The 71,699-nt window shown below is 46.5% G+C and overlaps 2 protein-coding genes across 4 annotated transcripts; one reads left to right on the plus strand and one right to left on the minus strand.

The window, feature by feature from the left end:
* Window positions 1–5,680: 5,680 nt before the first annotated feature.
* LOC147894861 (poly(A)-specific ribonuclease PARN-like) lies at window positions 5,681–50,798 on the plus strand. Of its 3 annotated transcripts, none has more exons than XM_087385187.1 (7): window positions 5,681–6,015; window positions 22,446–22,576; window positions 22,690–23,123; window positions 23,241–23,360; window positions 48,945–49,071; window positions 49,211–49,484; window positions 50,095–50,798. In XM_087385187.1, the coding sequence occupies exons 1-7, from the start codon at window positions 5,717–5,719 to the stop codon at window positions 50,675–50,677; spliced, it is 1,968 nt and encodes a 655-aa protein (XP_087241313.1). In that variant the 5' UTR covers window positions 5,681–5,716; the 3' UTR covers window positions 50,678–50,798. The 3 variants fall into 3 exon arrangements, with proteins under 3 accessions (XP_087241313.1, XP_087241314.1, XP_087241315.1); XM_087385188.1 differs by having other exon boundaries at window positions 49,214–49,484; XM_087385189.1 differs by having other exon boundaries at window positions 49,044–49,071; window positions 49,214–49,484.
* A 13,177-nt stretch (window positions 50,799–63,975) lies between these two features.
* Window positions 63,976–64,799, minus strand: LOC147894862 (ribosomal protein-like protein). Its single transcript, XM_087385205.1, has one exon. The coding sequence runs from the start codon at window positions 64,713–64,715 to the stop codon at window positions 64,248–64,250; it is 468 nt and encodes a 155-aa protein (XP_087241331.1). The 5' UTR covers window positions 64,716–64,799; the 3' UTR covers window positions 63,976–64,247.
* Between the last annotated feature and the right edge of the window lie 6,900 nt (window positions 64,800–71,699).

Below are 71,699 nucleotides of genomic sequence, written 5' to 3' on the forward strand. Positions count from 1 at the left end.
TCGTATGCCTGTGCGCAGAGACATTAGGAGTTGCAGATTCATGCTTGTTGCCTGTTGATGCAAAATCGTCACTAGGAAGTGACTGTGTGGTGAAATACCACTTTCGTCAATTTTGCAGATCTGCCCGTGTGAGGCAAAAGCTGTGTTTTTTGCAGTGACAGAATATTTTGCAGTGTTCTGTAATGGCATCTGATTCTCTTTCACAGATTGTCACTGAAAAGCTTGACAAGAACAACTTCCAGGCATGGAAGTTTAGAATGACGAATTTCTTAATGGGAAAAGGCTGCTGGTAGTTCATTACAGGAAATGAAGAAGAACCAGTTCTTCCTAATGTTCCCAATCAACAGGAAATGCAGGCATTTAAAGGATGGCATGAGAGAGCTAGAAAAGTTATGTACTGGCTGTCTATCAGTATTTCAGATTCAATGATTGTGCATATTCAGGATGCAAGTACGCCAAAGGTGGCATGGGATACTTTGGCTAAAATGTACAGCACAAATACGCAGGCCAGGAAAATGCAGCTCAAGCAAGAGCTGCACAATGTGCAGAGAGAAAATATGAGCATCAATGACTACCACATGAAGGTGAAGAAAATTGAGGATTATGCACAGTTCCGGACATCCATTGCCGTCCGTGAAAAATTTCTTGATTTTGAGGAGTTGATTGCTCTTCTAATTTCTGAAGAGTAGAGAAATGGGGGTGCATCTTCTTCGGCAGGAACTTCAAAAGAAACTGTCTTCTATTCAAATGCTGGCAGAGGTAGAGGCAGAGGTAGAGGAGGCCGATCTGCACGCCGTGGTAGAAATCAGAATATGCAGCAAACGCAAGAAAACCAATCCTATGCAGGAGGATGTGGTAACTCTAGAGGCAGGGGGAGCCAAAGAGGCCGTGGTGGATGGCAGAGAGGCCAAAATGCAAACAGCAATGTTGAATGCTACTATTGTGGCAAAATGGGTCATATGGCTAAGGACTGCTATAAAAAGCAGAATGACATTATGAATGGAAAATTGAAGCAAGGCAATTATGCATCTTCTAGTAGGCAGGGTGATGACAGAAATGAGCATCTATTTATGGTGCAGCATATGACCAATTCTGTGACAAGTGCAGAAGAACGAAATGATGTGTGGTATGTTGACTCAGGAGCATCAAACCACATGACAGGTCATGCTGAATGGATGCAGGATGCAAGGAAAATGAAAAAACCAGGATTTGTGGAGACTGGTGATGATACTGCACATCCTATTGTGCAGATTGGCAAAATTCCTTTATCTATGCAGGATGGGAAAAATAAATACTTGTCTGATGTATTTCATGTCCCGAACATCACCAAGAACCTGGTTTCTGTTGATCAGATGGTTGAGCAGAGCTTGCAGGTCAGATTTAATCCTCATGGATTCTTTGTTGAGGATATGAAAAATAATGGTCGCTTGATAGCAAAAGGAAAGAAGAAGGGCAGGATGTTTACATTGGATGCGGACATGCCTGAATTGAGTGCAGCAATGTTTGCACATGGGACCGGTGTAGTTGCAGATATTGATATCTGGCACAAACGCATTGGTCATGTTAATATACAGCGACTTAAATCAATGCAAGCCCAAAATATTGTTGCAGGATTGCCTAAATTCAAGGTTGCAGAAATGCACAAGGTTTGTGAAGCCTGTCAATTTGGGAAACAGGCAAGGAAACCTTTTCCTAGGCATGTTCAAGAGAGTAAAAAGCCATTGGAATTAATCCACTCTGATGTGTGGACTACTAAAGCTGCATCTATTGGTGGCTGTCACTATTTTGTCACATTTATTGATGACTTCAGCAGAAAACTTTGGGTGTATTTTATGAAAAAGAAAAGTGAAGTGTTTGGGCACTTCAAAGCTTTCAAAGCTATGGTTGAAAAAGAAACAGGCCTGCAAATAAAATGCCTAAGGTTAGATGGAGGGGGAGAGTACCTCTCAAATGAGTTTGCAAGGTTCTTGCAGGAGCATGGTATAAAGCAGCAATATTCATGCAGTCATACCCCACAACAAAATGGAATTGCAGAAAGGAAAAACAAGCATATTGGAGAGGTATCTCGGGCTATGCTAAATGAAAAAGATCTACCAGATTATTATTGGGCTGAAGCAGTCGCTACAACAGTTTATATAATGAATAGGACTCCCACTGCAACAATACATGGCATGACGCCAGAGGAGATGTATACTGGTAGGAAACCAGATATTTCTCATTTGAAAATTTTTTGTTGCATTGCCTATGTCCATGTGCCAGATGAGTTGAGGTCCAAGTTGGATCCAAAAGCTGAGAAGTGCGTCTTTATTGGTTATTCTCTGCAGCAGAAAGGGTATAGATGCTATAACCCTTCTACTCGTAAGTTTATAGTGAGCAGAGATATTGTTTTTGATGAGATGAGCAGCTGGTATAAACTAGTAAACGTGATGATTGATGTAGATGCACAAAATGGTAATGCTACATAGAATTCATAGCAGCAATCACAAAATATCAGTGGACCTGCAGTGTCGTCTAGCAGTGGTTCACATACTTCGCCATGGACAGGCAGATTGAGATCAGGAGAATCTCCTCAAAGCAATGCAGAGAGTGGTATGCAGGTATCACGAAAAGGAAAAGAGAAGGTAGATCAGCCCATGTTTGATGTGAATGCAGGTCACTCTTGTGTGGATGGTGAATCCAGTGGCTCTGAACAGAGCATTGATGATGAGTTGGGTATTCCCTCTATTGTTACACCTGGAGTAAGGAAGACCAGGGATGTTTTGAGAGCACCTGGAAGTGAGCCTATTTTGCGCAGGTCTACCAGGGTTAGGTATCCTGTGGATAGGCTGAAATATGATGGATTTACAGCCATTCACTATGCCTATATGGTCAAAGTGATACAGGAACCAGAACCCACTTCTTTTGAGCAAGCCATGGGAAATAAAAAATGGGAGAAAGCCATGGATGAAGAAATGGATGCCTTGAATGCAAATGTTACATGGGAATTGGTGCCTTTGCCTAAAGACAAGAATGCAATTGGCTGTAAGTGGGTTTATAAGATCAAGCACAATGCAGATGGTTCTGTGAATAGATACAAGGCAAGATTAGTTGTCAAGGGGTATGCACAGACATATGGCATTGATTATGAAGAAACCTTCAGCCCGGTTGCAAGGATGGCAACCGTAAGAGCAGCCATTGCTATGGCTACATCAAAGGGATGGTCTTTACATCAGATGGATGTAAAGAATGCCTTCTTGCATGGTGATTTGCAAGAAGAGGTCTTTATGGAGCAGCCAGCAGGTTATGTTCATGCTACTCATCCTGAGTTTGTTTGCAGGTTGAAGAAAGCCTTGTATGGCTTGAAGCAAGCACCTAGAGCATGGTCTGACAAGATAGGACAGTATCTTGTCACTATTGGCTTTCAGATTTCCAAGGCAGATTTCTCACTCTATGTGAGAAAAACAGAGAAAGGGATTATGCTGCTGGTCATTTATGTTGATGATTTGATCATCACAGGTGATAGTGATGAAGATATCCTTCATGTGAAAATGCTATTGAGGCAGAAGTTTGAGATGAAGGATTTGGGAGAGCTGCGTTATTTCTTGGGCATTGAGGTGATTAGATCACCAAGTGGGATACAGCTCTTGCAGAGGCAGTATGGATTGGACATGCTGTCCAAATATGGGATGACAGGCTGTAAGCCTATTTCAGTTCCTTTGGAGCAGAATGTGAAGCTGAGCGCAGATGCAGGTGAGCTTCTGGAAGACCCTACTATGTATAGACGCATAGTAGGAAGTTTGATTTACATGACTATTACTAGGCCAGATTTGAGCTATGCTGTTGGGTTGCTAAGTCAGTTTATGCAGGCTCCAAGGAAACCGCATTTGGATGCGACTAGACGCATACTCAAGTATGTGAAGTCCACATTGCAGTATGGACTATTTTATGAGGCTGGGGTTCAGATACAGTTGCATGGATACACTGATGCTGATTGGGCTGGTAGTATTTCTGATAGACGATCTACCAGTGGATATGTGTTCTCTTTTGGGAGTGCTGCAGTCACTTGGAGCAGTAAGAAACAGCCTACAATTGCCTTATCGAGCACAGAGGCTGAGTACAGGGGTGCAGCAATGGCTGCATGTGAGGTAGCTTGGTTGCATATGCTACACTATGATATGCATCAGTCTACAGATGGGCCAGTTGTCATTTATTGTGACAACATGAGCAGTATACACTTGGCAAAGAACCCAGTCTTTCATGCTAGAACAAAGCACATTGAGGTGCATTATCACTATGTGCGGGAGAAGGTTTTACTAGGTCTTATTGATCTAGTTTATGTCAGCACAGAGGATCAGGTAGCTGACATATTCACAAAAGCATTGGGCGCAGAGAAGCTGCGCAAGTTCAGAGACCTGCTTGGTGTGCAGGAATTGGGATTGAGCTCGAGGGGGAGTGTTGAGATATCGAGCTCCACTTGCGATATGCCAGGGTGACCGTTGTGTATTTATGTCACCGACTTGTTAGCTGGAGATGCGGTTGGTACACCGCCCACGAATAATAGCTGGATGACAGCTATCCTTATCTACACTAGTTCGTGGCTCAGTTAGTATGCCACCTTAGTTAGTTGAGTTTGGTTTGAGACCCACATATAGGGTTCTTCTATTTCTTTGTACTTGAGTGTCTCTGTTCCATCTAGGAGCTGAGAGGGGGTGTTAGAGGTCAACATCTCCTGATGTCACCTAGAGAGAGAGAGTGAAAAAGGCTTTGGAAATGTGCAAACCTTATAAGTTTGTGGAGGAGTTGCTATTGTAGCATGATGGAGATGTTATATTTGAAAGGAGGGATCACAAAAAACTGAATGGACCAAAAGGCTAATGGGCATGTATGGAGTTCGTGCGTGACACATGCACAAAGGTCGCATTTCCTAGGATAGTATACATGAGCCGATGTGGAGACCATTTGTGTTCCATCACATTGGCTTGGGCTTACTTTGAGCATACTAGACATGCTCATGAAAAAGAATGGAAATTTTGTCTTCAAAGGTTCTCTCATAATGATGGTAGCCTTGTGTGCAAGCATTGTCTCCAACACACTAAATTTCATAGTGTGTTCTACATGTATCTACTATTGCTATGCTATATATTGAGAGAAAATGAAGGTGGTGCACGAGTAGGCAAGCATTGGCTCATAAGCCTTCAACACAAACATTGAAGTTGGGGTGGTGCAAAATGCAATTAGCACATGTTGTTCTCTACTACTGATTCTAAATTTGGCATGCTCACAGAAGATGGGCTACATACATTTTAGGAAATAATCACAGCATTTGGTGAACAATGAAGGCCTGCCAACTCCTACATTATTAACCTTAATTGCTTTTCTTTTATACATGTTTCAAGGTTTCCTTTGTCCATGGATGGAATCATACTCTTTTCTTGGTAATGCACTTCTCCCTCATGCTTGAAAAAATGTTTGAATGATAGGTTTTAATTTGTTTGGCCTTGAAGCATGACCCACATTTTGTAATTGGCATGGTCTTAGACACGTTTAGGTGCATGTTTTAGATTTTGACCATATTAAAGGGCCTTAGTAGGTGGATTACTCTAGGATTGGAATCATCCTATTCCCATTCTAAAGTAACGTATGTGCTAAAATACACCCCAAGGAATAAGGAAATGTGACTATTCCCTCGTTATTCCAATTTCCCAGCATCAGAAATGCACTTCTGTTCTACATTGCTATGGGGCACCGCTGTCCGGCAAGAAGCTTTCAATCCATCCGTTCTACCTGCGTGACCCGACAGAATTTCAGCGGATTATTAGAGCACATAAGGGTGCAAATTCAAGATGCCACTTTCGTCGCCTTGGGCACCGGGTTGACGGGCGTCCACCGCGCATCCTGGCGTAGCAGCCATATGTTGGATACTTGTGAGACTAGTTACCATAAGTTGAAAGATTCAGCTCAAAATTTTGGACTGTGGGAATTCGGTCTTTGCCCGTTCAAGTGGATGGAAGCTGATCGAAAATTTGTCGCTCAACCGTTAGTGCCCTCTTACGCTCGTTTAATAAGTTTTCTACTTGATCAATCTCTAGCCTTGGAGACGTACGTAAAATGCATGAACAGTTATATGTTCGGAGCTTACTTTTGAGCTTTCCCCATAATGTCATTTAATGAGACAAATTCCTGCAAGGTAGTTTAGGATAGCCATCCTCGAGGCAAATATGTACCGTTTTAAAATAGAGTAGCACGGGGCAAATGAGAACATGTCATGGAACTCTTGAGGGACGGTGGTTTAAGCGAATTAAAACATTTGAGACAACCGAGACTCTTAGGAATTCAAGAATGATTTGGAGAGGGGCGCAATGACACAAGTCTGCATATGCTTGCTCAATGTAAGGCTGTTGAAGCTTCACGTGGGTGGGACCTCAAGGAGAGGGGAAGAGAGAAGAGAAGACAGGGGAGAAGGAAAAGAGAGTTAAAGAGAGAAGGAAAGAGAGGAAAAGAGAGTGGCTTTGTAGAAGGTATCAATTTGGTCAAGAAGAAGTGGCGATTCAAGAGTGAAGGCAGTGCTAGCCGGCACTTTCGCTTTTATGCAGTGCCCAACCTGAGTACGTAAGCAAGCATTCCTATCGATTGTGTCATTTTAAAAGCGCCGGTCGTCGAGTTATATCGGGATGCTTGTGGGAAAAGTTTCATGGGAAGTGGACCGCGTATGTGGTCACATTGGGCCACTATTGAAGGCTGGAGACAACCCACATGGGCAGCCATGGGTCTGGCCACATGGGCCCAGCGTTGGATGGCTTCCCAATGGGGGAAGTCTTTCATTGGCAAACAAACCTACACATTGATCTAGATGGACCTAGAAGTCATCATTTAACCAACTAGGCAGCCTAGAGCAGCCCCAATAGGGGCTATAGCTCCATAATTCCTTTGTCACAGTAAATCCCTCATAAGAGTAGAACGTTCACTTGTACTTAGCTTGCATAACCCATCACTAAAAAATCCCTAAGAAGAGCAAGCATCTTGGAGAAGAACATTCGCTTCTACTTAGCTTGCACGGCCCATCTTTGGGGTAGCAAGGAAAAGTCGATTTCAGCATATCATTTTCTATTGCGCACCTTAGTTTTGGTCTCGTTTGCCTAGCCTTGTGGACTCTTCACACTTCCGCATACCATACATGCAGCTCTTGCAGAGTGATGGCGTGTTGGATTGTTGTTGTGAATGAATGACTGTTGGGATGACAAAAGGCCCTTTAAAGAGGTGGCTGTCCTTTAATGAGGTTGAAGGTTGGACATTTGGAGACTTTGGAAAGTCGCTAAAGGATGGAATACAAAGCAAAAAGATGTATGGTACTGGTAGATCCATGTAGGTGCAAGAGTGCCAGGATAAGTTAGTTTCAAAGGTAGGAAATCGGATGCACTAGTTTCAAAGGTAGGAAATCGGATGCACCTTTAAGGGGTCTATCGCTTTATTGCCACCACACAACACCATTATGTAGTCATCCACCGCACAACACCATTATGTAGTCATTTAATGATGCATATGTCTTATGTCTATGTTTGGACATAATGTGGCTAGCATTATGGAGGTCAGGTTAACCTAGGGTCATGTCATCTAACCATGGGACAATTAGGATATGAGGTATCCTTGGTATCGTTGCAATATTCTTAGAGTTGAGACATGCTTGACACCCTATGCTTGTCTGTGTGAGCTTTAACTCATTTGAGGCATTGTTAGGAGTGGGGCCTCCTCAGAATGCCCAGCTAGGATTGAGCCTGTCCAAGCCTATGCTTCCCTAATGACATTTGTTTACACATGGGACTTACCTGGGAGATTATTGGTCTGGGGTAGCCTGACTTCCAGGTTGGGGGTGATCCTTGCAAGGATCTACGGCTAGGTGGTGACGCACTAGCCAGCACCATGCGTGTCCTTGTGTTTGTACTGATAACCATTGATGGTTTTGCAGGTAGCTTAGGGATAGAGATCAGTGTTGCATCCCCTTGCTGAGGCTGACCCAGTAGGGGTGTTTTATTTGGTATCAAAGCCTACTTTATCTTCTCGTTTGCAATTTGCTGTTTACTTCGATTTTATGCTTGGAGCTGCAATTTGAAACTTCATACAAGATTTGTGAGGACCAATGGCATAGTGGAGCTCAAGCGTGCGCCTCTTGGCCTGTTTTCTGGTATGCCAAATTGTCTTGTTAGGGGTTTGTGGAGTTGACTCAGAGAAGAGTAGAGGATGACAAATTCGAGGGTGAATTTGTGATTGAGAGGCTTTGTTTGATCAATGAATCAACTGCCATTTGCTGCTGGCATGACAAATCAAAACGATGAGCTGTAAGGGAAGTTCTCGCCCCTACCCTGATTTTTGGAGGCTGACCAGTCTGCTCTCTCTGTAAGAAAGAGAGTGGGAGAGATCACTCGCTTAGGCCAACGCTCCTCGCACGCAGCGGAAGCTCAAACACAGAGAGGGAGCAGTGATAAAACTTCACTTCCGGGAAGTGTACTAAGTAGATTTGCAGACAGTAAATGAATAATGCACAAGAGGGATGTAGAACCAGCAATATATATCTGTCCAATGTGAACCAAATCATATACAAAATGTGTGTCCAGTATACCACCCTGTACCAAAAGAGTGCTGACTAGATGTGGACTCCTGTTCACTCACCCAAAGCCTGTTCTCCTAGCTTCTCGTGGCACCTCCAAAAACACTTGGCCTGCAGTGCTCTCCTAGAGCTTGTGTGGGGCCTCATATGTGTGCCCCGCATACATAACTTCCTGCTGCGCCTCCCGGACAGCCTATATGGATGCTTGACCTCCTTGCTGCTCTGAAGACAGCCACTGGTGAGGCAGAAGTCCCTCCCTGATCTCATCTTCCTTTGCTGCTGTGAAGGCTGCCCTTGATGAAGACACTTGCTGCTCTATCTTTACTGCAGACATCACCTCCCTTGCTACACCAGATGGTCCCTGGTTGTTAGAAATCGACCAACAGAGGGTACGCATGGCGGAAGACTGATAGAATAGCCCAGGAACTTACACAGTGTGTGTGTGGGAGTGGAATCACAAACTTCTTTACTTAATTTGCATCACATAGATCTGCAGACTCATCAAAAGACAATGATCCAGCCAGATATAGAAGCTACCAAAACAATATATTTCCATCCAAAACTATGGACACAACAAAAGAGAGAGAGACTCAAAGTCCCACTAGAGCGTGATCCTTTGATCTTACCACAAGGTACTTGTACTATCTGCTAGATATCTCTAGACTTGAGCCCACGTGCTCCACCTCGAGCGTATGTAGACTCTCCGTCCAGACCTCAGCACCTTACTGCCGTAGTAGAATGTAGAGCTAATTTTGGAGCACTCCTGATCCTCCCTGACCTCCCTGAAGTAGGCCCAAGTATAGGTCTGCTGCCGAATCTCCCTTAGGGCTTTGATACCATGTTAGAAAAGAGAGTGGGAGAGGTTGCTTGCTTAGGCCAACCATCCTTGCACTCAACGAAAGCACAGAGAGAGAGCCCAGGAATCACACATCAGTAAATGCAAATCTAACTTCACTTCCGTGATGTGTACTAAGTAGATGTTGTTGGATTTGTATAGGTCACCTCCCCACTTGGGAGGCCCCAAATGAGGAGAGCATTGGGGGGGGGTGGGGGGTTGAACTTAGGGTTTGAGAGAGTGCCACATGGGCAGCATTATGGCTGCCATGTGCGCAGCAATCATACAAAGACACAAGGAGAGCAAGTACCCGGCAGAGGGAAGCCACCATGGAGGACAGCTTTGAGGCAGAAGAGTCCAAAGGCAGTCCTTGCTTGGGTAAGGCAAGACTGCACAGCGATTGCAGCAGAAAAGGGCTGTGATGACAAGGTGATGACGTTAGCAAGTGTACGGATAGCCACGGCAGCATGTACGGGCAGTATTGATGCAGGCCTGTTATTGCAGAACCATGTGGGTTAGCAGCAGTGACTATGAGGGGTGTGCTCCAAAGGGTTTGCTCCTAAGTACAGCAACACATTGGAGCAAAGGTAAGAATCGCAACATATTACGACAGTATTAATGTAACATAAGCTGACACGGAATAAGAGCAAAGGTAAGAATCGCGACATAAGCAAATGTCTGCTCTAATTCCGTGTCACCTTATAGCAGTACATTAATAAGGTGATGCAGAATTAGAGCAAAGGTAAGAATCGCGACATAAGAAAATGTCTGCTCCTCCATTAGAGCAAAGGTAAGAATCACAACTTCTACTTAATGACAAGGTGTTGGGATAGGACCTCGCAGAACACTTCTGTCATCATGCATCTTACCATACTGCCACATGTCCTCCTGTGATTGCTCCACCATTAATAAAGGTAAGAATTGCGTTGGAAAGAATAGCTCTATGCGTACAGTCTGTATGGACTTTTTATCAGTCCGTACAGCCCGAGAAATCCGCCGTACAGCTGCAAATCAGTGCCAGGATGGGCTCTAGCAAGTCGCAGAAGGTGCTCCCGGGCTTGGACTGCGTGCAACAAGGCTGGAGGGCAAGGAAACAGAGAAAAACAACTAATAGATAGCAACCAGCAACCTGGAGAAGGTCTGGCGCAGCAAACGGAGAAGAAGGAGATGGCCAATTCTAGAAACAGGCTCTTGAACTGGACGCCATCTGCCCTAATAGGAGGAAGATGCTAAAAGTGGAGCTGATGGGTTGCATGCCTGACACGTGGCACATTAATGCCCCTAACCCCCTGTACCAAGGAAACGTTGGTTTCCTAGGGGCAACTTTTAAAGGCTCTAACCCCACTAACCAATGACAAACATTGGTACTCTCTAGGGGCAATCTTTCAATCCTTTTTAACCCCTCTTCGCACATGAAACTTGGGAAGGTATCTGGGGGCAAACTTCCTAGCTCCGTCGCACCCCTCCGCGAGGTCAAAGGGATGCCATGCCTTGATTCTAACAATTAGGTCTAGCCAGTTTGTCCAGTTAGATGTTAACACTAGGGGCTTCTCTGTAACTGGGTGATTGCAACAGACCCAAGGAATCCCGTAGAGAATCTCGAAGCTAGAAGTAAATCCCAAAGTGAAAACAAAGAGAAACTGGGCTGGAAATCCGGGATCGTGCGCCCACAGCACGGGCTGCAACCAAAAACACCTGCTCCTTACAAGAATAGGTCCTTGAGGTATCCAGAACCCTGCCAAGCAAAACAGAGTTTCGTAACCAGAACCCTAATTTGCAGCAAGAAAAACCAGCCTTGGGCTGCGTGCGAGCATAGGACGCCTGCAACAGGGTCCGTACAGACTCCGCAACTTGGAGAGGGTTTGTACAGTCTGTACGGACTGTTTATCAGTCTGTACAGCCTGAGAAATCCACCGTACAGCTGCAAATCAGCACCAGGATGGGCTCCATCAAGTCGCAAAAGGTGCTCCCGGGCTTGGACTGCATGCAGCAAGGCTGGAGGGCACGGAAACAGAGAAAAACAGCCAAGAGATAGCAATGAGCAACTTGGAGAAGGTCTGGCGCAGCAAACGGAGAAGAAGGAGATGGTGAATTCTAGAAACAGGCTCTAGAACTGGACGCTGTCTGCCCTAATAGGAGGGAGATGCTAAAAGTGGAGGCTGCATGCTTGACACGTGGCAGATTAATGTCCCTAACCCCTTGTACCAAGGAAACGTTGGTTTCCTAGGGGCAACTTTTGAAGGCTCTAACTCCACTAACCAATGACAAACATTGGTATTGTCTAGGGGCAACCTTTCCATCCTTTTTAACCCCTCTTCCCACATGAAACTTGGGAAAGTATCTGGGGGCAAACTTCCTAGCTCTGTCGCACCCCTCCGCGAGGTCAAAGGGATGCCATGCCTTGACTCTAACAATTAGGTCTAGCCAATTCGTCCAGTTAGATGTTAACACTAGGGGCTTTTAGGAACTCACCGCTCCTCTAGGCTAGTCCCCCATGGCCAAACTGGTTACAAACTTAGTCATAGCTTATTTGCTCACAAAATTCATGTCCCCGTGGCATCTTCTCTTGGAGTGTTATTCTTGAAGGAGGAAGTCACCATGCTTTCCTTGCTCTAATTGCATTCAGCTCTCTTTGCTTCCCCTTGCTTCTCATCGCTATGGTGATGGTGCACGTGAGTTTCATCCTTTCATCCCATTAGTGTATATTGATTCTCAGTCTATCGACGCACATTGGCAAAGGCTGAGGATTCGAAGTTTCAGCAGCTTTGATTGGCTGAGGGTGAAGATTCACCCGGCGGCGTTAGCACTTTGCCAGCAGCTTGCACTCGGAGCAGCTGTGGAATTTTTGGGAGAGAATCGGGTGCTCACCATTCAATTGATTTCTCAGTGGCTGTTCTTGCCGATGGATGGGGAGCTGTTTGTGCAACCATTGTGTTCAGCTGAAGAGATGGTGGCCGAGTCTGGTAACCCTGCTCAAGGTAGGTACAAGCTAAGCGCTTGCAAAGATGTTCAAGTTCGTGATCTTTATCACTGGATTCTGGAGTCCGTTTGTTTGCAAGCAAAGACCTATACGATCACTACCTGGTCTCGTGGGATGATCGTAGTAGCAGAGCAACAACTAGTGCGTTGGGCATGTGTTTTGAAGGAGAGAATCCATGCAAAGGCACAAAGGGTGGCAACGGTGGTAGAGAAGAAAGAAGCGGTGAATTCAAAGATTGGGCAGATTTTGGAAGTTCTATTTCCCTTACAACTTGACTTTGCTGTTCCTCGAAGGAATACAGCACTAGTTTTGACCCTTGAGCGAGACGGACCTTTGCAAGATGTGACTGAAGGCTCGTTTGGTCGGGAGCCTAAGAAGCAAAGGCGTCAAGGTCCTCAAATCACATAGGGAGTGCTTCCCTCTATTGCTCCCCTTACTCCTTCCCATGCAGTCACGACATCAACAGGGGTGTCTGAGAGTTGTTTCGTAGTGGGTTGTTGTCAACACAGCTCAGTGTGATGCCCCCACCTTCCCCACCGGTAAATTCAAAGCGGGTGAGTGTTTCAGTGGCACATGTGTTGACTAGGGTAGGTATTTCATCAGGCAATCCGGCGATTGGCGGTTCTCTTACTCAACGATGGCTAGAGCAGCTCCAGTGCACATCAACAATCACAGTTGTGGTAGTAGTGACGGAGGCAGTGCGGGTGACAGCAGCGGAGGATGTCATTGCGGTCTCTAAGCCTGGGGTGGCCCCTCCGAGACCCTCGGCTAGATTTTCATTGCGACTGCGACTGACGCATGTCCAGTTTCAATTTTGTGCACAACTGCTAGCTCGACTTGCGACGCAGTGTTCTGCAAGGACCGATCCCTCTAGAGTTACGGCCTTAGAGACTGAAGTTCTTCAATTGCGCAACGAGAATGAAGCCCTACGAAGTCAAAATGCAAGGATGCAGCAACTAGAAGAGCGGGTTGCGGTCCTTGAAGCACAAATGCAGGTAGTCGAAGCTCATTCAGAGGCCACCTAGCAGTTACATTCGGAGTATGTTTCGGGAATTCAAGATGAGTTGTTGCGCCGACGTACTACCGATGGACTGGCTGAATATTTGCCAGCGTTCCTTGGCACGGTCAGTGTCAACATGGAGCAGATGGGTTCGCTCTTTGATGCTTTGCAAGGGGACGTGCACGCGGAGTGGGATAGACAGCTTGCACGCTGGCGAGAAGCAATGGCTCCGCAAACGTGTAGGGCTGTTGTTCCGCACCAATGCCGTCCCAATACAGATGGTGATGCGGGTGCCGGTGCAGGGTCAGTGCCGCAAATTGGTCCTCAGACATAGACGGTCTCTGGTCCAATGGGTTTCAGTGCTTCCGCAAATGGGAGCAGTAATGCGGATAGGGGTAAAGGAGTGGTTGCGGAGTCAGTACCTGTTGAGGAAGATTGGCACACAAAATATGAAGAATTGGCTCAAGACATTGTAGAAGCTGTTGCTCGCTCAGGAATAAGGGTGCAAAGAGATTCGCAAGATGCTTATCTTCATGTGTACTTAGTGAGTGGTTGTGATGTTCCTCAGTTGCACCTGGTTCTCTACGGAGGCTATGCCCAAAATGATTGTTGCACAATTGCACAAGCACATATTGATGTGTGTCATAGGGGGGTATCTATTGTGGATTCGCAGAGTCTTGAGTGCCATGTGTTATTGCATAACCATGCGGGTTAGCAGCAGTGACTGCGAGGGGTGTGCGCGGGTAGGTTAGTCACAACGGCTGACGGCTCGGGTCTTCAACAGTTCCTAACCAATATCTTGTTCTTGTATGCATGCTATTACTAGCATTTCGACTCTGTTCTTTCGAGAGAGATATATGAGCTCTTGCTCTGAGATATATACATGTTACGCAGTACTGTGGTGATCTTCTTCTCTTGTTCTCTGTGTTTTCAGTAGATGATGCGCTGTGTGTTCCTTTGTATTTCCCCGTAGCGTCTGCTCTATAGTGACGCTACAAGGCCCGTGGGCTGAAGGTAGTGCAACAACAGGCGGAATCAGCAAGAAGAAGAGGTGTAGCAGATCGCGGCTGTTTGGAAGGCCTTTGGGCCTAGAGAAAGACCAAGAGCAGGCTGGAATAAGGGCAGGCCTGCCTGGGCCAGTGCCAGCCTGCCACGTGGCCAAGCAGGGCCTGCATATGCATGGACATGTGAGCCCTTCAGGGCATTCAAAGACCTCCACCCCAGTCGGCTGGTAGGGGGAGTCCAGTCGGCCCAAATAGGGCAGACTGGTCGGCTATTTTGAGGGGGGCCTTTGGGTCCCCATTACTTATACTTGGAGCAGCAGATTTAGAGCAGAAAGGAGCAGCAGCAAGGCTGCCCTTGGGCCTACATCCAGGAGGTGAAGGAGGCACATAGAAGGCTGCAGACTTAGCTAAAGAGAAGCTGCCCACCTAGGTCGACTAACCGGGTAGTAAGGTGGAAGGATCATTGGAGTGAGAGTCTACATAAGCTGAGAGGAGCACGTGGGCTCAGGGATCAGGCAGGATAGCAGGCGAACTTTGGTAAGATTAAAGGACCGTAGTCTCTTTTGTATTGTATCCGGTTTTGGACGGAAATGTATTATTGTGGATTCTATATTTGTCTTGTATGCATTGTCTATTTATTGGCTTGCACACACATTTATGGTTGTGAAGTACACACAAGTCAAGCAGTTTGATTCCATAGTGAAACACTTTTGCATGTAATTCATGGGAATGCTCTATCAGTCACCCGTTGTGGGACACCCTCTGTAGGGATTTCATTTCTAACATGGTATCAGAGCCCTGACAAAAGTTCACGGGAAGTGGACCTTGAAGATAGGGACCTTGCTCAAGGATGACCTTGATTCATGCTTGGGGGAATTAACTTCGACGTCTGAATGATTGTACCCAAGCAGGAGGCTCAAGTTCTTGCATGTATTTGAAGGATTGTACCCTGTCGTGAGGCTCAAGTTTAGGCAGCTGTACGACACTCTAGACTTACGCCTTTTCAGCTCATTGTCATGGCCAACAGATATCAGATCCCTAATTTTGGTGAGATGGGCAAGCTCGATGGGACCAATTACCCATTGTGAGAATGAAGGTTCATAGCCACTTAGTGTTGAGGGAGTGGTGGGAGATTGCGAATGGGAGAGAGCTGATGCCTCAACCCACCGTGACTACTACTCTAGCCACATCAACTACAGCAGCAATGCTGACACCAGCGGACCATGTTTTTAGTGAGAGCATGGCAAATCCATGATTCGGAAGCCTTGGCTATCATTGTGGGTATCAGCGCAGATGCGGTGCTTCCTCACGTACAGATGGCGGACACCTCTTTCGAGGCTTGGACAACATTGAGGGACATGTATGAGCTCAATAACGAGGCAAGGATCTTGGATCTTGAGATAGAGCTGTATGGCATGAGCATCGATGAAGGGGAATCAGTTTAAGATTGCATCACCAAGATGAAGGTGGTGTGGGATCAGCTGGCGGCAATTGGTCAAAGGACAAGCTCGGCAAGGCTATTGCTGGGAATGCTCCCCCGGAGCTATAGTAGTTTATGATTGGAGGGCAGAGGGCGGCACCATTAAACCTTCAAGGAGTTGGTTCCACTATTGCTGCAACAAGAAGCTTAGGAAAAGAAGTATGGTGAAATAGATGATAAAGCCCTAGTAGCTCAGGACATGAGCAAGGGCAAGGGTAAGCTTGGCAAAGGCAAACTCAAGAAGGACAAATTTGACGATGGAACGGACTCTTCAGATAAAGAGAAGACGAAGAAGAGAAAGAAAGAGAAGAAATGCTTCTATTGTGATGAGCCATGGCATTTTTGTGAAGGACTGCAGGATGAAAAAGGTCGATCAGAAGAAGAAGGGGCCCAGCTCAAAGTCAAAAGAGTCAGCTCAGTTGGTGGTCAGAGAAGAACTTTTGTTGGTAGCATCTCCAAGTGTTGCTGAGATTAGGTATATGGACCCTGGTGTTACTGTCAGGATGTCTGAGAATGAGGATTGGTGAGGAGAGGAGTCAAAGACCTTTGTGAAGTTGATGGACAGTGATGGGTGCCTAGAACCATCTGGGTGCATGGCTGGTGTTACTGACATAGAGGGGGATTCTTCGACAGGACCTAAGGACTTAGGTTAGGACGGAGGCTATGACTCAGAGGGAGACAACACAAAACCACACATGGAGCTTTATGGTCCAGGTAATCTGGATTCATGCTTGGGATATAATGTCTTTAGTATGCTATTTGGTTGCAGACCTAGCCACTCAAAGGATGGGTTGGAACAAACCTTGAGCGCTTGGTGTCTGGAGGACTTCAGGCTGTTCACCCATCATGAGGGGGATAGTTGGAGGATGCTGATGCTTGGAGTGCTCTAGTTCGAAGGCGGGTTCATGACTGAAGGTGGTGGTGCCATCAGGTGCTACCTTGGATGGGCATGTGGATCAGACTAGTGTGCTTATGTGGAACCGGACCTGGCAGAGCAGGAGCCACTGGGTGAAAAGCCAAGAAACGACTACGACCCCAAAGTATTCCAGAGGGCTACGACACTGAAGCTACTGGAGCATCTTCATCTATGGATTGGGATCATGCCAATGTGGGTCGGTGAGAGGGGGTGTTGGATTTGTATAGGTCACCTCCCCAGTTGTGAGCTTCCAAATGGGGAGAGCGTTTTTGGGGTGGGGGGGGGGGGAGTTGAACCTAGGGGGAGAACATTTTGGGGGGGGGGGGGGTTTAAGAGAGTGCCACATGGGCAGCATTGTGGCTAGCAATCAACCAAAGACACAAGGAGACAAGTGCTTGGCAGAGGGAAGCCACTATGGTGGGCTTTGAGGCAGAAGAGTCCAAAGGCAGTCCACCCTTGGGAAAGGCCATACTGTGCAGGGATTGCAGCAGAAAAGAGCTGCGATGACATCAGCAAGTGTACGGACAGCCATGCCAACATGTACAGGCAGTTTTGGTGCAGGCCCGTGGGCTGGAGGCAGTGCAAACGCAGGCAGAATCAGCAGGAAGAAGAGGCGCAGCAGGTAGTGGCTGCTTGGAAGGCCTTTGGGCCTGGAGAAAGACCAAGAGCAGGCTGGAATAAGGGCAGGCCTGCCTAAATCCTGCCACGTGGCCAGGCAGGGCCTGCATATGCATGGATATGTGAGCCCTTCAGGGCATTCAAAGACCTCCACCCCAGTCGGCTGGCAGGGGGATTCCAGTCGGCCCAAATAGGGCAGACTGGTTGGCTATTTTGAGGGGGGCCTTTGGGTCCCCATTACTTATACTTAGAGCAGCAGATCCAGAGCAGAAAGGAGCACCAAAAGGGCTTCCCTTGGGGTCTACATCCAAGAGGTGAAGGAGGCACACAGAAGGCTGCAGACTTAGCTCAAGAGAAGCTACCCACCTAGGCTGACTACCTCTTAATAGCATGGGAAGTGATTGTGACAGTGCCTTTGTGGTAGGAAGATGAAGGAAGCATGAGGACTGGAAGGATGGCTGGAGAGAGAGCTTAGAGGAGCACGCAGGCTCAGGGATCAAGTAGATAGTAGGAGAACTTTGGTAAGATTAGAGGACCACGGTTTGGTTGGTGGGACGCTGCATCTCTTTTGTATTGTGTCCGATGCGTTTGAGATGTTTCAATCCCTTTCAACAAAAACCAAACTTTTGATACATACTTAATTTGTACCTTTTGAGGTACATCCTAGAGGGCCCCAAAGGAGCCCGCGCTGGTGAGCTCATTTCCGGTGTCAAAAGGTACAAATTATGTATGTATCAAAAGTTTTTAATTTTTTTCAAAGAAATTAGAGCTTCCAATGGTTTTATGTGATGATTACTAGATATTTATTCATTTTTGTAATAATTTCTTATTAAAACATTGATGGATTCATTAGAGGCATGAAGGTCACTAAAGGCATCATTTCGTTAAGAGAGCTCATCCATGGCCTTCATTATCGTATATGCTGATGATGATGTGATCATGCTCGTACTGGATTAAGGGTGTGCCAAATCCTTGATCATGCCAAATACTAGATTAATAATTTTTTTGCTAATGTATACCTTAATCCTTGATTGTAAAAGCATAATAGACTACTTAGGAGTGAAAGTAATGGTCATGGTGCATTGAGATTTATGTACAACAAAAACACGTCAACATTTGTCAAATATACCGATAAAGTACCTCTAAGATTTGTATGTGTGGGAGGGGGATATAAAAAAGTCACAAATTTTAGTGCTTTCTTTGACAATATTTTAACAAAAACCTCACCAAAAAATCACACCCTGCTAGATTGGGGTTGAAGATTATAGTTATGGTTCTATTAGGGCCATAGTTTGCCTTGATTGCTCTCAGGATGCACATGAGTAGAATCCAATGGCTCTCCTTCCTCCTGTGGTTGACTTGTAGTCTTGGCTGAGTTTTGCATTGGTTGCTACCATTATAGACTAGAAAATGTGGTTAGTCTCCATGAGGCCTGCTCTAGAAAACTAGACTAGAAAATCTTGGAAACTTAATCTACCTAGACTTATTGCAGTTTGAAGATGTAAATAATCCACCTAAAGATTGATATTGCCAAGTCAAAACAGATCCGTCGTGAAGAGATGATATACAAATGGGAGCAACACTTATGATCAGTTGTGGCATAGCATTGGTAGGTGGATTCATAATATATGCATAGTAGACTTATGTCGAAGAGCTAACTTAATCATGGATGAATGGGATCTAATTTGGGTGAAAACATTTTTCATTGCACGTGCACCGTAGCAATGCATGGGAGTATTTTTTGTCTTTGATAATCATGAAACAAATTTTTGCTACCCAGTTGCTCGGCCTAGTCTTTGGCTCATTCCCAATTGCTCATGAAATGGGCATCCTCATTGATGTGGGACCACATCAACAAGTTACAAGAACTTCAGCAAGAGATCCTCCAGGCGGGGAAGAAGATTTCATCAGAGGACATGGCCATTACTCTACTATCCTTGTTATCCTCTCAGTACGGGGCCTTCTATTCATCCTTGATCACCAGTGGTAGGGTGAATGAGTTGACCTGGGAGGAATTGGTCCCCATGGTGCTTGACCAAGAGGAGCGCTTCATTGATCTTACCTATGATAGTAAGCCTGAGGCTTTGACAACTGATCAGAATGCCAAAAAGCAGTTGACAGCTGAGGAACAAGAAGCTCTCAAGGCATATTGTACGTGCAACCGATGTGGCCAGAAAGGTCATTATTGGCATCAGTGTCCCCAAAGGAACGTTGAGGGATCCAGTAACCAAATGGCCAATAGTGTTACTGCTGCGACCACGTATTCTCCAGCCTTTTAGTAGCACTTGGCAGGCACTGCCATCAAGCTTTCCTGATCCAGATGGAGGATTGCTTGCTTGTTTGTAGCACTGCCATCAAGCTTTCCTGATCCAGATGGAGGATTGCTTGCTTGTTTGTGGCAGCAGGAGCTGTCGATCAGGTGCATCGAGTAAGGAGTCATTTTTCGAGGCAGGCTTTGAGGCAGACCTCGAGCCACAAGGAGTTGTTCCTGTTGACTCAAGTGGCAATATGTTACCAGTTTGTATTTTGTTTGTACGTTATGACCTGGCAGATCCAGAGGGGGTCTCCTAGTGTTCTGTTGCAGCTATTGTCTGATACTACTGGAGATCTAGATGGGTCAGTAGATTGCCAGTGCGGGAACCCAGACACAGTTGATTGATCCTTGTGAGCTGTTATATGCCCATTGCCATTGGAGCACTGAAGTTCATTGATCTGGCGACAGTGCACCAGTTTGGACTTGAGAGGGGGCTTCAAAGGGGCTATCTAGCTCTGAGATACAGGTTCCCATGCAGGAAAGCAGACATTGCAACATAGGCAATATCAATTGGATTATTGTTCTAGGATCCTCTGTTGGAGTCATGTACCAGTACCAGCAGTTGGATTGTTGAATCAGTTGACCCAGTGTATCAGTGCCAGACCAGAGGAGTGTTCCTAGCACCAGTGGCCTGGGAGCAACAGTTCCAGGTTTCCAGTGATCGTGCTGAGGCGGTTCATGCCAAGAGGGGGCTTCTCCGACAGTCCCTGTGGTGGTCTTCAGCAGTGAAGTATCACACGATGGAGTCCTCCAGTTGTTCCAGCGACACACCCAGCTCCCCGGCGTCTCTGTTCCATCCAGGAGCTGAGAGGGGGTGTTAGAGGTCAACATCTCCTGATATCACCTAGAAAGAGAGGGCCTTGCTTGTGGGTGTGCCCGCCCAGTGAGTGAGGCTAGGGTAGAGAGTGAGGGCCTGCGTTGGGGTGGGTGTGCCAGCCTGTGTGAGAGTAGGTGTGATTTCCAGTGCTTCATGTGGTGCCACGTAGGCCACGGATGTTTTCAGGTTGGGTGCAGGGTTGTGTGAGCAAGTGTGTCTCACCTTGCTGCCCTTAGGTGCCTCCTATGGGCCTTTTTGTGAGCTGTAGAGCAGTGGGTGGGCCGACCTGCAGGTCGGCCACTGTGGCTGGATATAGCCCTTGTTTTGGGGGGGGGGCCCGCACCCTCTCTTAGGGCCTGGAAAGCCGATATGGGAGCTGTAGGGGTTGGCCCTCATGAGTAGGCTGGTCGGGGCCTTGCCCTTTGCTGGCAGACTAGGAGGCTGGGGGGCTATATAGAGGCCCCCCCCACATGTGCTTTCATGCAGTGCCGGGCAGAGGAGCAGAGCCAGCCGAGAGTAGGGCTTGAGGAGCAATCATCCACTCGTGCTTCCGTTCTTGTGGTTGTTGAGCTGTTTGTTTGAGCTCTCGGGCAGCCTATTGGTTCCGAGATTTTCCCCCAGTTGTAGCAGAGTTTTCTCCAGAGATCACTTGCAGTTCTCCTGTGCCTTTCTCTCCTTTCTCTCCTTCTCAGTGTGGTGTTTGTGTGAGGCGTGCTCTTTTCTCTCTCTCTCTCTCTCTCTCTCCCGTTCATTTCCACTGCACTTCTCACAACAGCCCCTTTGTCGCAATGTAAAAACTTATTGGCTTATGCTAGGCCATAAAATACATCTCCAAAAAGCAACATACCCTCTCTAGGTTGGGCACTAAGTCCTGCACAAACAAGGTTGTATCATCAGCAAACTTTGGGTCCAAAGCTCCTCCTCAGGTTGGATCAAAGGTGCATCCCTACAGCCTCGCCTCTTGAGTGAGAAGGCAATCCTTCTGTGGCCAGCAATGAGCATCTGCCCACATAAAGGGCTGGCTAAGTGCAGTGAGGCAAATGGGGGAAAGGAGCAAGGGGGAGCAAAGGGTGAGGCGAGATGGGCTTAGAGAGGAGCAAAGAGGGCGTGCAAGCGTGGAGCTGGAGGGGGGTAAGCTGGTCAAGCAGCCTTGTTTTTACAATGTTCAAAACTAGAACAGATTCCAAAAATTGAAGAAGGTCCCGATCTTCACAAGTACATGATAATGCATCTGATTCTTTAACACTCAAATTATTGCTTTCTTTGTTATCCATTTTACTGTTTGATTTGAAAGGTCATAGAATTTGAAAGATTTCAAAAAAACATTCTCCGAAAACGGTTTGCAATTTGAGATCACCAACAAAGCTAGCACTTTTAGGTTGTGAATGAAATCCAGCATTCGCTTGCTTAAAAGCTGCACATAAAGCTGAGGACTGCATACCCACACTTGCCATCAAATTTTGTTCATCATTTTGCTTGCCAAAAAGAACTTGATGCAGAATTTATGGTTAAAATTTCCCTGTGCTGGCCCTGAATGGCTACCAATGAGTGACTTCCGTCGATCACCTTTAACTTTCTAGCATATCATGCACTGATGTATGTGTGCTGGAAAAACCATTCTGCAACAAAGTATCATCGAAGGCCACGTCTTGCTCCTCATTGTGGCCCAAGGGCCGTACAGGTGAGATGCTGAGGGTTGACCTAAAGGCAAGGGTGGAACATGAACCTTCCAATACAGCCATCCAGCAGTCAATGGGGAGGTTCTTGCAGCTGTTATGGTAGGTGTAAGCCAGTATGTGCCAGAGTATTGTAGAACTTGCGAGGTCAGCTTCTTGAAAAATTTTCTATCCAATTGAAGGGTCTATGTAGGCTTATGATTACGGAAATTTCTGATTTGCAGGTACAACTTCTATTTGTTTCCTCGGGATGAGTTAAAGGTCAAACTGGAAAATGATAGTTTTCTATGCCAAACTGCAAGTTTGGAGTTCCTGGTCAAGCATGGATTCGATTTTAACACGTGTATTCAGAATGGTAATCTTATTTTAGTGTGAGTTATTGGACTGGCAAGAGTGTAATATAACAGGGGTTGGTGAATGTTGACTTTTGAACTTGTATATGTAATACTGAACTGTTCTGGATGACAGGGATTCCTCACATTTCCAGAGAGCAGGAATCCACAGCAGGGATGCGAATGGATTTCCAAGCTGAAGATTATGCAGCAGTGCATACATGTGGCAGATTTAGCCGTGAGAGAGGAGATTTAGAGATGAATTTTGCAGACAAGTTGTTTTCAATTCAAATTAGGGATAAACTGATGCATTGGTATAATACTTTAAAAACCAGAAAGCATACACATGACCTAAGAAGGGATGCCACTGGAGCTGTAGGCATGGATAATTGTATGGTAAAGGAAAGCTTACAAAGAGAAGTTGCTGTATCTAAGCATGGAGATAAGATATCAGATAGATTGATCAGCTCATCGGTCATTTGGTATAAATCTTGTGATTCACTTTGTCTTCCACATGCATCTTTGACATGGGAGTCCTTAGCCCATCATGAACTCCTAGTGCTGTTAGAGGTGAAGTTAAAGACTCTATTGCCACTTCAAGGCCCATTTAGTTCACATGTTATGGGTTTTCAGTTTGTTTGCAGTACCTATGAGAACTGCTAAGGAGGATATCTTGAAATGCTGCAGGTGTTAAACCTTGATTTCAATGATCTTGTGGTTATTGTCCAGCCTCAAGCTTTTTCAAGCACACGTAGGAAAGTGCATGTGTTCTACACAGAATCGTATGAGGATAGGGTCCACTTGATGGTGAGTACCTTTGTTCTCTTGTTTTTGCTTTATACTATGCATAATTTTCCAATGGTGCTGCTCAGTTGGTGTTGTGTCTGACTCTTCTAAGTTCTGCTTGGATGCTTGGTTCCTAAGAGTTCGGCATCCTTATGGTGAGAGATACTAGACATATTGGTGCATATTAGAAGTCAGTGATGAAAATGAAGCATAGAGGTTACATGAGGGAAGACGTAACACAAACTGAGATGAGGGACATTTGCTGTAAGACTGCACATGGCCATTTATGTGACATATTTGACATTAACAAACAGTCGTTTTTACACGACTTTAGATGTGCAAATAAGATACCTCTTTACAACTTGTATGCATCATGCCTACTCACGTCACATGTGATTTTTGTAGGACTACCCGTATATAGTTGCTGAGCAGAATCTGCTCATTGATTAGCCTTCTCGTTTAGTGCTAGTCTTTGTAATGGCTGAGCTGCCCTTCACCTCCAGAGTGGTGACAGAAATTCAGTACGAAGATCTTTGTATAAATGAATGCTCGAGTATATATGGGTGTGTGGATATGTGTGTGTGAGAGCATATGTGTGTACTATGGTCTACACCCTCCATTGGGCATTGATGATGTCAGTGGGGATGTCATCGTAGCTAGTCCCTGCTATGCGTGATGGAGTTTATGGTTTTCAACATTGTGAGTGACTGTCATGAGATTGAAGTTGTACTATGTGTTGTGTTTTCAAAGGATGAGTTTGGGCATCTTCCTGGATTCATCCTGCAGGTCAGCTTCCACACACGATCATAGTAAGTGAGATGCTCAGGGCCTAGCTGGGATCTCTACATCAGTCAAGGATCCATCGTTCCTCACATCCGTTTATGCAAGACCTTGCAACGTGCATGGGAGATTCTTCAGACCATGTATTAGGTTAAGAATGAGGCAAGAGTTGCTTTTCTCAAGGAGCTTGAGAATTGGATATGCATGAAGGTGGCAACATGGCTGATCATCTTACAAAGATCCAGGATCTTTGGGAGCATGTCCTCAATATGAATGAAGTCATTCCTGAGAAGGAAGTGATTTTCTAGGACTTGTCGTCATTGCCAGAGACCTACCTGACTTTTCACACCTCAAGAATTTGGAGATGCATGAAGGACAGCATGGCTGATCATTTTATAAAGATCTAGGATCTTTGGGAGCAGCTCCTAAATATTAATGAAGTCATTCCTGAGAAAGAACTGATTTCTAGGACTTTGTCATCATTGCCAGAGACCTACCTGAATTTTCATCCTTCTCTTATTCTGTCTTTAAGAGCTATTTCTCAGACCGTTAAGTTTGAAGAGTTAGTGAGTTTGTTGTATGAAGAACAAACAAGGAAGAATAAATCTTCCTCATTGCAAGGCAATGATCAGGCATTTGCTACCCGTGACGAGGGCAAAGGTGGAAATTGGAGTGCTTTTCACTCAAAGGTTGCTGCAGAACAACAACAAATAAAGCAAAGTTTGGTGCAGGGCAGCCCAAGAAGAAAGGGAAATGCCACTACTGTAAAAAGCCAGGTCACTATATAAGTGAATGCAAGAAGAGGTTGGCCAAAGAAAGAAAGAACAAATCAGGTTTGATTGTTGATTTCTCTGCTGCTGCTGCAAATAAAGGCTGATGACTCAGGAAACTTTGTGCAAGATGAGTCAGCAAACTTTGTGCAAGATGAGTAGGCTTTTTTGGTTTGCAGTTATGACGCGTCACGTCCCTTAATGTGAATGAAAAACAAGTCACATGGTACTTTGACAGTGGAGCTTCAAGACACATCACCTCTAGAAGGGATTTGTTGAGGTCTTTGAGCGCTGCTCCACCTAGTAAAAAGGTTATCTGTTCTAATAATTATGCCTATCCAATTAAAGATGTGGATGATATAACTTTAACAGCTATTGATGGTCTAGATTTGTGCATTTCAGATGTGTTAGATGTCCCAGGTATAAAGAAAAATATGTTATCAATTTTCCTTTTTTTAAAGCAAGGTTATGTTGTAAACTTTGAGGATGACAGATTTACAATGAGTGATGGAGAGAAGGCCTACATGATGGTCACTTTTAGGGCATTGTACCAAGGCTTGTATCATTTGGAATTTTTTGAGAAGAGATAACGAGATACATGTACGAGTGCTACAGCATCTACATTTGTCATGCATAAGACAGGGCTATAGCATGCCAGGTTTGGGCATATGGGTTATGGCAACTTAATGCTGCTGTGAGAAACATGGTATAGTACAGAATATCTCTCATATAGAGTTACCACCAAAGCATGTGCATGAAGGGCGCATCTTCTGTAAAATGCATGGGAATGTTGTTCCAAAGGATGGGTCAGTAAGAGCTGTCAAGAAATCGCATCTCATTCACAGTGATGTCTGTGGCCCCATGTGGACACCATCTTTTAGAAAGTATGTAACCCTTACTGATAATTTTACCAAATTTGCTTGGGTTTACCATTTCGAAAGAAAAGTCTAAAGTACTCAAGTTTTCCAGTATGTTGTTGCAATGGCTGAAAATGAATTAGGTTGCAAGGTGCAGACCCTCCGTACATATAGAGGGGGGGGGGGATATTTGTTAGATGCATTCAAGGCATACTCAGCAGAAAAGGGGATAAAGCATCAATGACTATGCCATACACACCACAGATGGATGGTATTGCTGAAAGCAAGAACATGGAGATGGCAAGATGCATGGTAAAGGTTAAGCATTTGCCTCACAAGTTCTAGCCTGAGGCCATTGTGTGTGCAACACACATCCTGAACAGTTGCCTTACAAAGGCTTTGAAGACTCACACTCCATTTGAGGTTTGGTATTATAGAAAGCCTAAGGCTGATTATCTCAGGGCTTTTGGTAGACTTGCTTATGCTCATGTGCCTTTACATATGAGAGGCAAATTACATGATAAGGATGTCGAGTGCATATTTGTGGATTATAGGAGTGGCAGTGAGTGATACTGTCTCTTTAATCCATGCAAGCAAAGAATTGTTAGCAACAGAGATGTTGTATTTTCAGAGAATTCACCGCAGCCCTTGCTCAATTCAATAGCCAGGTAACCAGTAACTCACAAGATATGTTTGAAGGTCTACCTCCGTTAGGCACATAGGTCCATGAAGACCAGACACTTGTAATGCCTAATGGACAGCATGTTGAGGCAGAAAATCAGCCCCCTAGACCATGAAATGGAGGAATCAATACAACAAGAGAGCTCTGCTATGGAACAAGCTACAACAGTTCCATGTTGGCTGATGCGTACTCTGCAGGAGAGTAAGCTTTCAGCTCCTCTACCTAATAGGACATGGACTGCAAGAAATAGAAGGGCTGTGCGCTCCTGCGAGCTTCCCCTCCCCCCCTCGCCGTTAGCCCCTACCTCCTAGCTCCCCCCTCGCCGCGACCACCTCCACCCCTCCCCTCCGCCCTCGACCCCCTTCCCGCCTCCCCCCCCCCCCCCGCCGGCCACCTCGCTCCCCTCGCCTCACCTCCGCTCCAACCCGCCCCCTCGCTCCAACCCGCCCCCTTGCCTCCGCTCCACCCCGCCCCCTCGCTCCTACCCGCCCCCTCGCCGCCACTCCAGCCCGCCCCTCGCCCCCGCTCCAACCCGCCCTCGCCGCCGCTCCAACCCGCCCCCTCCGCTCCAACCCGCCTCGCCCTCGCCTCGCCTCCGCTCCAACCCACCCCCTCGCCTCCGCTCCAACCCGCCCCCTTCGCTCCAGCCCGCCTCGCCCTCGCCTCGCCTCCGCTCCAACCCGCCCCTCGCTGCTCCCTCGCCATCCACCCCGCTCCAACCCGCCCCCTCGCTGCTCTTTCACCCCCTCGCTTCACCCGCCCCTGCCTCATTCCGCTCTCCCCGCCCCCCGCTTCACCCCTCCACCCCCGCCATTCCAACCTCGCCCCCCCCCGCCCTCCCGCGCCCTTCCGTACTCCCTGCACCCCGCAGCCTTCACCCCGCCCTCCGCTTCGACCCCCCGTCCCCTCACTTCGCCTCGCCCGCCTCACCCCCAGGCTCCACCTCCCGCTTCATCCCCTTCTTGGGTGGCAGCCTGTTTTTCCTCATCGGAAGCTTGCAGTTAGTCTTGGCGGTATGGCGGCCCCCTGCCCGGATCCGGAGGCCCAGTCGGACCCTCCCTCTCCAGATGCCTACCGCGTTATCCTGACAGAGTAACAATCATCCCGTGTTCAGGAGGTAGCCATTGACTTTGCTCGTACCTCTGTTTACGGTAGAGTCATTGGACACTCCCCCTCCAGGTCTACCATCAGGGACTGGCTCCAGTCCACTCTCCTGCTAGAGGATGGCCATATTGAGGAGGTGGCCCTTATGGGAAGGGGCATCTTCTGGCTCAAACTCTCCAGTGAGAAAGCTGCGAGCAACCTGATTGCTGGTTCCCCCACATCGGTGGATGGGAAGATCATCATGATAGTCCCGTGGTACCGTGGTTTCAGCGCAGCGGACTTCGATGTTCGGTTCCGTATACCTCGCCACCCAGTGACACTAGTTTTTCCAGGGCTTGCTACAGAGCTGCGGCCGATTGTCAGGGACTTGGGCTCCCATTTTGGCTGGGTCATGCACGACACCTTTGCCGACGCGGTGACCACGGCAGGAGCTCCCCGAGTCCGTGTGGCTGTGGCGGATCCTGCGACTCTCCCTGCAGTGATCGAGATTGTGACAGGTGCCGGCAGCATCACCCAGAGCATGATAGTCACCGGACAGCCAGGTCAGTGCCTGCGGTGCCACGGCTTTGGGCACTTGGCGGCTGCTTGTCCACGCTTCGCCAGCTCGTCTCGACCCTCCCCGCCCCCGCCCCCGCCCCCTCCGCCCCCACCCCCCCCCCCGGACAGCCACGTCAGGAGGAGCCGAGGCAGTCGGAGCCTGGGCCAGAGGTAGTGGGCGGTTGGACCGAGGTTCGAAGGAAAAGAGGAAAGAACAAGAAGATTTCGGATAAAGGCAAGGAGGGAGAGGTTACCCTTCCTGCAGCAGCACTCCAGAGACCTGACAGGCAGATGCCCCAGGGACCTGGGAGAGCTTCTTCTTCGACGGCAGCCCGCCCCCCTCAGCCTCAGATCCTCCTCTCTCCCACCCCCCCGCCTTCTCCCCAGTTTCCCCCCCCTTCGCCCAACCCGCAGTTTCAGCCCCCGCCTCCTCTCCTCAGTCTCCTCCCCCTCCCCCTCCCCCTCAGCCCCAGTTCCAGATGCATCCCCATCCCCCTCCCCCCCCTGTCCCCCTCGCCTCTCCTACAGAGTTAGCTGCACCGTCGGCTTTCCAGCCGAGTGCAGCCCCCGCTCCACCTCCTCCACCTTCTCCGCCAGTCGCCTCCGTGGAGCCCGAGTCGCCTATCCCGCAGCCTCCTCCCCCTCCCCCCCCGATGGCAAGACACCCGGAGTCTATACCACCAGTGGAGCAGGCTTCCCTTCCCGCTAGCCCCTCAGTGGCAGACTCAGCTGGGTCTCAGCTCCAGGAGAGAGAGCTTCCTCGAGACTTTTACAGATCTGGCCCCTGGGACTACCTGGATGTGGCCGACCTTGGGACCTTCCCGGCTTGTCTCGACATTAGTATCTTCCTGCTCCGCAAAGGGGCGGACGGGAAGATTGCTGCCTTGGCTCCCAGGGATGGCCCTAGCTTCGCCTTCACGTTCCTCAGCGATGGCACCGAGACCTGGACAGACGACTCGGTATGGGAGGCTCTCAGAGAGCAGACACACGCCCAGATTTGCTCCTGGATAGGCCCGTCCGGTGGGCAGCTCCTCGAGACTCAGTGGTTTGAGGGCGATGTGCGCTTGCGGTGGCGTTGCACTGCCAAACGCTTCCGACTGATTGTGATCCTCAGACCCCCCCTGTCATGGCCTCTTCCCCAGGATGTCAGAGCTTGGTCCCAACAGAAACTCCGAACCTTCTACGGGATGACCACTTCAGAGATCTCGAGCTGGCTCGAGAAAGCATTTGCTCATGGCACCAGAGGCCTCTCGCCATTGTTGAAGGTGTTGAAGAACGGGCAGAACGACCCCGTCTCCCCCTCCAAACCTTCTCATAAACGGCAGCGCCTCCATTCCGATATGTCTGATTCTTCTTCGACTTCGACCGCGAGCAGACAGCTGTTCGCAGCCCCCCATCCCTCTCCATGAGCCTACACCTCGTATCCTGGAATGTGAACGGGTTTCACTCTTCGGGCACCCGTGGTCCCAGGAAGCTCATTTTGCGACAGGAACTTCAGCCTGCAGTGATTGGTCGATTGGATGTACTGCTGCTCCAGGAGCACAAGCTTTTTGCGGCTCATTCCCGTAGCTGCGGGAAGGTTCTCCCTGGACGCTCCTACACTTATTGGGAGCCTTCGATCGGCGCACAGGGGAGGAGCGGGGGTGTCTGTACCTCCGTGTGCGAGCAGTTAGCCCAGGTAGTTTTCGGTCACGGCACGTTGATCCCAGGCCGAGCCCTTTGGGTAGGCCTGAATTTGGAGGGATCCAAAATAGGAATCCTCAACATTTATGCTCCCACAGACCTCCGATGCAGAGCCACCTTCTGGAGGACACTTACAGGGATTCTTCCAGACATGGATTCCTGGATTGTTGGAGGAGACTTTAACAACCTGGAGACCTTGGAGGACCAGCAGGGTAGAGATCCGGAGTTCACAAGTATGGCTCAGGCAGAGCAGTCAGCTTGGGACTCTTTCATCTTCGCGACAGGAGGGAGGGACAGTTGGAGAGACCCGTCCTTCCGGCGTTGGCACGGGAGCCTGGACTTCTCTTGGGGCTTCCGCAGGGAAGGAGGCAGACTCCTGGAGAGGCTTGATAGGTTTTATGTCAGTGATTGGGCCATCAGCAGAGGCGGCCAGGCGGGTATAGTTCCAGGGACGACACTCTCCGACCATGCGCCTGTGCTCCTATCATTAGATTCGGCAGCCCAGACTCTCCCCCCCCGATCATGCAGGATTCCCGACTCCATCTTCTCGAGGGTGGACGTGCGCAGCAGCATTTGCAGTCTTTGGGACAGAGACTGGGGGGAGGGAGTGGATCTGGTAGACTCGGTCGTGCAGGCTCTGCAGGAGTCCAGTCAGATCTGCCAGCTTGCAGCCCTACAGGTTCGACAGGATTGGTGGGACAGAGAGAGAGCTCTTCGGAGGGACCTCGCCTTCATTCAGCGACTTCAGCAGTCTTCCCCGGGCTCGGAGGAGCTTCGGATCTAGGCCCTTCGAGCCAGAGCCCTCTTGGAGGAGACCCTCCAGCGTCGCTCCGAGTTCTCCTATCACGCCTCTCTCTCCTTCTGGGCCCGGAAGGGTGACCGGATGTGCAGGGAGTTCTTCAGGACGCACGGCCAGAGAGCTGCAGGTGATCAGCTTCGGAGTCTCAGGACAGCGGATGGTCACATCGTTACGGATCCGGGGGAGGTCCTGGGGTTGGCCACTGACTTCTACAGGACCCTCTTTTAGCAGGAGCCGCTTGCCCCTCGTGCTAGTCGTGCCCGTGAGGAGGTGTGGAGGCACATTCCATCCCTGGTCCAGCCTAGCATGCAGGCGACGTTGTTGGCGCCGTTCACCTCGGATGAGATGTTGGAGGCCTTGATGGCTATTGACGGACAGAAATGCCCAGGTGAGGATGGGCTATCCCGAGCATTTTTCACCTCCTTCTGGGACCAGATCCATCAGCCCCTCCTTGCAGCTCTGCAGGGGATTTTCAGCAGCGGTCAGATGCCAGAGTGCCTTTCCTCAGGACTGATTTGCCTCATCCCGAAGGGAGGAGATAGACAGGAGATCCGCCAGTGGCGTCCGATCACTCTCCTTACCACTGCCTACAAAATCCTCGCCAAGATGATCAGTGCCAGAGTTCGGCCTCTACTTCCAGACCTCGTCCATGACACTCAGACAGGCTTTGTCCAGGATCGCAGTATCCTGGATAATGTCTTCACCTTTTCAGAGGCGGCGGAGTGGGCTCAGTACAGCGGATCACACCTTGCCATTTTACTTCTCGACTTCGAGAAGGCCTACGATCGCGTGGACTGGTCCTTTTTGGAGGGGACTCTAGAGCGGCTAGGTTTCCCGGCAGGTTGGATTCAGGGTATCTCAGCTTTGTACAGGACAGCGTCTAGCAGAGTCATCATTGGAGGCAGGATGGGTGAGCGCTTTAGCTTGGAGAGATCAGTACGTCAGGGCTGTCCCCTGGCTCCTTACCTGTTTCTCTTCTTCGCCGAGGCCATGACTTACTACCTTCGGGCGAGGTCCACAGGGCTCAGGGGTGTTCGCCTTCCACTCCGGGAGGACACGGAGCTTCTGGACTCGGAGTACGCAGATGATACAGCCCTTTATGTCCAGGACGATGAGAGGATGCTAGAGAGGGTGCGGATGGCCCTGGAGGTTTTCTGCTCGGCCGCTGGTGCGAAAATCAACTGGAACAAATCAGTTGGTTTTCTCACAGACCCGGGGGCGTGTTCTTAGTGGGGGCGATTTCTGGGCTTCAGATGGATTCCACGTGGACAGACAGCTAGATACCTTGGCTTCCAGGTTGGCCTAGACATCACGCCAGCTCAGCAGTTTCTCCCGGTGCTAGATTCCATCCGACGGAAGCTGGCTTTCTGGAGCACTGCTAAGCTTTCCCTTGCAGGTCGTGCCTTGGTAGTTAACCAGGTCCTTCTAGCCACGGCTTGGTATGTGGCTTCCTGCTGGTGCTTCTCGAGATCCAGCGTGGCACAGCTCAGGAGGTTGGTTCGGAACTTCCTTTGGTCTGGGGAGGATGGGCATAGAGATACCAGAGCCAGGGTTGCTTGGCAGACAGTCATTCTTCCGCAGGCTGAGGGTGGTCTGGGGGTCATTGATCCAGAGCTTCAGAGTCAGGCCTTGTTAGGCAAGCTTATCATTCGCGGTTTGACCCCAGGGGGACAGACGTGGAAGATGTTACTTCAGCAGGGAGTCGGCTCTTGTGTCCCGCGCCGAGGTGGAGAGTGGCTACCGTCCCTCAGGTGGATCTTCACTTCCGCCCCGCTCACTCAGCCCCGCTCCCCACTCGTTCGTAGCCTCCTCATGGTTTGGAGGCGGCTCCGTCTCAGTCTCATTCAGTCCCCTCCCAGCTGTCAGGAGGAGATCGATCGACAGCCGCTTATCTGGAACGGTCAGGTCAGAGATGCCGAGGGTCTTCAGTTGGGGGAGAGATCACATATCAGGTGGGACGGCTGGATGAGGGGGCCAGCCCGATCCCTTCGTGTTTGGAGGGATACGTACAGACATCTGGAGATGACTGATCTTGCAGATGCAGCTGGAGGTGTACGAGGAGCCCAGGCGAGACGTACGGAGATCGACGGTGCGATCCCAGCTGCTTGGTTGGTTCCACCGGAGCATCAGATTCTCATGCCTGGTGATACCCGTTGGCTGGGACAGTTCACCCCCCGCGGCATTCCACTGGTGCTCGCAGGACGCTTGGATGACTCTTCTATCTCCTTCTTTGCGGCCTCTGGGGATGGCAGACTCAGGAGAGAGGGTGCGCTCATCGACCCCCTACTCCCGTGGCAGAGGGTTCGGGTCGTAGGCCTCTTGGGGAAGGTCTGGCATACCGACCCTAGCATTGAGCAGGACCAGGTGCAGCTTTGGCGCCTTTGGCTCTGGGAGGGGCGGGCCTTGGCAGAGCTTGAGTGGGACCCAGGAGAGTGGTGGTGGCCAGAGATTGTGACAGGACAAGGGCCGACCTCCTTCTTCGCCTACAGTACGACTCTGGGCAGGCGAGTTCTCGGGAGGATGCAGTGCCGCCCCCCCACCCAGCGACCCAGCTGGTATGCACAGGGTATTTCCAGGTTCTTTTTGCAGGCATTCTGGAAGGCCTTGTGGGAGAGCTGGCGGCCGCGGAAGATCTCATACTTCCTGTGGCTTCTGGCCCACAAAGGTCTTCCAGTGGGGAGCTGGTTGAGGCAAATAGGCCAGGACGGTTGCTGCCAGATTTGCCATGCGGATGAGGAGACACCAAAACACTGCCTGTGGAGCTGCACGCGCGCCCAGGAAGTGTGGAGGTGGACTTTTGGGATTCTTACTCGCGCAGCACCAGAGCTAGGATTGATCACTTGGGGCGCGTTCTGTTGGTGCAGCACCGCACCTGGTCTTCATCACCTATTCGAGGCATGCCAGCGGGACCCCACTTTCCTTATTACACAGGGGACGTGGGGACCGCTCGAGGGCATCCCACAGCACCTAGCAGAGGCTGATACAGGAGTCCGGGAGAGGCAGCCAGTCTGGGAGATTATTAGCAGCATCACAGGGTGGCACATCTGGACCTCGCGCTGCGCGCAGATCCTAGGTGGCACCTCCTTATCTACTGCCCAGATCATGGCGGAGATTTGGAGTGAGATTATTCATACTCTCAGAGGCCAGTGGGACCAGATTCAGGGAGACTCCCGGGCCGGTCAGGAGAAGCGGAGACGCTTCCTCCGGGCTTGGGACACACAGGGCCTCTTCTTCGCGCAGACTACGCAGGGCCCTCGGTGGCATTACTCACCACCCCGTTGGCTGTTCATTCATACTCGTCTTATCCCTCCGTGAGAGGATGGTTTATTTTGCTACCTGTTAGGGCTGCGTCCGATTTGTGAACGCAGCCGTCAGCTATAAGCTGACCTCTTGTATCTTGTTCTCGAAGTAATATAATTAGCACTGTTTTTTCGGCAAAAAAAAATGGACTGCAAGAAATGCTAGATCGAGTGTGCAAATGTGGCACGTATGAGCACTGATGCAAATGAGCCAAGCTTCATTTGAAGAGCTCAAGACGATGAACATTGATGGAAGATATGTAATTCCACAAAATGCATAAATGTTTAGATGTATCAGCCTTAAACTCTTTGGGTAATTGGTCATTGTCCTCAATGGCTTTTGGTCGTTACCTTCTTTGGGATGGTTGGAACTTGAATTTACCCTCAGTGTAGATGATAAGGATCCTCTTAACTAGCATTGTGTTTGGAAGGTATCTTAAGTTGTCTCCTATTATTGTTGACTAGTTCTTCTCGGGTGGAACATGTTAGATTTGAGCTCCCTCCCACTTCAGTTTATCATATCGGCGGTGTTAAAAGGCTCAAGCAAGGTCCTAATTGGATGTAATTTTGTATATATATATAAGAGATAACAGAGTTAGATGGGTTCAGATATTTGAAAGGTAGTTCTAGACTTCAGAGATTGAAAGAAGTTGATATGAAGAGTAGGTTGTTAGACTTAACTACTAGGAGTGTAAATACATAGCTAACCTTTGGTTGAGGAGAAAGAAAGAATGAAAGTTTATTGTTGGAGAGGGGTCGGAATCCATCCTTAAAGAGCTAGTGGTGATGACCTCAGATCTCATAGTACATAGGGCATCTAAAACAAAATGCTCCTTTGAATCAATCTCTTGTAGATCGCATAGAGTGCAAATATGGCCCTCTTTAGGTATGCCCTTTAGCTATCCAGACTCAACGCGTAGTCCATGGGAGGAAGCTCTTCTTTGATATCGGTAAGCAATGATCTCGGTAGAAGCTGATCTTGACAGGAAGCTCGGTTGCATCTGATGAGGTGAGCTCTTAGCACTATATCAAATGCCTTGCGAAAATTCACAAAGCAGCAATAAACCCTTTGTCTCCATGCTCTAGCCTCCTCAATGATGCCTTTGAGTGTGAGGAGTGATCTAGAGTTGCATGATCAGCTTGGAAGCCTGCATGTCCATCAGCTTTGAGTTCCTGGAGCTCTTCAAACTAGCCAATGTGTGTGCCAAGCACTAATGCGTAGATCTTGGACATGACATGCCCAGTCATAATGGGCCTATAGTTTTTGGGCTCATGGGATCTTGTGAATGGGAGTGATGGTATTAAGGGTCCAGATGTAGGGAAAATTGGTGGAAACGGCTTCGTTGAAAGCTTTGTCAAGATCGAGGCCGTAGTACGTAGTCCATATGCAATGTATTTGGTACGTGGTACCTCATGATCTTTTTTTTTTTTTTCCAAAGAAAGAACCTTCTATTAATGCTTGAAAGATTTCATACAAGACAACAGCCCCGAAGGAGCTGAGTATGAAAAAAACCGGAAAAGGCTGAAAGAAAAACCGGCCTGTTCCAGAGAAGCCCAGCTCACTGCCTAGGGGATCTCGGGAACTGGGGCTAACAGCCAAGTGGGGGGACTATACAGCCAGCGAGTCCCTCGCGGAGTGAAGATGTAGAAAACACCTGTAGGCCAAGCCTTGCAGAAACGAGCACGCCTCTCAATAGTCGCCCTGGAGCCTGGACCAATCCACTGCCTCCCAGAACGTGAAGATGTTGTCCAGGATGGTGCGCTCCTGGACAAACCCAGTCTGAGTGTCATGGATGATGTCGGTAAGATGAGGCTGTAACCGCAACTCAAGACCTTGGCGAGGATCTTATATGCAGTATCAAGCAGAGTGATCGGCCTCCACTGTCGAATATCTGACCTATCTCCCCCTTTCGGGATCAAACAGATCCACCTCCTGCACAAGGACTGAGGAAGAAGGCATGTGTCGAAAATCTCTTGGCAAGCTAAACGGAAGGGGATAGAGATAATCTCCCAAAAGTTCCAGAAGAAGGCAAGAGTCAAGCCATACTCCCCCGGGCACTTCTAGGTCGGGAGAGCCTTGAGGGCTTCCCAGAGCTCCTCATTTGTGAAGGGCTCCTCAAGTCTGCCGCATAAGTCCCGCGAGACTACTGTTGGAACATGATCCCAAACTAGTTGTGGGGCCACAAGACCAGCTGGGGTCATCCTCTTTGTCTAAAAGAGCTGACTATAAAATTCCGTGGTCATGTCAAGAATCTCTTGCGGGTCAGTGTGCATGATGCCCTACGAGTCCCGAAGACGACGTAGCTGTGTGCCGGTCGATCGGGGCCGAGTGGTCTGAAAGAACTGCTTTGTCATTCTATCCCCCTGCTGTACCCATCGGGCCCGGGAGGAATGGTAGGAGAACTCAACCCGCCGCAGCTCTGTGTCCTAAAGCTCGAGACGAGCGCTCTCCAATTTGTCACTAAGCCAGTGAGAAACTGAGTCCTGCTCCCTAAGCCTCTCGATGGAGGCGAGGTCTCTTCTCAAAGCCCGCTCTCACTCCTGAAGGGTCCTCCTCCACCTAAGGGTGTGAGCGTGCAGCACCACACTGCTCCTTTGAATCGCATCGGCCACCCACGCAGCCCAGCCCTCACTCGGTGCCATCTTTGAGTGCTCCCAGATCTCTGCCATAGCCTGCTGAATCTCCTCGTCCTGCAAGAGGTCCTCTGGAATGCGGACCCCCTTCCGGGGGAGACCTCGATGAGGTTGATCCAAGTGAAGTACCACTGGAGAGTGGTCGGACATCGTGGTACCTGCCAGAATCCCTGTAGAACCGCCTCTGTGTAATGCCCAGTCCCCAACATAGAAGCGGTCTAATCTCTCAAGCAATATCCAAAGGAGAAGAAAAGGCTGCGAGGAGTCTGCTGAACTTTGGCTCTCTCCACGGGTCTCTGCCATTGATCATGAAAATGAGCTGCTCCTAGGTGCTACGCTCTGCTGCTGGCATCTCTGAGAACGAGGTGCCGCCCTGCTTGTCTTCCCCAAACTCCAGGTTGTTGAAGTCCCCTCCAACAATCTAGGAATCAACATCTGGACGACACTCTGACAGCCTCCTCCAAAAGGCCGGGCGATGCTGTCTACACGTTGGGGCATACATGTTTAGGATTCCAATCTTGGACTCTCTCGTCCAAACTCCCATCCAAACTGCCCATCTTGGAATGAGATCACCCTGATCGTAGACCTCTGAAGCCAAAGTCTATGAGATTGAGATGCAGACCCCTCCGCTCCGTCCTATTGCAGGAGACCATTCCTATGGACCTCTCCCTGGGAGAAGGTGATGGCGTCATCTGATGTCTGCTGCTGAAAACATGTGCTCCTGAATCATAAGGATGTCCACTGCCCGCCCTACCACTGCCCTCTGCAACTCCTGCCGGAGCAACAGGTACTGCGGCTAACTATGAACATGAAGGGGATCGGGGACAGCAAAGGGCAACAAGAAGGAGAGGAGAACACACAATGTGGGGGTGTCAAGAGACACCAAAGAATAGGTATGCATAGTATATATAGTGGAAGCATAGTATACTATGTACACGGGACTGGCCACATGGCCTTTACCCCAACAACCTCCCACTTAAAGGCGATGTGCCTAAGGGGAGTGAGAGTATGTACAACAATGAACAACAATAGAAGAAGGTCACCTATCCAATACCCATGAGGTCTCGGCAGTGTGCAAACCTTGCTGAAGCTAGACTCTTCGTAAGAAGATCTGCAGGATTGTCATCCGTATGAATCTTGACAAGCTGGATGAGCTTATCACCAAGTACCTGCCGTATGAAATGGTACTTGATATCAATGTGCTTTGTCTTGGCATGGAATACTGGATTCCGGGCCAACATGATAGCACTGTGGCTGTCGCAGTGTAGCACTGGAATCTCCTGTAACATACCTAACTCTGCCAAGAGACAAGAAAGCCATATGGCCTCCTTTGCGGCCTCCGTGGTTGCCACATACTATGCCTCAGTGGTAGAAATGGTAACACAACCCTGTAGACGAGAGACCCATGAAATTGCACCACCTGCGAATGTGAACAAGTAGCCTGTAGTCGACTTCCTACTCACTGGACAACCTGCATAATCAGCATCTACATACCCATGTACCGTTGAATCTGTCTGCCCAAAGCATATGCACATATCCTGAGTGCCTTTGAGATGCCTCATAACCCCTTTCACTGCTTCCCAATGCCGTTTGCCAGGATTCGCCATGTATCGGCTCACTACTCCCACTGCATAAGCAATGTCTGGTCTAGTAGCAACCATGGCATATATCAAACAACCAACAGCCGATGGATAAGGTATCTTGGACATTGCAGCCCGCTCCTCATGTGATTTCGGACTATCCTCTTGAGAAAGTTTGCAGTACGGAGGCAATGGAGTAGAAAGAGCCTTCGCACCCTGCATATGGAATCTCTCCAAAACTTTCCTAATGTATTCCTTTTGAGACAGGTAAAGCAATGGCCTTTGTCTATCTCTCTGAATACGCATGCCAAGAATATGGCTCGCAATGCCCAAATCCTTCATCTCAAATGCCTTATGTAGTTCAGCTTTCAAGGCATTTAACGACTGCTTACATGTTCCGGCTAGAAGCATGTCATCTACATAGATGAGCAAAATAATAAGGCTGCCATCTTCGGCCCTCTTTACATAGAAACAGTGATCCTCTTCACTCCTGCCAAAGCCCTGCTTTCTCATGAATGCATCAAACTTGTGATACCACTCCCTCAGAGCTTGTTTCAAGCCATATAAGCTCTTCTTGAGCTTACATACATGACGAGGTTTCCCTTTGTCAATGAACCCCTCTGGCTGCTGCATGTATATCTCCTCATGGAGATCACCATGAAGAAACGCGGTCTTCACATCCATCTGATACAACTCCAAGTCATCTCTAGCAACCAAAGCTAAAACAGTCCGCAAGGTAGTCATCTTGACTACGAGAGAAAAAACCTCATCAAAATCAATCCCATGTTCTTGCTTGAAACCTTTTGCCACAAGCCTGGCCTTGTACTTTAGTGAAGTGTCAGCCGGTGTAAACTTTTGCTTATACACCCACTTGCATGGCAAGACTTTATGCCCATCCGGCAAAGGCACCAAATCCCATGTGCCATTCTTCTTGAGAGATGCCATCTCGCTCTTCATGGCCAACTCCCACTTAATCTTATCTGCCCTCTGCATAGCCTCTTTGTAGCATGAAGGCTCACCACAGTCAGTCACCATAAGATAGTCCAAACCTGGCTGAAATCTATCAGGAGGATGTGACAGTCGAGTACTCCTCCTCAGCTGAGGGGCAGGCTGCTCATGTGAGGTTCGTTGCCCATCAAAACACGGCTGTTCTACATCGTTATATGGCTGAAATTGTGGTATATGTGGACCTGTGGGTGGCTGATCTACTTGACCACCATCCACTACATTTTCGGGCTGAACTGGAGATTGTTCTATCTCCTCTTGTACTTGCCTAACTGGCTGTCCAATGTATGTGTCGTCAAATATGGTGCGTCTCACCACTTCTGGTCTATCAGCTGATCTTTTTGGCATAGAATGCTCTTTGAAGACGACGTCATTGCTGCGTACTATTTTATGATGGCTAGGATCCCAAAGTCTATATCCCATCTCTCCCTCCTCACCATAACCAAGAAATATGCATTTCTGTGCTTTTGGATCTAACTTGTTGCGATCCTCTCTGCGTATGTGCACGTACGCATCACAACCAAACACGCGCAGGTGTTTATAAGATGGAGGCTTGCCTGTCCGCATTTCTTCAGGCACCTTGTAATCCAAAGCACGATGAGGGGAACGGTTGATTAAATGTATAGCAGTTTTTACTGCCTCAGCCCAAAACCCATGAGATAAAGCAGCATGTGACAACATTGAACGGACTCTATCTTGTATAGTCCTGTTTAACCTCTCAGCAACACCATTTTGTGATGGGTTGTGAGGTGGAGGGAGTTCCCTTTTGATACCTTTCAAAGCCAAGAAGTTATCAAACTCTTTCGACACATACTCACCTCCATTGTCAGATCTAAGACATTTCAATGACCTACCTGTTTGATTTTCTACATATGCAAGCCATATCTTGAAAATCTGAAACACATCATCTTTCTGACGCATAGGATACACCCATGCCTTTCGTGTAGCATCATCAATAAAAGACACAAAATACTTGCCACCACCCAAAGAAAGCTGTGGCATCATACACACATTTGTATGTACCAAATCTAACGGCAAGAGCTTACGCATAAGTTTCTTTTTGTGAGGTAATTGAACTTGCTTCCCATAAATGCAATGTTCACAACCAGCAAATTCAGAGCCACTAAACACAGGCAAGTAGCCACAACGAGATAAGATTTCCATTCCTTTCTTGCTCATACGCCCCAACCGGCAATGCCACAACACACCTGTTGGCAGCTCTGTGGTAGCATGAGCTGAACTACATGAAACAGTACAAGAAAGAGGGTATAGAGAATCAACCAATGATCCCTTTGTCATGACCAAAGATCCTTTACATATTTTATATTTCCCATGCCCAAAAGAGAGTACATGACCACTCAAGTCAAGCTGACTTACACTGATGAGATTCTTCTTTAGCTCAGGTACATGCCTTACATCATGAAGTGTAAAAATGCGTCCATGACCAACCTGGAGATCAATATCACCAATGCCTGCAATACGTAGCTCATGATCATCTTCAAGAAAAACCGGTCCCATGTCATCTGCCATGTATGTCATGAACCACTCACGATGTGGAGTGACATGAAACGAAGCTCCCGAGTCAATGAGCCAAGTATGCATAGCAGTGCCCATGCTAGCTAGCAAGTGCTGGTCAACATGAGAAGACATATAAAGTATCTCCTGTTCTGCTACATACTCATCCACTATGTTATCAATCTCCTCAATGGTAACACCACCTTGGCGTGTCACACCTCTATCATGAGAACCTGGAGAAGTGTACGAAAGAGCATTTGCTTCAACTTTGCCCTTCCCTTTGTCCTTGTTTTTGTCATCGTCCTCTTTCTTATCCTTTGACTCCACTTTGCCTGCCTTTTTGTCAGCCTGTAGCTTATGACATTGACTCTTATAATGCCCTTTTTTCTCACAGTAAAAGCACACAATGTCCTTTTTAGATCTAGATTTGCTTCTAGACTTGCCTCTTTTGTCTTTATCTCTATCCTGTTGTCTACCTCTGACATTCATAGCACTAGAGGCTTTGGAACCTGCTCTATTCTGCCTATTCATGTCCTCCTGCATGATGGCACCCTCTACATCAGCATAGACCTGCAAATGATGAGAGTTGCTAGTGGCTGTGACAAATGTATCCCAACTGGGAGGCAAACTGACCAAGAGCAATGATGACTTAACCTCATCATCCAAATTCAGCCCATGCTGAATAACATGACTGAAGGTCTTATTAAACTCATTCAAATGAGTCAATACAGATTGCCCTTCTCTCATTTGCAATTGCACAAGCTTCTTCAACCAAAAAACTTTGCTAGAAGCACTTTGCTGTGCATACAATGTCCCTAATCTTTGCCATGCATCCCATGCAGTGTTCTCATTCCGAATGCTCATAACAATGTCATCGCAACATGTCAACATAATAGTGGCTTTAGCAAGTGTGTTTAGCCTCCACCATTCAGCATCTGTCATAGACGTAGGCTTCCTGCCTTGCTCTTGAATGGGAACATATTGGTCCTTGAGATACAGTATGTTCATGCATTGTGTCTGCCACACATCAAAGTTGCTAGTTCCCTCTAGCTTTTTAATGTTCATCATAGATGACGAATCTGCCATAATGTCCAAGACACAACAACAAGACAATAATGATGCTCAAACGCTTAGCTCCTTGCAAGCAATCAATGCCACCAAAGAGTGAAATGCACTACAAGTGCACAGCCTGTACAACAAGTGCCCGCACTTAAACCAGTGCCAAAACCTTCAGCAACAAGTGAAGAATCCTTGCATACAATTGCATTGACCCAACATGGCATATGACATCCAAACTGTAGCATTTACCAATTGCAATTGTTGCCCGAAAATGCACTGCATATGGCATCCAAAATGTAGCATTTACCAATTGCAACTGTTGCCCAAAAATTCACTGCATATGGCATCCAAAATGTAGCATTTACCAATTGCAACTGTTGCCCAAAAATTCACTGCATATGGCATCCAAAATGCCTCAAAAAACCATGCTCAAGTTTGCACTTTACGTTGTGTCAAATTTGTGTCCTGCACCAAACCTCACCACCACTCTACCAAATGGCAAGCTCTACCACCACATCCGGTGGGCCATGCCAAGAAGAAAATATTGCAACAAATGCAAAAAACAAAATAAGGTAGAGACAAGTGCAAGAAATAGCCTCTTACTTGGTCCTTCACCGAATTGTGAAAAAATGCCAAATGACATGCCAAAAGAGCGCTATATCTCACAAAGTAGTGGTCGAATGGCAAAGCGATGAACAGCAAACTTGTAGCAAGTTCGGAATACTCCAACTTCTCAGAAGTGAGCTGAGCCAAATTCTCCAAGGATGAGAAGATATGGCAGCTCCAAAAGTGCCTGTCAAGAAAAGTGACTGTCACACAAAATGTCTGCAAATTTTATGAGCAGGGTTCGCCAGTGAATATCTCCCAAACGGAATGTCAGATGGCTTTACTGCAGAAGGCAAACTTGTAGAAAATCCAAAAATCTCCAAGTCTTGTGTTGACCATGAGTCCAAATTACTGACAGAAAAAGAGAGATTAAATCTCAAAAATTGCTGTCCAGTAAAAAATGACTGTCTGAGAATTTTGAAACAGCGATTTGGGGCTGTAAACGATCGAATTCGGCCAAAAAATAGCAGACCTAGGTCCAAAGGACCTGAAATTGCTCAGAGCGTCGAAATTGAGTAAAATACAGTATTTGTTTGCAAAATTTCGACGTCGTGACCAAAAACTGCCTGTAGAAGGGAGGACAAGCCAGAGATTCGTCTCTCTTATCCTCAACCACGACGAGGGTTCTCCCTCAACACACCAGAGATTTCTTTTCCACAGTTGCAAGTAGCTCAAGGGTCTCTCACTCTTCACCTCTCTCTCAAACTCTCCAGGAAACAGAACTCCTTACTCCACCGAGTGGCTCCGGTCTACCACCAAGCTACTCAAGGTCATCGGGCTGTCACCAAGCTTCCCAGAGCTCTGATACCAGTTTGAAGGGGATCGGGGACAGCAAAGGGCAACAAGAAGGAGAGGAGAACACACAATGGGGGGGTGTCAAGAGACACCAAAGAATAGGTATGCATAGTATATATAGTGGAAGCATAGTATACTATGTACACGGGACTGGCCACATGGCCTTTACCCCAACAGAACACAGTCGTGGAGCCCATGTACGTTCCAGCTCACTATGGTCCAGCTCATGAGAACGGGAGAGTCGGAAACAAGGCTCTCATGTGAGTGGGTGCCTGTCCTAGAAAGACTGCCTTGTGTGATTTTGCCAGGGGTTTAGAGGGCGAGTAGTCAATGTCTATGCGGCGTTGTACTAGGGTGGATACTGGCTCAATACCAATCTTCTGTGCCCACTTCATCATGAAGGAGGCTTCCACCCCAAGCAACTCGGCGCACGTTTGGAGGAGCCATAAGTGTGCTTGCTCCACCTTTGCCTCCATCTGCAATCTGATAACTCTTGTCGCCAAACCACACACCGGCTCCTCATGCGTGAAGCTCAACTAAAAGTTCACCTCCGCACCATGGGCGTACCAAAGATCTAGTCCTTGTGGTCCCATCCACTCGTTCATCATGAGTATAATCTGATTACCTAAAATAGCATCAAACACCTCCAGGGACCACTTCTCCAACCTTGTGGAGGCAAACATAAATCTCCAAACAGGGTGTGTCTAAGATCCCACTACACTGATCAAACCCCCCTTTCGGGATTGAAGGACCATGAGCGTGACCTCCATATGATGGGATATCTCAAGGTGTATGCCCCAGCACACCTTGGTTTCTATTTGTGTGTGCTAGAGGCACAGTTAGGTGCCCATAAGCACTGTTAGGTGGTGGTAGATGCCACATAAGATGATTGAGAGAATCTAGGAGCAGATTGAGGAGATGATTGTGGAGCTTAGAGGTCATCAGTGATGTCAGTGATCATGTAAGAGGTGCCTACATAAGGACCTCACCTTTCTTCATTCTATAAGCAAGCATTCTCATTTTGTGTTCACTTCATGCTTTCCCTTCAGTTCCCCAACATGGTATCAAAGCACTTTGATCCTCCTTGAGCCCATTTGTGCCACATCATCTTCTTCTTCTCCATCTTCACCATTTTTTCCCTTTCTTCCCAAATCTTGCTAGAGCTTGTTCTCCCTCGTTTCTCCGCCATTCTCTAAGCCCTTCCTGCTGGAGATACCTCTCGAATGGGCGAACCTTCACTTGCAAGGAATTGAAGAAACAACGTTGCTGCTGGTCGCCATTTCCCGAAAATCGTCGAACCTTTCTTTTGCGTTTTCTCTGTTTCAGCTCCATCTTTCTTTAATTCCTTTTAGGGGAAGCTTCTCCATACCTTGGGCTATCTGGTGTTGAAATTTGAGCAGCAATGGCTGCATATTCAAGGAGAAAACAAGGAAAAACCAGTCGACTTTGAAGCAGCTAGCTATGGCGACATGACGTGGAATTGCGCCTCTCCTCCTCAGTGGATCTTCTTTGGTATATGAGCTTTCTTTTGCTTCAGAAAGCCCTGTTTTCTTTGCTTTGAAGAGTGAGATACAAGCCCTCCAAGTTCAGGCCTCTGTTTTGGACAGTTTTGACAAGGTTGTGTGTTTGATGCTACATTAGATGCTACTTTAGCATTTCTGATGTTTAAAAGTGTTGAATAGCATCAGTACAACTGTGGCTACAGCTTTGCTTTAAGTTGCTACACCTGGATTTGCTTGGAATGCTTTCATTTAGCCACCTCTATGAAGCATGCAAATGAAAACATCATTTCCATTATGTTTTGTAGCATGGAATTTGGTTGCAAGCCTTTGCTACTCTAATTGCTTGTATTTTGAAGCTCTTCAAGTCTTTCTAGCCTTGTAAGAGAGTAGACACTGCCCATTCTGGGTTAGACCCTCTCACGGCTACCATCTTGAATATGGATAAGTTCAATGGTAAAGGCTTTCACACATGGCAGATGAAGGTTAAGTTTGCATTGATGAGGGAAAACCTCTGGGGGCTTGTCAAACCGGCTTCAACTTCTTCTTCAACAGCCTCCATTGCTGAAGAATCCTCAGCTCCGACACGCCCGGCAAGAGATCCTGCTAGAGAGGAGAAAGCCTATGGCATCATTGCTCTTGCTTTAGGAGATGACTATATTCATCACATCTCCGACTTAGAGTCTCCTTCAGAAGCTTGGCAGAAGCTTGACATTATTTTTGGTGCTAGCTCTCACATCTCAAAATTGTCACTTAAGATTGCTTTCTTTGAATTGAAGATGGTTAGTGGCACTCCTTTGGCTGCCCATGTCAATCATATGCGAAGTCTCATGACTCAACTTGCTTCTATCAACTCTCCAATCACTACAGATGATGCAATGGCAGTGTTGCTCAAGAGTATGCCTGAAGATTATGATCATGTTGTTACCACTTTGAAAAATCTTCCTAATCCTAATCTTGAAGGTCTTATTTCTGCTCTTCAAGAAGAAGAAAGGCACATGGAACTCCGGAGAGGCAATGACACAGCCTATGCCATAAAAATCCAGAAGGGCAAGTTTTCACCTTGCAAACATTGTGGGAAGACTAATCACCTCTCAAAAGACTGCTTCAAGATCAATCCATGCAAACACTGTGGCAAAAACAATCACCATGAAAAGTTTTGTAGAGCAAAAAAGGAAGCAACTACAAAGTCAGAAACTGCCAATCTACTTTCAGCTGATGTGCCTCCACAAGATGAGGCATCCTATGAAGATTATGCTTTTTGAATCATCTCCATATATGCTCCAGATCTCCCTTTTTTATGTTGAGTCAAGGTACTCAGCCTGGATAGTCCTCCAAAATGAGTGAAATAAACTATTGTGTTCTTTGTAAACACCTCTGGTCACCATATGATGTAGGCCATGTGTATGTGTTTTGCTCCATGGTACCTCCGACAGACATTGTGTGCATGTACATGCAGGGGAGATAACCATTGGAAGATCTTTTGTATCCCTTTTGTTTACTTCACACCCTTGGGAACCCCTTGCTAGCATGAGAACCTAGCCATAGATTTATCCTTGACCACCATGAGATGGCATGAGAAACTATGAGACTAGATGTATCCTTGACATAGCTTGAGGCATTCCCTTGAGGGGGGGTATGATGGGATATCTCAAGGTGTATGCCCCAGACACACCTTGGTTTCTATGTGTGTGTGCTAGAGGCACAGTAGCACTGTTAGGTGGTGGTAGATGCCACATAAGGATGCCACATAAGATGATTGAGAGAATCTAGGAGCAGATTGAGGAGATGATTGTGGAGCTCAGAGGTTATCAGTGATGTCAGTGATCATGTAAGAGGTGCCTACATAAGGACCTCACCTTTCTTCATTCTATAAGCAAGCATTCTCATTTTGTGTTCACTTCATGCTTTCCCTTCAGTTCCCCAACACTCCAATGGTAAAGGGTATGAGTCCGGAATCTCTAGATAGTTCTAGGGTCCTAACCTCCAGAAGTCCTGTGGTAAGACACGCCCAGGCTGGAAGTTGGGAGCTGCTGGCCTGGAAGACGAGCCTCGTCCCTCAAGATCCCTCTCTGAGCGGACCTGCTGTTGCGATGAGGAAGCAGAAGGGGGCGTCGTCATTCCCTTGCCTGATGGCTGGGGTGTCGAAGCGGAAGAGGCTGCTACTGAAGCGGAGAGGTAGGGATGCGGGGGACAGAGGGTAGGGGGCAGGTAATGAGGGTGATCATAGAAGGGGGGGCTGAGGGGGAGGGAGGGGGCAGGGGGAACCCTGGGAAGGGAGGGGGAAGTGAAGAGGAGGAGGGGGAGGGGTCTGGGGGGGGAAGGGAGGAGGAGGGAAAAGGGCGACCACAGGCCCCCCCTGATGATCAGACTCGTCATGGCTCTGGATCGGCTCCTTCACGGCCCTCGTCAGGCTAGTGTCTGCGGCTTCTACCATTGCCGCACCTGGAGCTCCTAGGGCTCTCTGCTGCTGCAAGGGTGGGTGCGGAGGCTGAACTCCCGAAGCTAGAGGATCGACTGGATGGACAATGGCCTTTGCTGCTAGGGGAGGTGACTCGTGCTGTTCCTCTTTTGAGGCCTGTTGGTCAACCCTGTCCCTCTGTTTGCGGCGTTTGCGCGCCTGCTTGCTTGGTTTCTTTTTCTTTTTGACCCGTGTCCAGTTCCCTTCTGAGGGGGTGACCCATGGGGTTTGAGACTCCTGCTGCTCCTGCCTGAGAGAGCGTTGAACTCGGGCCTTTTGACTTTGCCTACTCTGTGGAGGTGGGGGGGGAGGCGCATAGGGTGGCCACGGGGGCAATCTCTGGCGAGGTGACCCATCTGTCTGCAACGAAGACACTGGCCTGGTAGCCCGGAGATCTCCACCCTCTCGCGAAGTGTGCCCCCTTCCAGGGTCTCAAGAAGGGTCAGCTCTGGGAGGGACTCCGGGCTCTCCAACACCAGTCTGATCCTGGGGACTCCATCTGCTAGGACGGAGGAGGCGGCCGTCTCTGACGGGGACTCGAGTGCTGTGCCAAATGCCCGGCCAATGGAAGGGAGGATGGCTCGATACTCCTTGGGGAACCCTGGGAAGCACCACCAAGATTTTCTTTCACTGTAGCAAACACGAGTGCTCCCGCTGCAGGGAGGCAAGGAAAAAGGGACGAAGCGGAGAGGCGGAGGAGAGAGAAGGAGAGGGCAGGGGAGGAAGGAGGGAGCAAGGGGAGGAGAAGGAGGAAGGGAAGGAGGCGGGAGAGGCAGGAGAAGAGGAGAAGGTGGGAGGAGGCGGATTTTTTGGGGGGGGGGCGGGAGGGCAGAAGGGTGGGAAGAGGTGCGAGGCGGCAAGGAGGGAAGGCGAGGAGGAAAAAGGAGGGGGGGAGGGGGAGCAGCAAGGGGGGGGCGGAGCGGGGAAGGCAGCGGGCGGGGGGCGGAGGTGGAGCGGGGGAGATGGCGGAGGTGGAGAGGGAGGAGGAGCGGGGGAGGGCGGAGCAGGGGGTGGAGGTGTGGGCAGAGGTGGAGCGGGGGGAGGCAGAGCGGGCGGAGACGGAGCAAAGGTGGAGCAGGGGAGGCAGAGAGGGCGGAGGGTAAGGGCGAGGGCAGAGGTGGAGTAGGGGGAGGCAGAGCAGGCGGAGGCAGTGCGGGGGGCGAAGGTGGGCGGAGGTGGAGCGGGGGAGGCAGGGTGGAGCGGAGAGGGAGGAGGGACGAGGCAGAGCGAGGGCAAGAGCGAGGGCAAGGGCGAGGCAAGGAGGGCAAGGCGGGCACCGGGAGAGCAAACAGGCCGCCGCAAGCAGAGGGGGGAGCTCACCGAGCAGCTCCTCCTGAAGATATTGGATGTCCTCTACTTCCTTTACCTCATGATCTTTGTCTTGGATATTATGGAGCTTCAAAGCTGCGTGTTTGATGCCTCCCGTGGTAAGTAGTGTGCAAGAGGTGGGGCGGGGTAACACTAAGATGTCAAGTGGTGGCTGGTGGGAAATGTCATATATTGTGTGCGCATTGGAGTGCCATAGTGTGGTGTTTATGAGAGGAGAGGGTGCTCGTTGCTCAAGAAACTTCCACCAAAAGTCCTTAGTTGTTACTAATGACAAAACTTCTCGTTTTAGTGAAACAAAGCCTGGGAAACAAAGCCTGCTACTCGCGTATCATCTTTGCCTTGCTTGGAAGGTGAGGGGTTGCATATGGTGAAGTCTCATCCTCTTTGTGTAGATCTCTAGCATACATTAAAGTACACCTTTGAGAAGGAACATAGATCTATCGCCCCTATGTCCTCATTTGGGGGCTCACAAGTGGGGTCAATGAGTCAGCAACTTTGAAGCTGTTCAAATAACTCAGATGTGGAATTGCTCCATTGATCAGATTTATCGGCTAATCTTTTATTGTCTTATCCTCTACCCTGCATTTATCTGTAACTTATGTTATCTCAAGGAAGAGTTGGAGTGCAGAGAGAGCAGAAAAAAAGAGAGACAACTTGCTGAAGCCATAGGCTTTCGCCATATCATCGATGCTGTTGTGGAATCCAAAAAGCTTGTCGTGGGCCATCATTGTTTACTTGGTAAGAAGATGCTGTAATGGTCTGATTATTAATGAATGGTAGAATGCAGATTAAAGTTTTATTGTATTGGTTACTGTGTCCAAGCTCCAGACTATGGTCAACATATGTGTTAAGCTAATTGCTTTCTTGATTCTCTTAGCAGATTTTGCTCATATCTATGAAACTTTCTTCAAATCTCTTCCATCAACTACTGCTGAATTCGCTGCCGGACTTCTGGAAGATTTTCCTTGTATTGTAGATACAAAGTATCTCATGAAGAATATTCCTCAGCTGCAGAATGAAGAAGGGATGTTACTACCTGTTGTTTATTCAAAAATATTTGGGATCCATGCTGATGGACGTTGCAGGGTAAAGGTGGAGATTCCAGATGAGCTAAATAGGGAAAAGAGTTTATGCAAACATTCACAAGAAAGGTATGATTTCCCCCATGAGCTCTCAATCTGTCCTCAAGATTTGAGGACTCGTGCTATGTTCTTAAATTGTATACAGTCATGGCCCTTTGCAAATCAATGCTAAGTACTTAAATTATAGTCACAGTCCTTAGCAATCACTGATTGGGAAGGTATGTGGAGCACTTTTTGGTGATCAACTTTGCCATTCTTATCATTAAAATAGTTGGACAAAAAGATTGTGTCCATGAAAGTGTTGTGCTTATGCTTGGGCTAGGGCTTCAAGGTTCTTTGAGTGCTTTAGCCAGGGTTTCGTCGGCCAAATATATCGGATCCGTCTGTCTCTCTCTTTCAGTCTTAAGATCTAAATTTGTATGATTGGATATATTCTAGTATTACGAAGGTATATGTATATATATATATTAAGAGGGAGGTTCAACTTTCCATTTTATGATCCTATTGATTACCCAGATTTGAGGGGACTGTAATTTATTCTTGGTTTTTGTTACTACCCCAATGGTTGTCCTTGAATGAATGGTTTGACTTAAATGATAAATCTTTCTTGTATAAAAGCACAGACAAAAAAGTATATCAACTCTCTATCTGAATTTTAACACTTTTATTTGTACTGCAGATCAATCCAGCAAAAACAGGAAAGGCATGATGCTGGGAGTACTGCTTACATGGCAGGCTGCTTGTTTGCTCAAATTTGCAGTTTGACAAATACAGATCCTAGTCAAGTCAACTGTCTACGAAAGCATATTATGTCTGGTGTAAAGACAGGATTAGGAAGATATACAAACCTCATGTGCATGAATGATGTAATATCTTCTGTTCTTGATTTATCAACTGGATGTGAAAGTTTAGAGATGATTGACACACACAGACCGTTGAATTATTCGAATGTGGCTCTTGTTTGGGGCTACCCTCGTGGAACCTCTCCTGTATTAGTAAAATCATTGATTACGCAGGCTCTTAAGTTCAATCATCCCATTGGCGTATTTCCAGTAGATGATAGCTCCGCATTTGTAAAATTTGAATGCTCCGAAGTTACAGAAGCATTCTTCACCTTAATTCAGAGACTACCAAAAGGCTCAGTTTTGGGGGATACTTTGTTGGCTGGTGGGATAAGAGCTGCAAGGTTTGCGGCCTATGAATTTCTTTGCAAATCCTCTCTATCAGTGAGTCGGCTTGCTGACTGTGAAAAGTATTTGTAATTGGGCTTTGGTGAACATTAGGATGTGATCATGGAATACAACAGCAGTGATTACGGCAGTATGAACATTGCCATCATACATGAGATGTGATCCTTGATAAGTATTCTGAAGCCAAAATAATGTGAGATTTTACAGCTCTTGAGTTGAGAAGGAACGGTCAGCAACTTTGAAGCTGGTGTACTTTAAGGTATACTCAACAAAGTTTCGGTTATATTTAAAGCTTTTTAAGGTGCAATGGAACAGAATATGGGCTTTATGAGATGCTGTCTGGTGGGTAAGCAGCCATTGGCAAAAGTGACAATGCCTTTTCCATATAGGTTTACTTATCTTCAACTGAGTGGTTATCGAGATGGTTCTTTTTGTGCTCCATGGAGCTGTAGAAAAGTGGGTAAGCAGCCATTGGCAAAATTGACAATGCCTTTTCCATATAGGTTTAGTTATCTTCAACTGAGTGGTTATCGAGATGGTTCTTTTTGTGCTCCATGGAGCTGTAGAAAAGTGGCCGAAGAAATTGTGTTACAAATTTTTCCAGAGTTCTGGCATATATACTTGATATTATCTTCCCCCTCCTCCTGAGTGCTGACAGAAACTCAGTACGAAGACCTTTGTATAAATGATTGCTCTAGTATGTGTGGGGGTGTGGATTTGTATGTTTATACTATGGTCTACACCCACTACTGGGCACTGATGACATCAGTGGGGTAGCTAGTCCCTACTATGCGTGGTGGAGTTTATGGTTTTCAACCTTAGGAGTGTCTATCATGAGATTGAAACGGCACTATTTGTTGTATTTTTTAAGGATGAGTTTGTGCATGTTCCTGGATTCATTTAGATGTATATTATTTCACCAACTTGGTTGGATATGTGTTATTGGTGTTGTTTTGGTTTCTATATCAGGGCCTTAGTTGTCAAAGAAAGGTATGGTCACGTGGTCTTGTTGTAGCACTGGTTTGTGTTACAGAACAGTATGGTCATGTGCTCTTATTGTAGGGCTGGTTTCCTGCCTTCTTTGACCAGGTGGGAAAGACAACATTTCCCCAAGTGTTCCCCTTATTTCATTGTCATCACAACTTTGGATCAACGTTTATGTTATTCAATTAGGGGTTACTGTGCTCCTGTCTGTCCTTTGCTTTTACTTTTTATCATGTGGGACCGTAGTTGTGCTAGAGAAGTCGAATTTCCCAATCACTCTCTCCTTTTCATGACATCTGCATAAGTTTTCAAAGTTTGCAAAGGGTGTATTCATATGTCTCATCACCTTCTGGGTAGTTTTTAAGATTCATTACTCTATACTGACCAAAAACTGTGCCCTATCTTGCTTGAACAGCAAAACTACCATTCTTGTTTCCAGCAAAGCACTTGATTGTCCTTACACATCTTTGTGCCTTCAATGTAAGGGATGTCTATGCTACAGTGCAAGGATCCATTGATCTTTTAAGAGAAAGCATATCACTGCACATGCCTTTTGTTTGCACTCTTTTTGTTTTACATTATTAATGTATTGTGTGCTATCAATGTAGTTGACTTTTATGCTGCTCCAAAATGAGAGGCTGTGTTGATATGGTTGAACAAGGTGAATGATATTTAATCATTCATAAGGCCTGCCCAAGATAAAAAAAGCAAACAAGAAGGAAATGGTGTGGAGGAAGACTACACAAGATAAAGGGGAGAGAGAGAGAGAGAGAGAGAGAGAGAGAGAGAGAAAGGGGCGGGGAGAGAGGTGGTGTATAAGAAGAAGACTTGAGGAGATAAAGGAGAGAGAGAGAGAGAGAGAAAGAAAGAAAGTTTATTAAAGTCTGCGTCTATGAGGTTGTGAAAATCCTGATACAACAAGCTGTGGTAGTGGAGCTACTAAACGAGCGTCCATCCCAATGCAAAAGGCAAAAATGCAGAATGGTAGTACTAAGTCCTAAGTACAACATAGTCATGTCGATGGCTGACTATATATCAGTCTCAGCATTATCATCAATATCATCATCATCAGGTCCTGACACGTCTCTTGGTCGTAGCTCTACGTCTGACCAGAGCTATTGTGACCCCCGTCGGTCGGGCTTCGACTCTAAAGGAGGGGATGTCCCCAAGTGTGATCTGTGTGTCAACCCTCTGTTTGAGTTGTCGGGTCACAGGCCCTGGGTCACGATCATGTTGAGGCCTCGTCTCATGGGAGTCCATGTAATCTAGCTGAAAGAACTCCGTGATAGAGCTCTGAGAGGGATCAGCCGAGGAAGAAGTCTACTCCTATATCTGTGCTCGAAGTATCCTCTCATGGTGTCTAAGTGCCTCATGAATGAAACCTGTCAAACATCACTGGTCGGGGTAGGAGAGGAAACACACCAAAATCCCATAACTATCCCTGAAGAGGCGATGGAAACGTCCTCGGATCTCATAGTACACAGGACACCTAAAGATGAAATGCTACTCTGTCTCAACCTTCTGCATGTCACACGGTGTGCATATGCGTCTCTCCTTGGATAGTCTCCTCTGCCGCTCTCGATGCGAAGTTTGTGTGAAGAGACCCGGAACTGTCCAAGAGAGATCCTCAGCGGGGGGTAGGTGAATCTTCGTGTATCCTGGTGGATCAATGAAACCCTCCGCGTGGTATGTAAGAAGTGATCTCTGTAGAAGCTAAGCTTCACTGGAGTTCACTCAATCCTAACCAGGTTCGAAATATGTGTAGCTGTAGTAGATCCTCATGGATAACCTGGTTGACCTCGTGTGATAAGAGAGGAGAAAACGGAGCATCCATGCTGTACTAGAAGGGAGGTAGTCTATCCATGTGGAGCCCTAATCGCTCAAACCATCTCTCTGTACATAAATACCAGCACCTCTGGTCTCTTGTGATGACCTGAAATGCAGCATCTAGCATTAAAGGGAGTGACCCCCAAACTCAGCCTGAATGATTTGGTGAGGAACGGATGACTTACCACGAATCATCCCTGATAACATGAGAATCTGCAGTCGCTCCATACGGGCCCACTCTGTATCTGACAAGTCTGGCCCCCAACAAGGACTGTTGTACATCCCCGTTGGGCAAGCCAAGGAGTCAAAAAGCAACCCCTTGGTGCGTGGATCCTGAAAGTGCGAGCGGAAGTACTATGCAAGTCTGCCAACCTCGGAGTCAAGTACTGATGCATAAATCTTGGACATGACATGTCCAATCATAATGGTCCTGTAGTTCTTTGGGCTCATGGGATCCCTTGCCTTGTGGATGGGTGAGATAGTGTTAATGGTCCAAGTGTGTGGAAATCCCAAACAGACAGCTTCATTAAAAAGCTTTGCTAAGATTGGGGCTAGGAGGTTAATCCCATATGCAATTAACTCAGTGCATAGCCCCTCATGATCCTTCGCTTGGCCATTATGAAGTTTCATTATGGCATCCTTTACCCCTCCTCTAGTGAAGAGGGTGCAGGATGTGGGACAAGGCATGTGTGAGAGGTTAGGGACTGGAGGTTAGGGACTGGCTGATTTGGGATGTCATAAAGTGTGCGTGCATAATCAAACCAGATCTGAGTGTCAGTGAGTGGCGGAGGGGACCGTCCTAGAAACCTTCGCCAGAAGTCCTTAGAGTTGTTACTAAACAAAATGTTCAGTAGCTCCTCCTCGTTCCGACGAACGAAGTCTAGTTTCTTCCTCCGTACCAGTCTACGGTATTCATGTAGCGTATCTAGTGTGCTCGGAAGACTATTTTTGATTTCGAATCTGAGTTGACGGCGTAAAGCCTTACACTCATCATCGTACCAACTATTACAAGGTACGGTCCTAGGGGGTGGTGGGCGAGGAGTGGGTGGTGTGGGGGAAAGCGTGAATGGTAGCCTCGTGTAGTGAGCGAGTGACAAGGGCAGCACGATCCTCTAAAAGGGGTATGAAGTCAATATAAGCGAGAAGTATGTACAGACGGCCGGAGTAAGGTGAGTGATCCCAATCAAAGCGTATATCGTGGTAGGTGGAGTAAGCACTGAGTGGGGTGGAAGGTGTTGTGTGAAGGGAGGTGGAGATGCTAAAGAAAAGGTATGTATGATCAGCCCTTGGAGGGAGAGGTACTACAGTGAAGTCAATAATGCGAGATGTGAAGACAGGGGATCCCATGATGTAATCAACAACACTGGAGCCACCCCCATGTGGAAAGCATGTGAAACCACCTGAAGCGGGCCATCTGTCAAGACCATTATAGATAATGAGATCATGTATCCTGTCGAGGTCTAATAGGGCCTGCCCATAAGATGAGAATGGACCTCGTCTGTCAGTCGAAACCCATAGCATACCTACCTCCTTAAGGTCAATATCTGGCAATAGAGTGGAATCATCTTTGAAGTCAAGAAGTGGTACCTAACGGGCCCTTGTCCTCGCGTTGAAGTCCCCCACTAGAAGGACTTCTCTGCGGCTAGAGAAGTCAACGATGGACTGATAAAGGGCAGCAAATGGGGATGTCTCATCATCACCTCGGGTATCTCTGGCAAAGTGGGAGGTCTCAAGGGGGAAGTAGCAAACTGCACAAACAAATCCCGGCTGCCCATCTGTCAAATCCAGATCCAAAGAAATCTGGAATATATATCTCTGCTCTACTGAAATGGTCCCCCGAAGTGTGGATCTGAAAAGGACTGCAACTCCACCTGAACCTCGAACTCCTCCTCTACCCCTCATCTCATCTCTGTAGGCAGACTCCCATATATACCCACTGACTATTGGAAGAGGATGCTCTAGACTCTGATGTGTCTCTGTATAAAAGACTATGGCGTGGCGTGTATAGGATTCTGAGAAGTTCCCTGGTTCTGACCATAAGGTACCATTACAGTTCCAAATGGTGCAGGACAGGGTCTCGGTTTTCTGAGTCTCAAAGACCCTACTTCCCTATGTAGGGGAGGGGGCAAGTGCCCTACGGGGGCGTGTAAGAAGTTGTCCCTCTCGTACCGCTGCCCACTTCCCCTCCTTTCGGGCCTGATCCCGCTGCTGCAGCAAAGAGCCCCTCTCCTCGACCTGTAGAGGTGTGAGGTGCTGATCCATAGAGATCGCTGGCTGATCTCGAAGGACTGACCTATGTCATAGAGCTAAAAGGCGTGGCTGAGTGTCATGGAACCGTATGATCAGGAGTTTCTCTCAGTTGGGATCTCTCCCCACCCACCATGCCCTCTCTATCTTGTGCTCAGCCACACCCAGGGTAGCGGCCATGAACGCAGTCGCATCTACCATCGGTGTAGCCTCAGTGCATGGGATCCCGCGTACTCTGATGTTGAGAGCCTTACTGGCTCTTGCTGTTGCTCCATGAGGGTAGCCGAAATGATTACCCTTGCGGGTTCCCATTTGGCCACGTTAACCCATCTGGAAGTCTCCTCAATAGCAGATTGCATGCTCGCAATATGTGCCTCCGACCACTGGGGTACTTCCTATGACAGTGTGTATGGCTGACCTCCTGTCGGAGCTGCATGATATCCTATCTGAGTCCCTGAATAAGACCTGCCTGCTCCCGAATGGCCCTAGCCTGCTCTTGTATGATGCGGCTCTGCTCCTGGTTGAAGTGGATCTACTCCCGTGCGAAGCGAGTCAACTCCATCTCATGCTCACGAAAACTATGTATCTCCATAAGCAAGGTCTCACGGGCCTCTGGTGTATCAGCCCACCCATGTCCATGCTGAAACTGTGGTGATTGTGGCATGAAAGTGTGGGGCTGAGTCCGAAAACTGGACGGTGACTGAGTGAGGAACGGAGATGACAGTGGAATGGATGAGGCAGTCCAAACGGGGTGTGGGAGCGTGGGCTGACTGAGAGGGAGAGGGGAGAGTGAAGCGTAATGCGGAACAAATGTGTGACACCTTTGAAGTAGGGGTCATAAGATGTGCGAGAGTTGTAACAGGAGAGGAGGGGAAGGGAACAACAACCGGCGCCATGGGCATGAGTATGTCATTGATCGTAGATGTAGAGGGAGTTGAGATTGGAACTAGAGCTGAGCCTGAAGCAGGGGCTGAAGTGGAAGTAGAGATAGAGATAGAGGGAGCTAGGGCTTGGAGCTGAAACCGAAACTGAAATTGTAGTGGGAGTTGAGAGATAGGGGCTGAAGAAGCTAAGGCGGGTCCTACCTTTGCCTTGCTGTCTACCCCAAGTCCTCTTCGGTTGTAACGTGTGTTCACATCCTCCAATTTCAGTTGTGTCGTTTGCTTCTTTTTGTTGTTGTTGTTGTTGTCGTCTTTCTTGGCTTTGTCCCCCATTTCTTTGGATCCTTTTTTTTTTTTTGGGGTGTGGGTGCAGGCCTTAGTGTCCGACCAGGAGGTCCGACCAGGAGCGGGAGCATTGGCTCCCCCCCCATAATGGGAGGCACGTCCTGTGCAAGGTGGTGGAGAGGCGGGGTGGAGGCCTGAGGTGGAGAGGCAACCGAGAGGTGGAGAAGGAGAGGCTAAGATGGCGAGGAGTTTTTTTTTTGGGTAAGAAAAAAGAAAAAGGTGACAAAGGTGGTGAGGGATTAAAGCGGAAGCGGGAGGAGCAGAGAAGGGAGCAGGGTATGAGTGTAGCTGAGCGTAGGGAGGGGGTGGCTAGGTAGGCTGGGCGTAGGGGGCATAGGGAGAGGCTGGGCGTAGGGAGAGGGAGAGGATGCAGAGTAGAGCGTGAGGGAGAGAGGCGGGGGGAGGGAGGTGGAAGGCTGAGCTAGTGAGGGGGGGGGCTAAGGCTGTGAGGATGAGCGGAGGGGAGGCCGAGCGGGTGAGGTGTGGCTGAGGCAGAGAGGTTGAGCGGAGGGGCTAGTGGAGATGCTGAGTGGAGGGGAGGCAGAGTGGGTGAGGGGTAGCTAGCAAAGAGGCTAAGCGGAGGGGAGGCAGAGAGGGAGAGGCTGAGCGGGAGAGGGAGAGGGAGAGGCTGAGCGGGAGAGGCTGAGCAGGACAGGCTGAGCAAGAGAGCGAGGAGGCTGAGCGGGAAAGCCGGCGAGGCTGAGCGGAGGAGCAGAGGAAGTGATGGTGAGCGATGGGCCAATAGAACAGAGCAGCGACGGACGTGATGGGTGAGCAGCAAGTCGGAGCAGCGATGAGCGATGGACGGAGGCTGAGCGATGGATGGACGGAATGCTATGGAATGCTAGGCTAGTCATTAAGAGAAAATGAAAGAAAGAGAGAGAGAGAGAGAGAGAGAGAGAGAGAGAGAGAGAGAGAGAGAGAGTCAACCACTTTAAAGTCTCCATTCAAGTCCAATGAAGAAGAGTCAACATATTGTCCAATAGCAAAAATGTACTTCCCAAAATTCAAAAAATACCTAATTTCTACTTTTCCAAATTTGAATCGTTGCTAAGGCTACCTTGAGGGCAAGCCAAAAAGGGTGCACATCGTTTCAGCACAGTGCAGGTCTGAAATCCATTTTGTTCGGTCTGACTAGTTTCGCATCTCTCTTCAGTTGACAGACACCTTTTGTCATAATTGCCTTGGACTACAGAGTGTAGAATTTCTTGTCTTCTAGCTAAGAAAGCTGTTATTTGCAATAATAGAAGACATAATTGAACATGTTTTGAGGAGCTTCGAATGAGAATTGTAACTAATGAGAGTCCATTTTGCAATTTGCTATGGGTTTGTTACGCCATTGTGATATGAATATGAAGTGTTCTTTTTCTAGGATTTTGTATAGAGCTCAATGTAAGACTAAATTTCTAAATATGAAGTTAGTTTGAAAGAGAATAGAAAGGCCTTGGATATTGGAGTGCTTGTGGCTTATGATAGTCTCATGGGCTAAGTAATGCCAAAGTTGTGTATGATTGAAAGAGGAATCTCACTTCGCCTTTCCAAAACGGCTTTGAAATTCACATTTCGATTATAGTTTGAAATGGTGTGTAATTGCTGGTAAAATAGACCTCCATAGCTTAGGACATTTGATACATATTTGAAGGGGGGCTTGCATATAGTGGGTATGTTTTTGATGGGTGTGACAAGATATGCTTGCTTTACTAGGAAAATGACTTTCTAGAGGGTTGAGCATCTTGAATTTTGTAAAAATTTCAGGGTCTAAATAGACACGAGTTTTAACAACTTGGTCGATGTTAAATTGCCTAAGTTTTGTTGGGAAGGTAATTGTTGGACATTATTAATGCTTGGAGAATTTCCAAAGGTGCATTCTTAAGTTTCTTCATGCCTCGTGGGTCAACGTAAAGCTAAATCTAGTTTTAGATTTTTACACATTGCCTCCTTTATGGTCATATAAGTGGATGCTTCATCATGTCACTTCAAACATTTCCCAACCCTGTAAAGTTTCTCAATCAAGATAGGTTATAATAACTTGGCTAAGGTAGAATTGCATCCCCTTGGCTTGAAAGAGACGAATGAAGAAATATCAAAGTTTTTGTATGAGAATATTCTCAAAGAGGTAAAAGAAGCCATCATCCTTGCTCAAAAAAATTTATGAACAAGCCAATAAGGAGAGAAAACATATGATCTTAAAATGTCCTTTTGAGGATTGAGAAAAGAAGACTAAAGAGTGTCAAAAAATGGCTTGTATGGACCATGTAAAATAAAAAAATTGATGATTTTGTTTATAGGCTTGAGTTATCTGATCGTTGGAGAATCCACAACATATTTCACATTAGCCTATTGAAACTATTCAAGGGGCCCTCTACCTACACATCAAGTTAGCCCATAAACTAATTTTTGTATTACTTTGATATCGTATACCTTGGGCACTATTTTTGTTCGAGGACATAAATCATTTTGATTAAATCAAGCCCAAAGAGGCTATTAAAAAAGAATCCCTTATTTTTGTGGAGGAAAGGGATATTTTGGCTCCTTATTATTTAATTAAAGATATCAAATACTCTAGATGAAGAAGCACAAGGCACTCGTCGTGTGTGTGTGTGGGGGGGGCGGGGGAAGAGGGATTGTACACAGTTGTTGTTTTCTCCTTGTGGCTTTGATTCTTTCATATGTCTTCAAGTGGTGCTTTGTGGTCTTGCTTTTGATTACAAAGGCTAGAGAAGACAGAAATGCAAAGATGCATTTCATATCATGAGCATGTGGTCACGAAATTATGTCATGGGTCTAGAGACAATGCATGGATCAAAAGCTCATGCAAAAGCACCAAGCTTTTACTAAAAAACTACTTTGACTAATTTTACTTGTGCATGTGGTCAAGGCTTTAACATATTGTGAATCATCTGTCTCAAATCGCCCCCTCTCCCAAAGACTACAAAATTCAATTGTCTCTCTGTGTCACTTTTTTTGGTTGCTATGAATCACATCTCAACTGCTTTGCTCTCTTTGTGAAGTACATTTTCTATTTCTTCTCTTTGTAAATCCTCTCTTTGCAAGTCCTCTCTCTGTGAAGCTTGGGTTTGCAAAATCCTCTCTCTATGAATTTCAATCACTCTCCTCCCCTTTTGCATACGAATCTTTTTCGTACCTTTGAATCCTTTTCTTGTTGCTGTGTCCCTCCCTCACCATATGAATCTCTCTCTCTCTCTCTCTCTCTCTCTCTCTCTCTCATCTCACTTTCTATTCTCCATAGCTACCCCTTCACTTGAACATAAATAGTATGATACGATCACGTAAAAAATGCAAATCTCAGCCCCAAAAACTAATAAAAAATCACATCCATCAATGTTTTCTTTTGTTTTAATTTACAATGATGAAGTCCAAATTTTGTGAATCGTAAAAGTTCATATTGTTGTAAATTGAGAATCATTTTTATTATGGACTTGGTTCATTTGGTCCTTTAGCCCCATTACAGCATTGTGGTATGTGAACAATGTTCCCCACCCTAGAGGTTGTCTTTAGAGCTCTATAGAGCTTTTTTAGCCTCATTATGACCATGTCATTGTGAAGATCATCAAGGAGATTTATAAACCTCTCCAAATTACCATGTGGTCATTTCAAGAACATTGGAGATGTCTTTGAGCCTCTTCAAGACCATGTGGTTGTTATAATGATGATCATAGATGTCGTTTTGAGAGGCTTGGAGAATCTCCGAGTCTTCTGACAACCACATGGTTTATATAGAGGCTCTCATGATCATGTGGTCCTAATGAGACTCATAGACGTCTACAAACAACCATGTGGTCATATCTAGACGTCTATGGAGGTCTTTAACTATCATTACAACCACATGGTCATAAGAAGTTATCTCCAACACTTTCCAAATGAGCACATGGTCATCTATAGAGGTATAGAGATATCTTTCACCATGATTATAACTATGTGGCCATATATAGAGTCTAGAGATATCTTTAAACATCATTACAACCACATGGTCATGAAGAGGCTTTTACAACCATATGGCTTAGGCATTCACATATGACCATGTGGTCATGATGCTACTCAAAGAACTCTTGAGACCTTTCTAGAAAAACCATGTGGTCATTTGGAGTTGGAGATGCATCTTCACGAGCATCATATGTGGTCATGATGATGCACAAAAATTTATCCAAATGACTATGTGGGCATCCAGAGAGGTCTAACTCTTTGGGGAGATTTATGAGCCTTCTAACCACTTGGTAATCTGGAAAGGGTTTAATATATATGTACATCGTCATGCCCAATCCTCTTCCAAATTCAAATGTCTCATCGTGAGATGTTCAAAGACATCTCCAATCCTCTTGCAAATTCAAATGTCCATGTGTCATCTAGAGAGGCCTTGAGAGCTTCTTGGAGAGATCTATGGGTCTTCTAAAAAGCACACATAGATCTGCATGGGCATTAACTGCTATCTACATTATCGAGGATCTCTTAAAGAAAAGGAGACCCATGGAGATCCATGAGGTATAAGAAAGATCCTATATCTTCATGTGGCTTCTTTCTTTCAATAATGACCATGTACTCCTCTAGAGAGGTTTGGAAAGACCTTTCTTTCAATAGATTCTCATTAAATGACCATGTACTCCTTAAGAGAGGTTTAGAGAGGCCTTTGAGCATCTTCACAAACATGTGATCATAAAGATACTCAAAGACATGTCCAACCCTCTTAAAATAACCTCTAGAGAGGTCTTGAGAGGGCTTTGAGAATCTTCACAACCATGTGATCATGAAGATACTTAAACACATATCCAATGCTCTCCAAATAACCACGTGGTCCTCGAGAGTGGTTTGGAATGGCCTTTGAGCATCTTCACAACGACACAGTCATCAAGAAAATCAAAGATATGCTCAACCCTATCCAATTCTTTATATATAGTGGTCTGTAATGCTTCTTAAGTCTTGAGTTTTTGGGCCTATCCATAGACCTTTAGAATGACCACGTGGACATGTTCAACCCTATCCATAGACCTCTAGAATGACCACATGGTCATTTGGAGAGGATCTTTATATATTTTCATGACCATGTATCATGAAGATGCACAAATAAATATCCAACGCTCTTCAAACAACTATGTGGTCATCTAGAGATCTAGAGAGCTCCTTGGAGAGATCTAGAATCCTTCTAATGAGCATGTGGTCATAAGGAGGCTCATAGGCCTCCATTGGTCTCAAGTTATCCACATAGGTTCATTATGACTACATGGTCGTTAGGGAGGATCTATTGAAGAAAGGAGCCCATGGAGATCCATGAGCTTCCTTATGTCCACGTGGTCATAAGGAAGCTCATGGATCTCCATGGGTCGCCTTTTCTTCAATACATCCCCCTAATGACCATGTGGTCCTCTAGAGAGCATTGCAAACATATTTAAGCATCTTGATGACCATGTGGTCATCAAGATGCACAAATACATCTCCTACCCTCATCCTTCACAGGCATCAATGCTTGTCCACAAAGGTTAATTATGACCACGTTAGGGAGGATCTATTGAAGAAAAGGAGCCCATGGAGATCCATGAGCTTCCTTATGTCCACGTGGTCATAAGGAAGCTCATGGATCTCCATGGGTCGCCTTTTCTTCAATACATCCCCCTAATGACCATGTGGTCCTCTAGAGAGCATTGCAAACATATTTAAGCATCTTGATGACCATGTGGTCATCAAGATGCACAAATACATCTCCTACCCTCATCCTTCACAGGCATCAATGCTTGTCCACAAAGGTTAATTATGACCACGTTGCCAATATTGTTTATGTATTACAAAAAGGGAGACCCATGGAGAAATTGGTATAGGGGCTCAAAGAGCCTCAAAGGTGACTTTGGCTCTTCACCACCACAAAAAATGGTTACAGTATACAACATCAACCAACATCAGTGTGTAGCAAGAAAGTTAGTTGATACTGCCTCTCCAACACAACAGAGAGAGAACAAGTGCGGGGGCTGAAACAGCCTCAAAGATCTTGACTCTAGCCCTTCATCACCATTAAAAAAGGTGAAATTGAAGTCCATCAAGCGCTCTCATTCGCAATCATTCATGCGGTCTCCTTTACGGAGGTAAAGAGCTGGGGGGGGGGGGACGAGAGAGAGAGAGAGAGAGAGAGAGAGAGAGAGAGAGAGAGAGAGAGAGAGAGAGAGAGAGCTATATACAAACCATGTGATATCCTAAAGCACAAGAAAGCATTTGAAAGCAAACGTTTTACTAAGGAACATATAATCCAAATTGAACCAAGTAAAAAATCCAAAGCCAACAAACTTGAAACAATACAAGCCCCAATGTAAAAATGGAAATATCAAATCATTAGTCTTGTTGGCAACAACCCACAAATGCAATAGGTTTCAACTAGTTGTAGAAACGCATTCTTGAAGAGAGATTGACATAAAGAGGAATAGCTATTATATAAACATAATATGGTATTGAACATGCCTAGAGTGCAAACTCCTCCAAATCATGTGAGTGACGGATGCATTTAGGGAAAGATGCACAAAGAATGCCTCTCAGACATGTCAATATTCTTGACAGGTATGAATATAACCAATGAAAATAGAACAAAGTGTTAAACAGAAGATAAGGTAGCGAAGATAAAATATCTGAGTGAAACCCATCGTTATACTTCGAAACCAAGCGAAATAACTTTACGGGCTGATCACTATCCTCTCTACCAAACCTTCAATGGAGAGTTTGATGACGTGTCTCCGAAGGCAAACCAAGATGCCAAATGGCAGGCACAAATCGGGTTCATTATTGTTCTAAATTACTTTCCGCTTGGCACTCTAAATTATACTACTCATACAAAGACCCGCAAGCACAAACTATGAGATTTCAATGTCAAGAAAGACAGCTTCCATGTAAAATAAGTCGAAACCTAAAATTCTGCTGCAGAACTACTAGTTTCCTCAGAAGTGTTGCATAACACAGGTCTCTTAAATCGTTGTAAGAATAGAAGCTAAACTAACTACTGCACAGCATCTTGTGATTTCTTCCTACACATCAATGGAGAAGCCAAGCAAATGAGAGCTAATATTATAATATTAGAGGTACAAATAACTCAGGCCATGCAACAGCTCTCATAAGACAGCAAGAAACAAAGATAACAAATGCTCCTCTGAACTCCTATCTACCAAATGTCCAGCTCTACTAGCTTGACAGACACTCCCATAATCCCATTAAACATTCCACATGGTCAACAAGGTAAATGAAACAATTGATTCTCCGTGCTTCTAGCAAAAAAAATTTACATGCTTGTGGCAGTCGCAGACTCTGCCCACATAATGGTACGTTTGTATTCATCATTGCACAGAAGCCACCCAACAAAAAATACAAAACTATCTCCGTAGTGCCTTTTGGATATTGCTGTAGACCTCATTCAGAGCTCCTAGGATAAGAGGCGCGCTCTTCGCCCCAGTCTGTAGAATGGCTCCAGCTGCCACGCCCGCTACAAAAACTTGGACTATTCCAGGCTTTTCATCAAGCTTGGCTTCTATATGACGCAGGCGATCTGCGGCAGCTGCCAAATTGGAAGTGCTTGTACGAAAAGACTTATCCATGGCCATCATGCGCTGCATTGGGTACCTTTCCAAAGACACATGCAAGGCCGTTTGGAGGTCGTCAATTGCTTTCTCGCTTGCAGCACTTCTATCCATACCCTGAGAAACATAATGCTCGATCAGATCCGAAGGCTGGCGCATTTTGAGCAAGGCTGAGGGAGGAATCCTGCTACCTTGCGATTTGGGAGTCGGTAAGGACTGTTGAGAAGAGTCGCTTGGTGGCTTCTTACGAATTGGGTCCTCCATGTTTGCAACGCTCTTTCACGAAACACAGCTCTAGACGTCTGCGATAAATCGTAAGGGTTTTAGAAAGGCTACGGTCTAACCAAAGCGTACACCACAGGAGTGAACCATCTAACCCAACAAGGGTACACCCCATGCAAAGTTGAACTTTAAGCACCATAGGTTTTTGAGCGCGCGCTCTCTCTCCCTCTCTCTGTCTCTCTCTCTCTCTCTCGTTCACCATAGCACGACTAATCATCTTTTATGCATCAAGTACCAAGACCAAATCTTATAAGTACCAAGAAGAGCAAAGCTTACAAGAGATAACCCAAGCTATAAAATGGTTTGAAGGCACCGTGTTTGATAGAAGAAACCCCTAGCTAATGTGCCTCCAAAAAAAGTTTGACTTCTAATGAAATACCCCACATGATTGGCAATACTCATCATCAAAGTCACGGCTATAGCTACCTCCATACGAAGAGTCCAATGTGTCTTTTTCTTCTGCTTCTTCTTATTTTTCTATTCTTCTTATTTTCCTCCCTCTTTTATTGCTTTGTCATAATCTCTCCACGTTTTAGCCAAGTTATAATGTAACATGTAAATTCAAAAAAATAATTGGTTGAAATTGAGCTTAATTGGTCTCAATGAGAACACAGATATGTCCTTGTTTGCATGACTATGGAAACCTCAAGCTAAATAGGGGAGGTAACTATATAAATCCATTGACATGGTGGAAATTAAGCCTAATTGGTCTCAATGAGAACATATATGTGTCCTTTGTTTGCATTGTTTATGAAAGATAATCTCCCTTAGCAAACCTCAAGTTAAATAGGGGAGGTAATTATATAAATCCATTGACGTGGTGGAAATTAAGCCTAATTGGTCTCAATGAGAACATATATATGTCCTTTGTTTGCATTGTTTATGAGAGATAATCTCCCTTAGGTCGCTATGCCTTGGAACCAACATTGAGATGTGCAGCAATGCAAAGTACATTTAATTAGATTTGAATTTTCTTTGCTACATCTAGTTACTTTGAATCCCTTCTTGTTTGGGGTTACTTTCTTTTCAATTATTTGCAAAAACTAGTCCAAATTATTTGCCTAACCATATAGGGACTAGCATAAGACCTTTATTAGGAGTCTTACATTTTTTTGACAGTGTCATTGACCTTGGTATGTGGTCTTCCTTACATGAGTAGTGGGTATGCAACTTGGGCCTCGAGTAGAGGGTATGTAGTCTTGATGACATGATAAGTAACTCCTATTGTGAGAGCTTTCCTAAAAGCCATGCAGACATACTTAAAGAGCTTGTGGAAGTGGTGGGACAATGACTAGTAGGCTATTATGAGGGGTAGGTGGGGTTGGAAACCTCACCTCATGACCATCACATTTATAGTAGTTTGCACTTCTTGTCTAGTGCCATTACTTTGTATTGGTCTAGGCTGTCAAACTTCACTCGGATTGAATCCTTCATGCATGTTGTTTGGCAGTACACTTGGTCTAGTGTTGTGATTCTATCTTAGTTAAGGTAATGACAGTTTTCTTGGCCTTTGTGCTTGCTTATTACTAGCTTTACTATTTTTTCCAATGACATCATTTGGCATCTTTCCCTATAAGTCTTGCTTTCTAAGTACTTGAGTAGAGTTACTCAAGCTTTAGTTGCATCTTAAACTTTTGCTTAATTGGGTCTACATACATCTCCATTGCCTACTACATTCCTGCTTCTTTAGCACACAATCACAACTTTGTAGTTTTCAATCTCAAAGTCGCCTTATTATAGTGGTTCTCAATGTCAGATATTAGGGTTTCGCATGTCGTGACTCACATGGTGATGTGATCATGTGTTCATGGGTTAAGCCTACTTTCTAAACTAGATCCAATGGCCTTGACCTCTTGAAATGCTAGGAAAGTAGGGGAGAGGGAATTAGTTCTCAAGGAGTGAGCACGATCAGCCAATCCCCTATCATTAAGAGTCAATAAAGTAACATATTTATATGGCATTCTTTTTTTGCCCCTTTTTAGCCTTGGGGATAGGTCTATTTACCTGAGGGGGACAAGATGATGAGAGAGAGAGAGAGAGAGAGAGAGAGAGAGAGAGAGAGAAGTAGAGTCTATTAACATCCTCAGGGGGCCAAAAATGACCCATGGGACCTATCTCAATACAATGTAAAATAGAGTCTCCTCAAGGAGAGGGGTTAGGAGTCTATGAGTTCCTGATGCCAGGTAAAAAGACAAGTGATGAAAGATCCCAATGCTGCTGGAGAGGTAGTAGAGAGAAGTGATGTCAATTGAGTGGAGTCCTCCAATATCTGCTATATCCCCCCTGATATGTGCATATCGGGGGCACTGTAGAGCCACATGTGCCTCCATCTCAACTATCTGCATGTCACAAAGGGTACACAGACTCTAGTATGTTTGGGCTGATGCATCCAAGCTCCCTTCTCAATTGCAAATGTATGATAGAGAGAGAGAGAGAGAGAGAGAGAGAGAGAGAGAGAGAGAGAGAGAGATTAGAATATCATTATCTTCCTTTAGTTGTTGCCATTCTTGATATACCTTCTCATTCCTTTGTACTATTCTCTGTGTTGCATTTGAAACCTCTGTAGTAGGGTAATTACCTCACCTACATTTGTAAATGTAATTTGATCTTCTTCAACTTCCTTGGGGCTTTGTTCATGGTGATCTGCATTTTCCTATACAAGTGGTGATTGCTGTGGTAGGCTCTTTTGTTGTGGTGACTCCATGGGCATGTCTCCCATTGGAGCCACTCCCTCTTGATTTTTTGGCATCTGGTCTTTTGGATTGTCCTATACTGCTTATTGTGGCATCATCTATTTGACTTCCCATTATGCCAACTTCTTGGCTTCTTGTTCGTCCCTATTGCATGGTTTGTTGTTTGCACCAAATTTTTAGTTTGGGCTTCTTGACTGAGTTGGGTTAACCGACTAGTGGGCAACCTCTAGTGGTGATTGTACATCTTTTTGTCTTCCCACTGTTGCTTCAATCTAGAATGGATATTTGGTTAATGAGCCTTCGAGATGATAGGTCAAGGGAACTAAAAAAACTCTGGGGAAGAAGTCGTACCCAGCTTCCTTCAAAAGTCTAACTGTTTCCTACCAAGGGAGCTCTTTCCGATGTGCTCGTCTTCTAGCTCATCCTCTTCATCTAAAAATGGTAGACATTGGTGGGGACATGGACTTTTAGACTTAGTTTCTCAACTAAAATCCATAAACTGGTGGTCACAAATTCCATGGGCATTACTGCCTCAACTCCATAAACTAACTTGAATGGTGTCATTCCCGTGCTTACCTTGAATGCTGTTCGAAATGCCCACAATGTTAAATCTAGCTTGGTGTCCCAATCTGCTCTACTTTTTGAACTGTCAAATTCATAATCCACTTCATGACTTTGATAGAACATTTTGCTTGTTCGGCTACTTGTGGGTGGTAAGGGGGTATAATTTTGTGAACAATCATATGGACTTTTGTCAGTTTTTTGATGGTTTAGTTTAGAGAGTGTTCTCCTTGGTCCAATACTAACTCTGTCAGACATCCGAGCCATGTAATAGTGTTGTGGTATAAGAACTTTGATGTACTGTTAGATGAATTATTGCATACAGCTTGTACCTCTACCCACTTAGTATAATAATATGTGGCTACTAAAAAGTATTTGTTCCCAGTGTGTTTCGCGGATGGCTTGAATGGCCCTGCAAAATCTAAACCCCATTTTTGAAATGGCTCAAGTGGCAAGATAGGGTTGACTAGAAATCTATCACCATCCGATGTTGTCCATCTCTTTGGTTTGCGAACTCATGCAAATCTTTGATTACTATCAGCCACCACAATCCGACTTGAAAGATCATTTTTGTTGTTGTCACATCACCCACAAAGTGGCCACCACTGAATGCCCCTTGATGGGCCTCTTGCAAACAGCATGCTACTCATGGTCTAGAACACATTGTTGGAGTATTTGATCTATTGCTCTTTCATACAATGCTTCTATAATGATCATAAATGGTCTACTTTTGAGAGCCAGTCTACACCTTCGATCCGTTGTAAAATTTTTAGGAAACACTTCATCTGTCAGGAACTGTAGCATTCTATCATACCAATCCATTTCATGAATGGCTTCGACTTGGAACAAAGATGCATCTAGTAAGTCATATGGTATACCTTGTCCTAGGTGTTCCTCGAACTCTAATCTGATAAGGTCCCCACATATTCACACATGAGCCCCCATCTAGCAATGGTCCTAGTATTTCTTGGCCATTACAATGCACTTTAATTGTCGGGACCTTGTAGTCCACATCATTGGGTTCCACTTGCAGCATTAGTGGTTCTTACATAGAAGGCTAGTAGTTTTCTTCACATGGAAATTTTGGAGTCTTTTGCTCCTTATTTCCCTCTTGCAATTGCTTAATGAATTTCTCACAAAAAACATGAGCCAAACTCAAGAATTGATCCAATGTACTCTTGAAAGATGCTTGCTTCAGGGCTTGAAACAATTCCGCCAAGAGGTTCTCTTCAACTTGATTTTGGCTAATTGCTCCCTGATCTTGAACTACTGATTGGTTCTCCACATTCGTGCTACTTGTCAAACTTGTAGTCAGATTTGTTTTCCAATTGTTGGTCGAAACTTTTCTCAGACTTGACATCGAGATGCTTCCCAAACTTGTATTCGGACTATTGATTATATTACTTTTAGGATTTGCTGGATTGGTTTGTTCCTACGGATCCACTGGTTGCCAAATTCTAGTTGTTACCTCTTTGGCTTGTGCCTTCTAAATCTCTTTCAATGCTATTGTCTGAGAGCTCTTCTTGGTCCTTCCATCTTAGTGCTTTCACCTTTACTTCTTTCTTTGTCTACGGTTTTTCCAGAATTGGTCCTTTTGATCTAGTGACCGCAAGAACCTCCATGCCCGATGAATTTTTTGGTAGAGTTTCAATCAAGATACACCCCAAGCAATTAAAAAACTCATGCAGAATGTGCTGCCGACCCTTCTAGTACATCATCACTACTTTGCTTCTCAAAGTATTCAGTAATTCTTGTATCAACACTGTGTTGGCTTGTGGGGGTTGTTGTACCACTTGAGGTGGTGGTGCACCTTGATTGCCATATCAAACAATTGGGATTCCTCTTTCAACCTGATGCTTCACCCACATTGCATAGTTGGGCCGGTGGCCATTCGTACTAGCACAACATCCACATTGTCCAAATTGTTGTTGATTCCAATTAGTTTGTTTGTTCAAATTCCTTTGCTATCCCCAATTTCTTCGTTGCTATTGTTGTTGTGGTTGCTGCATAGCTACCGCTGCATTTGCTCTAATGGCTAGCACATTGGTGCCTATTGTTGCTGAAGTTCTTTGTGACTTTTGTGGTGATTTGTTGTGGGCATTAGGTTTGTACCAGCATGATGTGGTTGGGTGACTTTTGCTAAAATTTTGCACTGCAGTTGTGGTTGATTTTGATTCACCCCCAAAGTTTGTAACTTTTGATCCACAAGTTTCTCCAAATCGGAGGATGTAGAATTCTTTTTGACTTTGCCTTCTCTTTCTTCATCTTCTTTTCTTCCTTTTTGCTTTTCTTCATCACTACTTTCTTTTTCTTCTTCTTCCTTTTCTTCTTTCAGTTAGTGTCCAAATCACTCTTAGACTCATTACTGTGAGGTTACTGCTCGATTTAGATTCGGATTCAAATTCATTCATAATCTTCTTCAAAATTTGCCTCGGATTTTTTCTTTTTCTTCATGATTGTTCCTATGCATCTTTTAGCCCTTTTGGCCATCTACTGGAGTATTGAACCCATTTGCACCTGATGGCAGTACTAGGCCATCGCCTCAACTTCAAATTCTTAATTTTAGACCCTTGCAAAAGTATTTCACCATTGTTTTAGTGGTCAATCTTTCTACTGCATTTAGTCGTGCATTCAAGTTCAAGAACTATTGGGCATAGTCTACTATAGATAGTTCCTTTTGCTTCAATTGCCTTAGCTTTCTCCTGACATCAATAGGGATTTTCTCTTTCCAAAACCTCTCCAAAAAGTGCCTTTAAGTCATCATAGGTGGTGAAATTTCCCACTCCGTACAGGCTAAATCACCCCATTGCCTTTCTAGCAATTGTACGGGTAAATGGTTGTAAATTTTTTGGATCCCCAAGCATTAAAACTATTGGCTCGCCACCAGGTTTCAAATTGAGTAACATGGCTCTCTAGATCTTCTTTGTCCTTACCATGGAACTCAGAAAATTGTATTTTAGGCTCGCTACATGCAGATGTGCCATTGGACAAACTAGTGGAATTACAGATATTATTCTCTTCGTCTTTGAAACCAAAAGGTTATTCTTTTCACACACAAAGTCACCGCTTAATTATATGGACATAATCACACCACGAAAGCGACAACAGACTGGGTACAATCTCCCCCCCTAGATGAGTGGCTCATGCTTCCCCATCTAGAGTATTTATGATATTTCATAAAAGCACCAAGGAGCCAAAATTATCCCTCTCTTCCAAAATGGGGGATTTGCTTTACATAGCCATCTTAGGGCCCAAAAATGAATTATGTCCATTGCAAAATATATTGCTCAAACTTGCAATAATAAAGCAAATACAAAATTGGCCCAAGGCCATATATAATGTGCTATGCGACACCTCGATCGATATCCTCGCTATGAGTTCCATCACCTGTACTCAAGCCGCCAATTACATTAGTTATTAACAATCGATTGAACGAATCATTGAATCAACTGATCCCAACATAACCACGCTCAAAGCATAATAATCAAGCACAACACCAATAATACTAGCGACATCAGTATTAACATGGAATCACCCACAATACCGACCATCTAGCATGGCAAAACACAAGCTAGTCAAGCTCCCCAACTAACCACACAAAGTATCCACTAGGACCCCCACCGCGTTTGGTGCGCTCCTATGGAGTACTTTGCCATAGTCACACTTGACTAAAATAATAATGTCCAAAACAAGATATATCAGAAATATATAA

This window comes from Dipteris shenzhenensis, chromosome 14 (assembly GCF_047967505.1).
Source record: "Dipteris shenzhenensis isolate YYH24624 ecotype China chromosome 14, Dip_SZ_1.0, whole genome shotgun sequence".
Lineage (NCBI taxonomy): Eukaryota > Viridiplantae > Streptophyta > Polypodiopsida > Gleicheniales > Dipteridaceae > Dipteris > Dipteris shenzhenensis.

Bases quoted from the DNA above. Each gene is read 5' to 3' on its own strand.
- LOC147894861 (XM_087385187.1), top strand. From the start codon at position 5,717: ATGGGGCACCGCTGTCCGGCAAGAAGCTTTCAATCCATCCGTTCTACC. The intron at 23,361-48,944 runs GTGAGTACCTTT...TGTTATCTCAAG, and splicing joins AGGATAGGGTCCACTTGATG to GAAGAGTTGGAGTGCAGAGA. The intron at 49,072-49,210 runs GTAAGAAGATGC...TGATTCTCTTAG, and splicing joins GGGCCATCATTGTTTACTTG to CAGATTTTGCTCATATCTAT.
- LOC147894862 (XM_087385205.1), bottom strand. From the start codon at position 64,715: ATGGAGGACCCAATTCGTAAGAAGCCACCAAGCGACTCTTCTCAACAG.